The 72,089-nt window shown below is 32.2% G+C and overlaps 3 protein-coding genes across 3 annotated transcripts; all 3 read right to left on the bottom strand.

Annotated features, from left to right (window-relative positions):
* Window positions 1-29,667: 29,667 nt before the first annotated feature.
* LOC115696950 (uncharacterized) lies at window positions 29,668-30,548 on the bottom strand. Its single transcript, XM_061101663.1, has 3 exons — window positions 30,382-30,548; window positions 30,170-30,280; window positions 29,668-30,082 (listed from the first exon to the last, which is right to left on the bottom strand). The coding sequence occupies exons 1-3, from the start codon at window positions 30,531-30,533 to the stop codon at window positions 29,809-29,811; spliced, it is 537 nt and encodes a 178-aa protein (XP_060957646.1). The 5' UTR covers window positions 30,534-30,548; the 3' UTR covers window positions 29,668-29,808.
* Window positions 30,549-30,595: 47 nt separating this feature from the next.
* On the bottom strand, window positions 30,596-31,380 carry LOC115696439 (uncharacterized). The gene is made up of 2 exons (XM_061101662.1): window positions 31,051-31,380; window positions 30,596-30,965 (listed from the first exon to the last, which is right to left on the bottom strand). The coding sequence occupies exons 1-2, from the start codon at window positions 31,321-31,323 to the stop codon at window positions 30,618-30,620; spliced, it is 621 nt and encodes a 206-aa protein (XP_060957645.1). The 5' UTR covers window positions 31,324-31,380; the 3' UTR covers window positions 30,596-30,617.
* On the bottom strand, window positions 31,339-34,572 carry LOC133039670 (uncharacterized). Its single transcript, XM_061118579.1, has 4 exons — window positions 32,594-34,572; window positions 32,086-32,510; window positions 31,425-32,005; window positions 31,339-31,366 (listed from the first exon to the last, which is right to left on the bottom strand). The coding sequence occupies exons 2-4, from the start codon at window positions 32,218-32,220 to the stop codon at window positions 31,339-31,341; spliced, it is 744 nt and encodes a 247-aa protein (XP_060974562.1). The 5' UTR covers window positions 32,221-32,510; window positions 32,594-34,572.
* Between the last annotated feature and the right edge of the window lie 37,517 nt (window positions 34,573-72,089).

The raw sequence follows: 72,089 nt of genomic DNA on the forward strand, positions 1-72,089 counted from the left end.
CCACCTCGGTGAGAAATTGATTTTATAATTGATTTGGCACCTGGAGCAGAGTCGGTTTCCAAGGCTCCTTATAGAATGGCTCTAGCTGAGCTTAAAGAATTGAAAATTCAACTCCAGGGGTTACTTGACATAGGGTTTATTCGGCCTAGTGTGTCACCCTGGGGAGCTTCGGTATTGTTTGTCAAGAAGAAAGATGGGTCTCTAAGAATGTGTATCGACTATTGGGAGTTAAATAAGCTAACAGTGAAGAATAAATATCCTTTACCTAGGATCGATGATCTTTTTGATCAACTTCAGGGGAAGATAGTTCAAAGATTGATCTCCGATCGGGCTATCATCAGCTGAGAATCTGAGAGGAGGACATTCCAAAGACGGCTTTCCATACTAGGTATGGACATTACGAATTTCTGGTTATGTCGTTTGGACTAACCAATGCTCCTGCGACATTTATGGATTTGATGAATAGAGTATTCAAGGATTTCCGTCAGGGATTGGCCAGGACCGAAAAACTGTGACAGAAGTCAGAAGCTTCTTGGGTCTAGCCAGTTATTATCATCGATTTGTAGAAGGGTTTTCTAAAATCTCAACACCCTTAACCGAGCTCACCAAAAAGAATCAGCGTTTTGTATGGTCAGACAAATGTGAGGCTAGTTTTCAGGAGTTGAAACAAAGGTTGATTACAGCTCCAGTGCTAGCTTTACCTTTTGACAAAGAAAAGTTTGTGGTTTATTGTGATGCATCCAGACAGGGTCTGGGATGCGTGCTGATGCAAGCCAATCGGGTTATCGCGTATGCCTCCCGTCAATTAAAAGATTATGAGCAGCAATATCCGAGTCATGACCTAGAATTGGCCGCAGTAGTGTTTGCTTTGAAAATTTGGCGGCACTATCTTTATGGAGAAAAATGTGAAATTTATACCGACCATAAAAGTCTCAAATGTTTCTTTACTCAGAAAGATTTGAATATGAGACAGAGGTGTTGGTTGGAATTAGTAAGGGATTATGATTGTGAGATCCTTTATCATCCTGGGAAGCCCAATGTAGTGGTCGATGCCCTGACAGGAAGGGTCCTGGGTAGGTAGCTAATGTGATTCGGATTTCACCTCAGTTAGCGGAGGATATGGTCAGATCTATCATTGAGTTTGTTGTAGGCAAGCTTCACAACTTGACGCTGCAATTTGATCTGTTACAACGAATTATAGTCGCTCAGATGACTCATCCAGAGTTAGTAAAAAACAGAGAAGAGGTTTCACCTAGTAAAGCCAGAGATTTTACAGTGTCAGATAGTGGGATGTTATTGTTTAAAGCCAGGGTTTGTGTTCCAAATAGTGTGAAACTTAGAAAAGAAATTCTAAAGGAGGCTCATACCACTCCATATTCTCTACATCCCGACACCACCAAGATGTACCAGGATCTTAAACCTTACTTCTGGTGGAGCGGAATGAAGAAGAATGTGGTAGAATTCGTATCGAGATGTTTAACCTGTCAGTAGATCAAGGCTGAACATCAGAGACCGGCAGGGTTGTTACAGCCTTTAACCCTATTTGAGTGGAAGTGGGAGGATATCACGATGGATTTTGTGGTTGGGTTACCTAGAACCACGGGTTTATTTGATTCTATTTGGGTTGTGGTAGACCGATTCATGAAGTCTGCTCATTTTCTGCCAGTTTAAACAACCTATTCAGTGGATCAGTTGGCAGAATTGTATATTAAAGAAATAGTAAGGCTTCATGGGGTACCAAAGTCCATAGTTTTGGATAGAGAGCCGAAGTTCACCTCCAATTTTTGGCAGAGTTAGCAACAAGCCATGGGTACGAAACTAAAATTTAGTACAACATTCCATCCTCAGACAGATGGACAGTCCGAAAGGACCATTCAAATATTAGAGGATATATTACGAGCCTGTGTTATGGATTTTGAAGGCTCTTGGAGTAAGTATCTATCGTTGATAGAATTTTTGTACAATAACTGTTATCAAAGTACTATAGGGATGGCTCCCTATCAACTGTTATAGGAAAGAAAATGTAGATCTCCCATCCACTGGGTCCAGAGTCAGTACCTAGGTCCAGAGTCAGTACAACGGACCAATGAGGCAATTGAGAAGATTAAAGCTAGAATGCTTGCCTCACAGAGTAGGCAAAAGAGTTATGCAGATCCGAAACGTAGAGATGTTGAGTTCCAAGTAGGGGATCACATGTTTGTACGAGTATCTCCAATGAAGGGGATCAAGTGTTTCGAGAAAAGAGGCAAGTTATGCCCTAAGTTTACAGGACCTTTTGAGATCCTCAAGAAGGTTGGACAAGTGGCATATCAGTTAGCTTTGCCTCTAGCTCTTTCAGCAGTTCACAGCGTATTTCATGTCTCGATGTTGAGAAAATACATTTCAGACCATGCTCATATACTTAGTTATGAGAACCTTGAGCTGCAGCCAGATATGTTATACGAAGAACAACAATTACAAATCCTTGACAGAAAGGAACAAGGTGGAGGAAGTCACCTGGGAGCTAGAATCAGACATGAGAGCGCAATACCTAGAGTTGTTCAGGTTAGATTTCGAGGACGAAATCCTTTTAAGGGGGGGATAGTTGTAAAGACCGCTTAGTTTAAATTTAGAAATTAGAAGATAATTAAGGTTTAATTATGAAATTAGTTATTAATTCCCAATTATTAATTTATGATGACTTATTTGAATTCAGAATGCATTTTATATGTCATATGTGGAAATTTCATATTTTTGCATGTTCAGTGCCCGGCAACATTGGAACTCGGTGTATGGCTCAGTAGAATCACATCTTGGTATTTTAGTATAGCGGGGAGGTATGGTTAGATATTGGAAATGTTGAGATTAGCTAGGAATTTAGAATTTCCAAAAATACCCTTAGTACCCTTTTATGTCAATTTAATGTCAGAGGGCAAAAGGGTCATTTTGCCCATATGTGCTTTGATTTTTGTGGATTTTTTAATTAAATTATTAATCTGATTTTTCTAGCTTTGTTTGGCTGAAACAATTTAATAAAATAAGGAAAATCAATTCTTTTATTCATTTTATGGAAAAATCAAAAGTTAGATAAAAGCTTGCATTTCACTCTCAAGTTCTCTCTCTTTCGAAACCCTTAAAACCAGCTGGGATTTCTGTCTTGTTCTCCTTCTTCTTGTTGATTCCAGCATATTTTAAGGGATCTTGAACTCTTGGTAAGCTTTTGACTTTGTCTTCTTGAATTTCTTGAATTGTAAGTAAGTGAAAGTTGCATGCTTTGAGGTTTTGCTTGTTGTAGCTGATGTTAATTCTTAATGTTGTTATCTGAAGCTTAAATATGTTTAGTTATGTGGATTCAAGCAGGTTTTGTTGATTGTTAGTTAGATTTAACCAAGTTTGAGTTTTGAACTCAAACTTGGAGCTTTAATGGTGGAATTTGATTCTGTGTTTGGGTGGATGTTTTGTTGCCTTGAAAATGTTCTCTAGGGTGTATAGAACAGGTCTGGAAAGTTTGAATTGGATTGGGGTTGATTTGGTCAAGTAATGAAATTTTTGGAAATTTCTGCACTGATCTGGAATTCCGGTTCAGAGAGGCCTGTAGGAACCAGAATTTCGGTTGGGGAACCGGTCTACCGGTTGGGGCAATTTTGGGAACCCTAGTTTTTCCCATTTTTGTGTTATTTAGGGTATTGCCATGTTATTAATCGATAGGGAAAATTCTAGTTTCAAGTTTAAGTCCCTGGGAAGTGATTTAGCGTGTCGCTTATCAGTGTTGTGATTGATGTGATTTAGGAGCCTGTAATTCGCCGAGCAGATTGTTCTAGTAAGGTTAACCGGCACACCTGAACTCGGAATTGAGGTAAGATTAGTTTAACAATATGCATATGTATTTACATGTTTACCGTGCATGTTAGTAAGCCAGTTAGATTACATTAGATATGTATGTTGGCTTTCGTACTATCCGACAGTATCACATCGGTACGACTAGAGTATGACTAACTTACCGAGTATAGGATGATATTATGGTCGATAGTACCGTACAATTTGATAGTATCACATCGGTACGTCTAGAGTATGACTAGCGTACCGAGTATAGGCTGATACAGTATCACATCGGTACGACTGGAGTATGACTAGCGTACCGAGTATAGGTTCATGCTTTGGTCAATAGTACCGTCGTACGAACGTTCTAGACTCAGTACCGTGTGGGACACGGGGATTAGGGTTATGGTCAGGGGTATGGGCGTTTGATCATAAACCGGGATATATGTATTTTATATGATTTATGCTTTTCTTACTGAGTCTGTCGACTCACAATGCTATGTTTATGTGTAGGTAAGGGCAAGGCTAAAGTTGAGGAACTGTGAGGACGAGCAAATGAAGATTGTACATGTTGAGGCGGTTTGGCCTGGATCGTACGATCCTCGGGACATCAGGGCTTTTGTTGTTAGTCGCTGGGCGACAAATATTTTGTAAATGAATAATAAACTTTTGTAAAGTATTTTGTAAACGGGATCCCAAAATATTTTGTATGTAACACTATAAGTTTTAATTAAATAAGCAAATTTTAATCAATCACGATTTCTGTTAACCTCGTTGATTAGCAACGCGCTGCATAGTATGTTTAAAATCACGTTAACACGCTTATGCTAGTTAGGGTGTTACACCTGAAATGATATAAATCCTCGATCTTAGAATCCCCTATTTTTATGTGCTTACTTCAAATTAAACTTAGAGTTAGATTAATAGTTGTGGTTCAAGCTAGAATAAAACTCATTGTATATTTGGTATAAATTTAAGTCTTTGACTTTAAATTTTAGATTCCAAATAGAAATTTTTATTTCAGTTTCGAGAATACAATACAGTTCAACTTTCACAAGTTATTGATAGCAATTTTCTATCAATGGATCCAAACTGTATGTTTATGTATGGAATATGAGTTTAGCATTCTGTGACCAGGATCCACTTGGACTATTCTAAGAACTCTTTATTGTAACTAGACGTAAGTCATCAAAAGACCACAACCACATTCTTATATATCTATGGCATTTACATCTTGTCCATAGTGATTTTGACAAGATCATTCTCTGTAAACAGCCAATATGCCTATATCTACTTGAAAGTAAGATCATCTATATCCGAATATGGATATACATTCAGGGGTGGATATGAGTTATCGTAATATTCTTAAGACGATCACTCTAGATTTTACCTTATGCTATGAAATTCAAAATGTTTAAGAAATTTCATAAATTTCTAGAATGTTGAAAAACCATTAAGGTAGGTGGTTAAAGATCTTGCGAACTGATAGGGACGGAGAAATATTTGGTAGATATGCAGTTCAAAGATCATTAAGTTGATTTTTTGAATTGTATCCAAACTTATCTCCCCAGAAATTTGATTTGCATATTGATGATAGTATAAGGTTTATGATTAGTTACTAGCAGTTGCCTAAGTCCTTCCATGGAAATACCCTAGTGATAGGAAATTTTCAGAGTGACGGAATGGTTGTGTACATAGTGTAAACCATTACTAAAATCATGGATGTCCTGATCGTGACCTTAAGAAAAGCTAGAACTGTTAACCAAGGTTTGCATGTTTGGTAGCTATTCTAAGTGATTAGTGGTGGACCATCCCATAGTCATTAGACAAGAAAATATTTGTTTCAACAAATACTACTTTTATAAGAAAATGACTAAGTCAGAAGCAAAGTAGCAAAGTAAAGGAGACATTTTTTTTCTTGATTCCAAGTGTTCTATTCTTGACACAACCGATGAGGACATATACCACTTATGTTCTTAGACATAAAGTCACAATACCTTGTCGTAGGGGGAGGGTTTCAAGGAACTCACCCTGTTATTACTTGGAAGACACTTATGATGAAAATCCATTGTTAGTTTAAACAAGTAATGGATTGTCAGAATAAGAAACTAAGAAGCAAAGCCAAGAGAACTATGGTTAAAACCATTCATATGAAGTAACCAAAAGTTTTACATTACAAGGACAAGAAAGGAAGTCTTGTTAATTAAGTCTATTCAATGGACTCAACAAAACTACCTGTTCCTAGTATTATAGGTTTGAGCTTATCTAAACCTATGGCTTGTGGTCTATCTGGTTAATTACTCTAGCGCTAGCAACTTACTTTAGTAAGATGCTGGAGCATTTTTCTTATGGCAATCTATAGAAGCTTCTCGACTTCTAGACATAGATTATATTTATCTGAAGAAAAGTTTTAACTATTCCAAAAAAGATAAAGACCAAAGAAAGAATTCCTTAGGATCAATAGTGAGAGGTCTAAGATATGCTTTCCAATCAAGTAAATCTTAAGATCAAGAAGAGGAACTATATGTTAGACGATAAGGGTGGTATTTAATACTCTTAGACTACACCAAATCAGGTTTTTAGACTTGCCTTAGTGCTAGAAAGTCTGCTGATGAGATGGTGATTACTCTGGGGGTGGAGTAGGGATTTTGGAGAAGTGTAAGAACCTATCTGAATTCTCTAAGTCTACCAGAGAGACTGAATGTTAAAGTTGCAGGAAAGATACATATTCAGTCTATGGAAAGTTCAATACATTTTTGACATTGTACCAACATTTATTAACTACTAGTGTTACTTCCTGACTAACACAAAAGTAATTGCCAATAAAAAGTAAAGAATCCAGTATCCCTAGCGGAGTAGACATATAAAGAGGAATTTCATAATATTAAGGATTTTGTGATTAAGGAAATGTAATGGTGGAGGAAAGGTTGTATTGAATACGACCTGTAAGATCCTATTACGGAGAATATACTACATACCACTCTTGATCTGGATATCAAGGTGTAGAGATTATTTGAAATGCACTTTTTGTTTTATATTAGTGCAAGTGGGAGTTTGTTGGGTTCTGTGCCCTAAATAAAACCCATTTCAATATAATCAGATTTACTAATTAATAAAGATCAGAAATCATTTTATGTTGCATGGCTCACATGATTTATTTCATGATTATATTTAATTTATAAATTCTATTAAGTCCATAACATATGTATTTGTTCATGATTATAGTGTCGTCAGCACATTGGAATATAATCATGATTATATGTTCAAAATTTTAATTCCCATGATTTGTCAGTTCACTGGATTTAGGCTGGCATGATAATCAGCGATAGGTACCCTTACACCTTGGATAAGTGTTATGTCCTTTCCAGGGTATTAGCAAAATTTACCAGTATCGGATGTATGGATTATACATTGGAAGGGACCGATATTGATCTTAGATAAGATATCATAAACTTACTGTTATATCTTTCTAAGTCAATATCAATGGTTGATCTTAGGTCTATGGATCTTAATCCTCACATGGTTAGTGTAAAGACCACTTAGTTTAAATTTAGAAATTAGAAGATAATTAGGGTTTAATTTTGAAAATAATTTCTTGATATTTAAATAATTATTTATGTTGATTTATTTGAATTCAGAATGCATTTTATATTTCATATAGTGAAATTTCATAATTTTGCATATTCGGTGCCCGGCAACATGGAACGCGATGTATGGGTCAGTAGAATCACGGTCTAATATTTTAGTATAGCGGGGCGGTATGGTTTGACATTGGGAATGTCGGGATTAGTCGGTAATTTAGAGTTTTTCCAAAATACCCTTTAGTGCTTTTTAATCCTTTTAGTATGGGAGGGGCAAAATGATAATTTTGCCCCATAAGCTTTTGTCCTTTAGTGGACTTAGCATTTGGTGATTATTGGATTTATGTTATGTTATATTTGGCTGAAGTAAGTATTAAAATTCATTTTATCACTCATTTTACAAAATTGGAAAATATTAAGAAAAGAAAAGCAAAATTTCATTTTCTCTCTAGCACTCTCTCTTTCGGCCCCCTTTGAGCAGCAAGGGTTTGATATTTTCTTTGTGGATTCAAGTAGATTTTGAGGGAAATTCAAGCTTTAGGTATAGCTCTTGCACCCTCTCTTTAGTTTCTTGTAATTTAAGGAAGAAAATGGTTGCATGCTTGGTGATTTTGATGATTGTAGCTGCTGTGTGTTTGTTGATGTTTTCTGAAGTTTAGATATGATTAATTGAGTGGATTCAAGTTGGTTTTGTTGTTAGTTAGTTGGTTTTAACCATGTGTAAAGCTTTAAACTCAAAACTTTGAATTTTAAGGGTAAAATGGTGTTTTTGCTACTGTGACTTTTGTTTGTGTTTGAGTTTGGTTTCTGGATGTTATTCATGTTGTCTTAGGTTGAATTAAGCTAGTTGTAGTGGCTGGTGTTGGGTTTTGTGCCCTAAATAAAACCCTTTACAATCTGATTAGTTATCAATATAAGAAATTTGAAGTGATTTATGTTTGCATGAATTTTACATGCTAATGGTTTAATTTTTTTATTACATTTACACACAAAATCAGTTAAGTCCAGATCATATGTTTATTCACAATTACAGTATCGTCACCACAGTGGAATGTGATTGTGATCATATGAATCAAAAGACTAAGTCCCTATTTCATCAGTGTTTTGGATTTACACTAATGTGATAATCAGCAATGATGTGTACTTACACTTGGAGTAAGTGTTATGTTCTTTCCAAGACATTAGTAAAGTATACTAGTTTCGAATGTATGGAGTATACATTGGACTGGACCGATATTGCAACTTAGTTAAGATATTATAAACTTACCGTTATATCTTTCCAAGTCAATATCAGTAGTTGATCTTAAGATTAAAAGAATCTAAATCCTGATATGCTTAGGCTTAACTCTGGAGTACTATTCATGTTCTTTGATTTATTAGTTAAGCCTACTTTTGGGTCAGGGTGATACGTATATTCTGGGAACATGATAGTATGATTGAGTGAGAGTGCTGAACATAAATATGGAATCTATAGCTTCTACCGGTGTATAGAAATCAAGTGATGATTCCCTTCGAGCTTAGCTAAATAGAAGTAAATGGATGAGCTCTTGTTTAAGTGACTAATACTTAGATCACAAAACATTATTTACATGTAGCTAAGTGTTTTAAGAGGCAAAATACATTGAGGGGTGAGAACGGTAAAATTATCCCATCTCGATGTAAATCATCTATATAGAGGATCTTTGATCACAATAAGATTATAACAATGGTTAAATGAGATAGAATATCTATATCGTGGAACATACAATATGCTCTATATAAGTCTGAGAGTGCAATTCTAAGTTCTAAGAGTGGATTCAACGAAGAATTAATAAGTAGGAATTTACTTAGTAAATTCGGTTCACTTATTGGAAGCTCAGCATATAGATCCATGGTCCCCATTCTAGTTGAGACTATACTGTTGTAAGACTCAATAATTGATTTGTGATTAATCAATTATAATTCTAAAGTTAGATTATGTCTAATTTTTGAATTTTCACTAAGCAGGGGCGAAATTGTAAAGAAAAGAGATTCTAGGTTTATTTATTTATTAATAGACTTTATATGTCTAATTAATAATTAAATTATATGACAATATTATTTAATAATCTATTTTATGTATTAAATAATTAGTTTTGGCATTTAAATGGTTAGAATTGGAAAATTGGCATTTTTGAGAAAATAGAAATAAAATTTGTGAAAACTGCAAAATCCAAGTAAGGCCCATTAACACCTATGGCCGACCACTTGGGATGGTTTTTCAAATTGATATTTTCATTATTTTAATGCAAAATAATTCCTAACCTAAATCTAGTAGTTGCCTAAAAATAGAAAGTGATGGCTCAGTCAAATTAATGCTTTTAATGCTTTTTGTCAGAAAATCAATTTCTTTAGAAAACTGAGCCTTCCCTTTCTCTCTATAGCCGAAATCAACCCTCTCTCTTTTCTTCTTCTAAATTTCGAAACCCTCAGTGATAGAGTAGTGCCCACACACAGCAAGTGGTACCTCAATCATAGATTGGAAGACTGTGAAGGATCACACACAAAGAGAAGGACATTCGGGCTCAGATCTTGATAATACTCTGCGACAGAAAAGATACAAGGGTTAGAGATCTTAGTGGAAGGAGACATTAATTCCGCTGCCATCAATGTAAGGTTTTCTTAACTTTATATGTGTTTATTTATCGTTTTAGAAAGTTCATATTTAGGGTGTTAAACAACATACTTGTGAGTAGATCTAAGATCCTGGTAAAATAAATTCCAACAACTAGTATCAGAGCCATGGTAATTGATTTTCTTTCAAGAAATTTGGACTTTAAAACGATTGTTTCTGTTTGTGTTTTGGATGGTTTCATGTTGTGTTGTGTGTTATTTGATGATTGATTGATGTTTGTGAATTTTCGACAAAAATAATAGAAATTCTGTTTCTGGAATTATTTTTATTGGATAGTATGGAAAAAATTAAGCAATTTACTTTTTTACAAAACTCAATTTCGATTTAATTTGAATTAGTTATGATTTTTTGAAGTTTCGGGAAAAATCAGGGTCGTGCAACAGGGCCACGCGCACGGACGAGGGTGACACCCTCGGAAAGCACGCGTTCAGACAGCTACTCGAAAGAGCGCTTGTCTAAATTTGGCGCGCGGAAATCATGCAGCACCCCTGCTGTGTCGAGTTTTCTCGGCCACGCACTCCCATACACGCGCGCGGGCAATATGCTCAGCATACTGTCCGTAGTATGGCTCGCATTTTTTTCGTTTTTCTTCGATTTTTCATGCTATTTCATGGATTTAACTTCCGATTTTTTGTGTAGTTTTGTATTTAGACATTTACTATTCCTATTTCAATTCTAAATATCATAATTAAATTAATTAATATTTTTTTTTAATTTAATTCATGATATTAGTGTAATTTGAATTTGAAAATAGTAAATATCTATCTTTTTTGCTTAATTATCTATCTTACTTTTAAATTGGATTATATCTTATCTTATTTTTAAATTTAAGGTCCGATATTAATTTTTTTTTAAAATAATTTGACCTTATTTAAATTTAAAATAAGATAACTATAATCATGATATTTTAAATAGAAGTAAGATATTTTGCTAACTTTTAAATTTTTTGTTATTTTAGTTATTTAAATTAAATCATAAAATCTGAAAAAGATATTTATTTATCTTTGTTATTTTTTATTGAATATTTAATTTATAAAATAACATTAAATTTTTTAAAAATAGTTAGCAAATTTTAAAATGATATTTAGGTTAGTTGAAACCTAATTTTTAAAATTGTTGGTTTAATTTTAAATATTATTTTATTTAATTTCGAAAATATATATATTTTTATTTTTTTAATTTGAAAATAATTTTTTTTATTATTATTTAATTATTTTTTCGAAATTTAATTATTTAAAATTAAATAAATCCTACATCCAATTATCCAGCTAATCTTGTTGCAGGAGTATGTGTTTTAGCTTGTTTGTAAGTTTTATAAAACCTATTATTGCTTGATTGCAAATAGCCATGGTTAACTTGTCGACAGATCCAATGATCTGATTTTAACTCATGGTTCCATTGGTCAAGTAAATAATTTGTAACAGGTAAATTTTACAATCTTCTTTCATCTGTGTATGACCTAGCAACTTGATAGGATCCATCCAAATGTGTGCCTGTGTGAGCCTATATGTTTATTTTATTATATAGATGCATATAGGTTGTTGCTAAATAAAATGTCACACCATGATAGATTTTATTTAGGTCCATTTAGTTTTTTGGACCTATTCAATTAATAAAAGTTATTTATTTTAAGGTTAAATTCCTCTCTTTTAGGCCTTGTGTGAGAGTTGGGGGCCATTAGAAGTGGGTACGACATACTGAACCCAGCTCCCCCTCACATGAACTACCCCAATTGTGAAGGCCCATTTGCCTGATTTAAATAACTGTGCTAGGTTAATTAAATTAGTGTAACCTAATAAAATTGATTAGCAACATAATTAACTTTTAAAATATATGAAATTTATTTTCATTTTAATATTTTAAAGTTAATTTAAGAAAAACACTTTTAGTTTTAGATATTATTTCTAGACAAACTATTTGTATTTTTCTTGTATTTAATTAAATAAAAAATTTTAACTAACTAGATTCTTTCTGAAGCTTATTTAATTAAATATTCCTATTTAAGTTATAAATTAGTTATATTAACTCGTTTTTCTTATCTAACTTAAATTTGAATATTTTATTTAAATTTAAAATTAAGTTGAGAAATTCTAGGCATTAGTTATTAAAGATTCTTAAGATATTTTTTAAGTTAGTTTTAAACTTAAAATAGAATATTTTTCAAATTAAATGGTTACAACTTAATTTTTTTGATATTTAATTAAATTTAAATTTGAAAATATTTAAGTTCTAGATTTTTTCTATAGCAACTTATATTAGATATTTTTTCAAATTTTTGTTGAAAAGATACTTAGTCAAATAAGATATTTTCTAGATAGTTATTTCTAGACTACTTATTATCTCTAATATTAAATAGGAAAATATTATACATTGTGAAATTAATTATTTAAATAATTAATTTTGGTACAATTTATTTTAAGTATATTTTTCCTAGTATTAAACTAGAAATTAATAATTAAGCCTTCTCTACACTTAATTATTTATTTCTTGAATTTAATACATTTAATTAAATTTAAAATTAAATATCTAAGTTGATTTTCATCATGATACTTAAATATTTCTTTTTCATGACACTTAATTAAATAGAGAATTATTTTTAGTTAAAATTTATTTTTTCAACTTCAAATTAATAATTTTAAAAATATATTTTCTTTATTTTATTAATCAATTTCCAAATTACATTTTAATTATGCAAGATGATTTTGAATTTATCTTGAAAAATAGATTAAGTTGTAAATTAATTATTTATTTTAATTAATTCTTGGACCAACTTAAATCAATGATTTTTTCATTTATTGATTAATTTAAAATAAATGAATTAAAATATATTATTAGAAATTGAATTAATTAGTCAAAGAAAAATCTAGATAGGTGATATTTTTGCTTGAAGTATTTTTTCTAAGTATTTATTATTTAAGTATTTCGAAAATAAAGTTATATACTTTCTTTTTCAAAATATAATAAATATATTCTCATGAAAATTTATTTTAAGTTGCAAATTATTTTAAATTAATACAACTTAAATAATTTTCTTAATATTTATATATCAAAATTACTACTAAGACGGAAATAATTCAATTTATTTCAATCACCATCTAAGTATAATTTTATAAATATTAAACTAAATTCTAATTTAGAATTTTAATTCTAAATTCGTATTTAATGAATAAATTTTATTAAAATAATAAAGAAAATACATTTTAAAGAATGAGTTTTATTATTATTAAGATATTCGATCTCCATTGTTGGTTTTACATAGCGTTTGTTTTAGTGAGTAATCCTCCCTAATGGAGGAACGTTCATTACCAAGTTCGCACCGTTTAATCTCGAAAGATAAGTAGCTTTGTAAGTGTTTTATATGGCATGGATCACCCTAATGGTGGCGACTATATTTGACTTACAAAATATGAAACAATGGTAGAAGCTCATAAGATAGAATAGCCTTGACTCTCATCTAAACGGGACAACGCTGGATTCCAATCTTGATCGAATAAAAGGTTGCTAGAATGTTTAACATTTTAGATGAGCTGACAACTCTATTCAATGGATGGTAGCCTTGACTCTCGCCTAAACGGGACACCGATATCAGTTTGTTGAAAACCTTGGAAATTATTGAGGATTGTATTTTTTAGTATTTTCTCTTATCATTCCTACATGCTATGTGCTTATAATTTCTAAATTGGATTTTGTGTTAAACCATTATTGATTTCTATTTATTATTTTGTAGTATCTTGTATAACCATGATGAATTCCATGTTATCACTCTTGACTGAAAATAAGCTAAATGGATTTAACTTTCCAAAATGGAATGAGAACATTAATATTGCTCTCATAGGAGAAAGTGCCTTGTATGTGTTAACTGAGCCGTCTCCAGAAGTGCCGGGGGACAATGCATCCAAAGCTGTGAAAGAAAAGTATGAGCGTTGGCAGAAAGCAAATGACAAAGCTCTATACTTTATGCTTTCCAGCATGGTTGACACCCTTAAAACTCGGTTTTCTAAAATCGAAAAGGCTGCTGAAGTAATGACGAAGTTAACTGAGCTATTCGGTAGGACATCTCTTCAGTCTCGCTTTGACACGACTAAGAAGTACATCAATGCACGGATGGAACCCCATCAAAACGTGCATGATCATGTTCTCCTCATGGCAAGTTATTTCCAAGAAGCCCAGGATCATGGTGCTGAAATGGATCACACTACTCAAGTAAGTCTTATCTTGAATAGTCTGATTCCAGCATTTCTGCCCTATACGTCAAATTATGTCATGAATAAAAAGGACATCGACTTTCATGAGTTAGTCAATGACCTTCAGACATATGAAAATTTGATTGGAGGTCCCTAGAAGAAAGGGAGTAAGCCTCAAAATTCTGGGAATGGTAATGGGACGGTCAAACCTGAGGCAAATATTGCCTCTATTTCTAAACCCAAGTCTAAGAAGAAGTGGAGAAACACCAAGAAGCGTGCCAAAGCCATGAAAAACAAAAAGGCTGCTGCTTCTGGTGATGCACTCAAAGGAAAGTGTTTCTACTGCAATGAGAAAGGTCATTGGAAACCCCAATGCCTTAAACTTCTTGCAAAGAAATAAGGTATTTCTTTCTATAAACTTTAAGAGTTTTAGTGAATTATTATCCAATTGGATTATTGATTCTGGACTAACTTTGTTTATTTGTTTCTTCTTCTTATAGGCCAAGCTACTTGAACTCAGATGCTATCTTCATGAGTTGGATCAGAAAGCTGGACAAAGGGTGAAGATCGTCCAAGATGAAGATGAAGCTCATTTATCTAATTTTGAATTAATTGTTTTAGTTTAAAGACAATTTGAATTTCGAATTTTAGTTAGGGATTTTTATCCCTATTTTTCTCATATTGTTGCAATACATTTTTTTTTTATTATTAATAATATTTTATTTTCTATTAAAACAAATTGCAATTTATGAGATTGAGCTTCATTTACTTTATCTTAAACCACAATTACCACATTATATTTACATGTTTGTTTGTGTAAGTGTTTTTATTATTGATGCAAATTCTATAATATTTACAACTCTTCATAGAGTTATATTAAGTAAACACTAGAAATTATTTCTATGTTTATTAATAATTGTTAATTCTAATACAATTATTAAGAATTTGTTAATAAAAGGATCTTTTGATCTGATAGGGGTGGAGAAAAGTTAAGAAAACTATGCAGTTCAACGATCTTTTATATCTAATGAACTCTAGATTGTATTCACCTCCACATAATCTCTATCACACTTAGAGAATCATGATCTTTATAACATTTAGGGGTGGATCATAATCTCTATAAACTTAGGGGTGGAGTTTACTCCACAATACCCTATGTAACACATATTTTCTTTAAACATGGAAGTAATATAATGACTTAGCTATTATCAATATAAATCCTTGATCTTGATTGTATGTTCCAATTTAGTTTTACTGTTGTAGTAAAAATTGATACCTATAAAAGTTCTTTGATAATGTATCACACTACCTTAATTGAGTGGGAGAATTTTAAAATTCTTTACCCATCTTCATTAGGTTGACACTTGTGATAGGAACTTAACAACACTACTGAAAAGCAAATCTAACCATTCATGTGGATAGATATAACTTATCAGAATTATGAGAATAAGATAAAAGAACCCTAGTTCAGTCTATTCGAATGACTTGAACCAAGAATTCTTAATCCTCATAAAATTTTATGGTATCTTATTTTTGATTACTTAATCTCTAGCAAGTATTTTTCACTTCAAATACTAGTCTGCTATGTTGATGATTTAGTCTTAAAAGAAACTTAAAGTTTCAGACTAATACAATAAGTCACAACTAGATAACTCTCCAAACAATAAAGAGGTTAAAAGCATTATTTAACCAGACATCTGCTATTGAGTGGGAGCTATCTGAGATGTAATCAAATAAGGAACGTTAGAAAATATTCAAGAAAGATTTATGAAAGTGACCTATATGTTAGATATTGAGGAACTGTACATCAGTTATTCTTGTATCTTCTCCAACTCATTCGAAATTATGAGATGGTGGTTACTCTGGGGGTGGAGGAGTTATTCTATAATAATTCAAGCTCTACCAGAGAAGATTTATAACTTTGTAAATTCGAAATTACCAGAAAGTTATTTTACTGAAGAAAAGTCTACGCTATATTATCTCAATTCCATATTTTAAAATATGAGAGATATGTCTTCTGTTTATTCAGATGTACTTTAAAACAGTAAGGATTTCAGTATCCCTTGATGAGTAAAGCATATAGTAAAGGATGTTTCATAAATGTATTTATGAACTAGTTTCCAGAAGTTTGGGTGGATTCAAATATACTACACTTGATCTCAGGATCAAGATATCAGATTGATTATTTGCACAGTTTGTTTTATGTTAGTGCAAGTGGGAGTTTGTTGGGTTTTGTGCCCTAAATAAAACCCTTTACAATCTGATTAGTTATCAATATAAGAAATTTGAAGTGATTTATGTTTGCATGAATTTTACATGATAATGGTTTAATTTGTTTATTACATTTACACAAAAAATTAGTTAAGTCCAGATCATATTTTTATTCACAATTACAGTATCGTCCGCACAGTGGAATGTGATTGTGATCATATGAATCAAAAGACTAAGTCCCTGTTTCATCAGTGTTTTGGATTTACACTAATGTGATAATCAGCGATGATGTGTACTTACACTTGGAGTAAGTGTTATGTTCTTTCCAGGACATTAGTAAAGTATACTAGTTTCGAATGTATGGAGTATACATTGGACTGGACCGATATTGCAACTTAGTTAAGATATTATAAACTTACCGTTATATCTTTCCAAGTCAATATCAGTAGTTGATCTTAAGATTAAAAGAATCTAAATCCTGATATGCTTAGGCTCAACTCAGGAGTACTATTCATGTTCTTTGATTTATTAGTTAAGCCTACTTTTGGGTCAGGGTGATACGTATATTTTGGGAACATGATAGTATGATTGAGTAGGAGTGCTGAACGTAAATATGGAATCTATAGCTTCTACTGGTGTATAGAAGTCAAGTGATGATTCCCTTCGAGCTTAGCTAAATAGAAGTAAATGGATGAGCTCTTGTTTAAGTGACTAATACTTAGTTCACTAAACATCATTTACAGGTAGCTAAGTGTTTTAAGGGGCGAAATACATTGAGGGGTGAGAACGGTAAAATTATCCCATCTCGATGTAAATCATCTATATAGAGGATCTTTGATCACAATAAGATTATAACAATGGTTAAATGAGATAGCATATCTATATCGTAGAACATATAATATGCTCTATATAAGTCTGAGAGTACAATTCTATGTTCTAAGAGTGGATTCAACGAAGAATTAATAAGTAGGAATTTACTTAGTGAATTCGGTTCACTTATTGGAAGCTCAGCATATAGATCCATGGTCCCCATTCTAGTTGAGACTATACTGCTTGTAAGACTCAATAATTGATTTGTAACGTCCCCGCTTCAAGCCTCCATTGGGCCTTTACACCCACGGAATGATGGCTCTTATACACGAGTACGTCACTCTGGCTGCTTCATTGACTGACGACTTACCCTACAGATCAACACAAGTGTTTCCAGCGTGCTTTGTCCTCACTCACACGCTTCCTAGGAAAACTTCCCAGGAGGTCACCCATCCTAAAATTTCCCCCAAGTCAAGCACGCTTAACTGTTGAGTTCTTTCGTGATGGGCTACCAAAAAACAAGATGCACCTTGGTGATATATTTAGTACCAATCAATCCATTTAAACTCTCTTCAACTGTGTAGTCCCATACCTACACAGTTTCAGAATCATCCCACTTGACCTTCCCCAGGCGATGTGGGATTGCACAACTTACCTGGTATTTCCCCTTACGGATCACCGGACTACTGACTGTCACATAATTTGTGATTATTCAATTATAATTCTAAAGTTAGACTATGTCTAATTTGTGAATTTTCACTAAGCAGGGGCAAAATTATAAAGAAAAGAGATTCTAGGTTTATTTATTTATTAATAGACTTTATATGTCTAATTAATAATTAAATTAAATGACAATATTATTTAATAATCTATTTTAGTTATTAAATAATTAGTTTTCGCATTTAAATGGTTAGAATTGGAAAATTGATGTTTTTGAGAAAATAGAAATAAAATTTGTGAAAACTACAAAATCCAAGTAAGGCCCATTAACACCTATGGCCGGCCACTTGGGATGGTTTTTCAAATTGATATTTTCATTATTTTAATGCAAAATAATTCCTAACCTAAACCTAGTAGTTGCCTATAAATAGAAAGTGATGGCTCATTCAAATTAATGCTTTTAATGCTTTTTGTCAGAAAATCAATTTATTCAAAAAACTGAGCCTTCCCTTTCTCTCTATAGCCGAAATCAACCCTCTCTCTTTTCTTCTTCTAAATTTCGAAAACCTCAGTGATAGAGTAGTGCCCACACACAGCAAGTGGTACCTCAATCATAGATTGGAAGACTATGAAGGATCACACACAAAGAGAAGGACATTCGGGCTCAGATCTTGATAATACTCTTCGACAAAAAGGATACATGGGTTAGAGATCTAAGTGGAAGGAGACATTAATTCCGCTGCCATCAATGTAAGATTTTCTTAACTTTATATGTGTTATTTATCGTTTTAGAAAGTTCATATTTAGGGTGTTAAACAACATACTTGTGAGTAGATCTAAGATCCTGGTAAAATAAATTCCAACAGCTGGTTGTGGTGTTAGCCAAGCTTTGAGCTTTGAAGCTCAAACTTGGAGCTCACATGGTGGCTTTTGATTCTGGGTGTGTAGGCTTGTTTTGTTGCTTTGAAATTGTTCTTTGGGGTCTAAATAGCAGGTCTGGAGGGTTTGGATTGTTTTGGGGTTGAATTGCATGAGTTATGAATTTTTGACCCTTTCCTGCACTGAACCGAAATTCCGGTTCAGAGAGGCCTGTAGGAACCGGAATTCCTGTTGGCTTCCAGGAATTTACCCAGAACCGGAATTTCAGTTGAGGAACCTGTCTACCAGTTGGGGCAAATTTAGGAACCCTAGTTCTTCCCATTTTTGTGTTATTTAGGGTATTGCCATGTTATTTATCGATAGGGAAACTTCTAGTTTCAAGTTTAAGTCCCCGGGAAGTGATTTAGTGTGTCACTTATCAGTGTTGTGATAATTATGATTTAGGAGCCTGTAATTCGCCGAGCAGATTGTTCCACTCAGGTTGGCCGGCACACCTGAATTCGGAATCGTGGTAAGATCAGTATAACAATATGTATATGTATTTACATGTTTAGCGTGCATTTTAGGAAGCCTGATAGATTACATTAGATATGTATGTTGGCTTCGTACCATCTGACAGTATCACATTGGTACGGCTAGAGTATGACTAGGGTACCGAGTATAGCTTGATATTATGGTCAATTGTACTGTACTGTTTGACTGTATCACATCAGTATGCTCATTATGACTGACATACCGAGTATATGTTGATACTGTAACACATCGGTACAGCTAGAGTATGACTAGTGTACCGAGTATAGGCTGTTACTCTTTCAAAAGTACCGTCGTACGAGCGTTCAAGACTCAGTACCGTGTGGGACACGGGGATAAGGGTTGTGGTCAGGGGTCTGGGCGTCTGATCATAACCCGGGATATATGTATGTTATATGATTTATGCTTTTCTTACTGAGTCTGTCGACTCACAGTGCTATGTTTATGTGTAGGTATGGGGAAGGCCAAAGCTGAGGAACCGTGAGGACGAGCAGATGAAGATTGTACATGTCGGGGCAGTTAAGCCTGGAGTGTATGATCCTCGAGAAAACAGTGCTTTTGTAGTTATTCGTTGGGCGACAAATATTTTATAAAGAACTAGTAAACTTTTGTAAAGTGTTTTGTAAATGGGATCCCAAAGTATTTTGTATACTATGTTATAAGTATTTAATTAAATAAGAAAAAATTTAATTAATCACGTTTTTCATTAACCTCGTTGATTAGCAACGAGCTGCACAGTACGTTAAAAATCACGTCAACACGCCTATGCTAGTTAGGGTGTTACAATTTGGTATCAGAACCGCCAGGTTTTCTTCCGAAGATCGTCACGACATGTACAATCATCATCAGCAATCAGCTCGTTCTACGGTTCAGTAAGCTTTTATTGCTTTAGTAGTTTATTTTAAATAGTCTGAATTAAGAAAAGCATGTTAGTAGCCTAATAGTAGAATAGGCGCATGTTTTTTTAATTTCCAAATTAAGCGGCATTAGTAAGCTCTCGTTGATCATGATCTGATATGCCAACTCTTGGTTACGCAAGTTGTTCAGACTAGATGGACGCTAGGCGAAATACCAGGAGTTAGGGCGATTCGGTCGGGTCAAATGAAGGTCAGGGAGCTCAGTTTCCCCCAAATGCTCGGGCCAAGGTAGAGGTCCCAGGGGCAGGGCTCGTGGCCGGGGTGATGCTTGTTGGGTTTTATGCCCTAAATAAAACTCATTTCAATATAATCAGATTTACTTATTAATATAGATCAGAAATAACATTTAATGTTGCATGGTTCACATGATTTATTTCATGATTATATGTAAATAATGTATGAATTCATCTGAAACCCTTTTCACATACTTGATCCTGTTTATTGTGCTGTCAACACTTTGGAAAGTAAACATGACTATGTGAATAAAGTTTCCTAGATTTATCAGACACAGGGTTTTACTGATATGATAATCTACAACAAGAGTTTACTTGCATTTGGAGAAATGCTATGTTCTTTCAAGAACATTGGTTAAAGTAAAGCTCAGGTTGGGTGCATGGAGTATGCATCGGAAGGGATCGATATTGAACTTTGACTTAGATTTATTAAACTTACCGTAATATCTATTCAAGTCAATATCGCCTAGTTGATCCTAGATCAAATGATCTTAATCCTGTTATGATTAGGCTCAATCTCAGGAGGCTATTCGTGTTCTTTGATTTGTTAGTTAAGCCTACTTTTAGGTCAAGGTGATACGTACATTTTGGGAACACGGTAGTGCAATTGAGTGGGATCGCTAACATAAACATGAAATCTATAGCTTCTATCTGGCGAATAGTAAGTAAAGGATGATCTCCTTTGAGCTTGACCAAACGAAAATAAATGGTGGAGTACTCATTTCACATAAGCTGAAATATCATTTATACGGGGTAAAGTGTTTTAAGGATAAAATAGATTGTAGGGTGTAACGGTAATCTAATCCCTTTACAGTGTAGATCATTCATATAGAGGATCATTGATCATTAGGATTATAACAATGGATAACTTATGATGTGTCTATATGGTGGAACGTATAGAGCATTCTATATACTGAGAGTGCAACTCTAAGTTCTATGCGTGGATTCAACGAAGAATTAATAAGTCAGTGAATTGAGGTTATAAATTCTTGATCTGCTTATTGGAAGCTCGGTTATATAGACCCATGCCCCCCCCCCCACTAGTTGAGATAATATTGCTTGTAAGACTCATATAATTGGTTTTGATTAATCAATTATAATTCTCAAATTAGACTATGTCTATTTGTTAATTTTTCACTAAGTAAGGGAGAAATTGTAAAGAAAGAGTTTTGGGGGCATATTTGTTAATTATGATACTTTGTATGGTTCAATTATTAAATATGATAAATGAAAATATTATTTAATAATTATTTATAGTTATTAAATAGTTAGAATTGGCATTTAAATGGTTGAATTAGAAAATTGGCGTTTTGAGAAAATCAGATTTAGAAATGATAAAACTGCAAAATTGCAAAAAGTGAGGCCCAAATCCATACTGTATAGGGTCGACCACCTTTGTAGGGTTTTACCTCTGATATTTTCATTATTTTAATGCCAAATAATTCAAACCTAACCCTAGTGGAATGCTATTATAGATAGTGAAGGCTTCAGGAAAATTACACTTTTCATTCAGAAAAACCTGAGCCTTCTCTCTCTATACCTGGACACCCACTCTCTCTCTCTCTTCCTCCTTGAGATTTCAAAACACTTAGTGATTAGAGTAGTGCCCAAACACAGCAAGTGATACCTCAATCATAGTGAGGAAGATCGTGAAGAAAGACTTTCAGCAAGAAGGAGTTTCAGCACTAAAGAATCAGAGAAAGAGATCCAGGTTCAGATATTGATAATGCTCTGCTACACAAAGGAATCAAGGGCTAGATATCTGAACGGAAGGAGTCATTATATTCCGCTGCACCCAATGTAAGATTTACTTAACTTTATATGTGTTTATTTCATCGTTTTAGAAGTTCATATTTAGGGTGTTAATCAACATACTTGTGAGTAGATCTAAGATCCTGGTAAAATAATTTCCAAAAACTGGCCTCAGAGTCATGGTAATAGATTTGCTTGCAAGAAATTTGGACTTTAAAACGATTGTTTGATGTTTTTGATGGTATCATGTTGTATTGAGTGTTATATGATGATTGATTGATGTTTGTGAATTTTCATGAAAAATAATTGAATATCTGTTTCTGGAATTATTTTTATTGGATAGTATGGAAAAAAATTAAGCAAGTTACTTTTTTATAGAACTCAATTTCGATTTAATTTGAATTAGTTATGATTTTTAGAAGTTTCAGAAAAATTTCAGGATTGAGCAATAGGGACACGCGCGCAGAAATCATGCAAATCCTACCTGCACCGTATCCTCTCGCCCATGCATCCCCACCAGCGCGCGTGGATGAGTATGCATAGCATACCGTCCGTACAGCTCGCATTTTTTTCGTTTTTCTTCGATTTTTCATGCTATTTCATGGATTTAACTTCTGATTTTTTGTGTAGTTCTGTATTTATACATTTACTATTCTTAATTCAATTCTAATTATCATAATTAAATTAATTAATATTTTTAAAAATTAATTCATGATATTAGTGTAATTTGAATTTGAAAATAGTAAATATCTATCTTTTTTGCTTAATTATCTATCTTATTTTTTTAAATTTGATTATATCTTATCTTATTTTTAAATTTAGGGTAAATGACGGCAAAACCCCCAATACTTTCGTTTTGGTCTCACTAAACCCCCACAACCCAAATTTCTGCGGGTAAACCCCCAAAACCACTTTTCTATTACCAGTTTACCACTTCCGTCCAAATTTAGCTGTTAACTGCCATGCTGGATTGTCCACGTGTATACAATATACACGTGGCACAATTTTATTGGTTAATGTAAATAATTATATTAAAAAAAAATAAAAAATATATTTTTTTTCTTTAAAATCATTAAAAAACTATTTTTTTTCTTTTTCTATTTTTCCTTTTCTTTTTTTCTTTTCTTTTCCTTTGCTTTTTTTTTTTCATTTTGCAAAACCCTCTTCTCTTTCTCTCTCTCGCAGGTGGCAGCCCAAGACCACCACCATCTCTCTCGATCCCCCTCTCTCTCTCTCTCAGCCATCTCTCTCCATCCCCCTCTGCAACCAGACGTCGCCGCCATGAGCAAGCCCATCAAAACTTGCCTTGGTCCTTTCTAGTCCTTTTGGTTGGTCTTTCTTCTTCTTCATCAACAGGACTCCAAGGTCACGTGAGCAGTGAGCTTCTTATGGGACAATGGCGGAGCTTGGCAAAGGAGACAATGGCGGAGCTTCTTCTTCATCTTACTCAGATTCTCTCACCATATTTTCTTCTTCTTGCAAGTCGTTATCGGATCTAGGAGATGCATTCAGATCTGGCTTCTTGAGTCCGGTCAGATCTGGGAAAAGTCGAATATAGGCTGGGTTCCCTTGCCCTTCTTCTCGGCTTCAATGGTGAACTGACCCCACAAAATCGAGATCTCAGTCGTTATCTGCAGAGATCTCAATCGTCCTCCATCGATTTTTTTTTTCCAGATCACAGCTTGGTGTGGATGGGTTTTTCGAAGTTTTTTTTTTATGCTTTTGGGTATAAATCTAGTTAGGAGTTGGGTGGGGGTGGCTTCAGTATGGTGTATTGATGGTGGTGTGGTTATGGGAGAGAGGAATTAAGGTTGTGTTTGTTGTGGTGGTGGTGGTGGTTATGGGAGAGTGGAAGTTACTGTAGAGAGAGAAGTGGTTTTTGGGAAGAGAGAAATGGTGGTTATGGTGGGAGTAGTTTTGGGAGAGAGAGGGAGTTACGAGGAGGGAGAAGAAAAAAATTAATTATGTAATTTTTTTTTAATTTTTAATTATATTTATATTATTTTATTTTTTTTAATAATGTAATTACGAGGGCCAATAAAATTGTGCCATGTGTATATTGTATACACGTGGACAATCCAGCATGGCAGTTAACATTTAAATTTGGACGGAAGTGGTAAACTGCTAACAGAATAGTGGTTTTGGGGGTTTACCCGCAGAAATTTTGGGTTGTGGGGGTTTAGTGAAACCAAAATGAAAGTTTTGGGGGTTTTGCCGCCAACTCCTGAATCTAGAGCCACCTGGGATTCCAACCCAGTTCCAACAATGCACTTTTCCGATGGAGAAAGAGGAACTGCTTGACGTTGCATATTAGAACTCATTAAAGCACGATTCGCATCATTATGCTCGATAAAAGGAATGAGGGAAGCTCCAATAGAAAAATATTGGAAGGGAAAAATATTAGAAACAAGAACAACAACTACTAATTCATCAGCTAATATATTTCCGAAAAGTCGAAAACTAAGTGATATGGGTTTTGTGAAATCTTCTAAGATGTTAATGGGTAAAAGGATTGGAGTTGGTTGAATGTATTTACCAAAATACCCAAATCCTTTTTTGCTAAGGCCCGCATAGAAATATGCTACTGACGTGAGTAAAGCTAAAGCAACGGTAGTATTTATATCATTTGTGGGTGCGGCTAACTCACCATGAGGTAACTCTATGATTTTCCAAGGTAAAAGAGCCCCTGACCAATTCGAAACAAAAATAAATAAAAACAGAGTTCCAATAAATGGAACCCATGGGCCATATTCTTCTCCAATCTGAGTTTTGCTCACGTCTCGAATGAGCTTGGGATGCTTTTTATTTCGCGGTTTTTTGGATGTTAAATACCATTGGATGGGTTACTTTTTATTGGCATTGGAAGCACATCACATTATGGCAGGGTAAATTTAAAATAAGATAACTATAATCATGTAATTTTAAATAAATGTAAGATATTTTGCTAACTTTTAAATTTTGTTATTTTATTTATTTAAATTAAATTATAAAATCTAAAAAAGATATTTATTTGTCTTTTTTAATTTTTATTTAATTTTATTTATAAAATAATATTAAATTTTTAAAAGTAGTTAGCATTTTTTGAAATGATATTTAAGTTGGTTGAAACCTAATTTTTCAAAATCGTAGGTTTAATTTTAAATATTTTTTTTATTAATTTGGAAATTTTTAAATTTTATTTTATTATTTTCGAAAATAATTTTTTTTTATTTAATTAATATTTCGAAATTATTTATTTAAAATTAAATAAATCCTACATCCAACTATCCAACTAACCTTGTTGCAGGAGTATATGTTTTAGCTTGTTTGTAAGTTTTTAAAACCTATTATTGCTTGATTGCAAATAGCCATGGTTAACTTGTTGACAGATCCAATGATCTAATTTTAACTCATGGCTCCCTTGGTCAAATAAATAATTTGTAACAGGTATATTTACAATCTTCTTTCATCTGTGTATGACCTAGCAACATGATAGGATCCATCCCAATTGTGTGCATGTGTGAGCCTATGTGTTTAATTTCATTATAGATGCATATAGGTTGTTGTTGCTAAATAAAATATCATAGTTCTTGATAGATTTTATTTAGGCCCATTTAGTTTTTGGGCCTATTCAATTAATAACAGTTGTTCATTTTAAGGTTAAATTCCTCTCTTTTGGGCATTGTGTGAGAGATGGGAGCCATAGTAGTGGGTACGACATACTGCACCCAGCACCCCCTCACATGAACCACCCCAATTGTGAAGGCCCATTTGCCTGATTTGAATAACTGTTAGCTTAATTAAATTAGTTTAACCTAATAAAATTGATTAGCAACATAATTAATTTCATTTATTTTGAAATTAATTTAAGAAAACCATAGTTTAAAGAATTTTATATTCTAAGCTAAACTATATGTATTTTCTTGTTTAATTAAATATAGAATTATAACCATCTAGATTCTTTCTGAAGCTTAATTTAATTTTTTCATTAAATATTCCTATTTAAGTTGATATTTAGTTATCTATAACTAACCAGCTTAAATCTGAATATCATTTGGATTTAAAATTTCAAAATTAAGTTGAGGAATTTTAGGCATTGGTTATTAAGATTCTTTAGATATTTTTTTTTAGTTGATATTTTTTCAAATATTAACTTAAAATGAAATATTTTCAAATTAAGTGGTTACAACTTAATTTTTGATATTTAGTTAAATTTAAATTTGAAAATATTTAAGTTCTAGATTTTTTACTAATACAACTTAAATTAGATATTTTTTTCAAATTTTGTGGAAAAGATACTTAGTCAAATAAGATATTTTCTAGATAGTTATTTCTAGACTACTTATTATTTCTAATATTAAATAGGAAAATATTATACATTGTGAAATTAATTATTTAAATAATTAATTGTGGTACAATTTATTTTAAGTATATTTTTCCTAGTATTAAACTAGAGATTAATAATTAAGCCTTCTCTACACTTAATTATTTATTTCTTGAATTTAATACAATTAATTAAATTGAAAATTAAATATCTAAGTTGATTTTCATCATGATACTTAAATATTTCTTTTTCATGACACTTAATTAAATAGAAAATTATTTTTAGTTGAAATTTATTTTTTCAACTAAATTTAAATAATTTTCAAAATATATATTTTTTTTCTTTATTTTATTAATCAATTTTCGAAATTGCATTTCATAATGCAAGATGATTTTGAATTTATCTTCAAAAAATAGATTAAGTTGTAAATTAATTATTTTTTTTAATTAATTCTTGGACCAACTTAAATCAATGATTTTTTCATTTATTGATTAATTTAAAATAAATGAATTAAAGTATATTATTAGAAATTGAATTAATTAGTCAAAGAAAAATCTAGATAGGTGATATTTTTGCTTGAAGTATTTTTCTAAGTAATTATTATTTAAGTATTTTGAAAATATAAGGTTTTTATATTTTTTTTAAAACACAATAAATATATTCTCATGAAATTCATTTTGAGTTGCAAATTAATTTAAATTAATACAACTTAAATAATTTTCTTAATATTTATATATCAAAATTACTACTGAGATGGAAATAATTCAATTTATTTAAATCACCATCTAAGTATAATTTTATAAATATTAAATTAAATTCTAATTTAGAATTTTAATTCTAAATTCGATATTTAATGAATATATTTTATTATAAATAATAATGAAAATACATTTAAAAGAATGAGCTTTATTATTAAGATATTCGATCTCCATTGTTGATTTTACATAGCGTTTGTTTTAGTGAGTAATCCTCCCTAATGGAGGAACGTTCATTAGCAATCTCGCGCCGTTTAATCTCGAAAGATAAGTAGTTTGTAAGTATTTTATATGGTATGGATCACCCTAATGGTGGCGACCATATTTGACTTGCAAAATATGAAACAATGGTAAAAGCTCATAAGATAGAATTGCCTTGACTCTCGCCTAAACGGGACAATGCTAAATTCCAATCTTGATCGAATAAAAGGCTGCTAGAATGATTAAAATTTTAGATGAGCTGACAACTCTATTCAATGGATGGTAGCTTTGACTCTCGCCTAAACGGGACACTGATATCAGTTTGTTGAAAACCTTGGAAATTATTTAGGATTGTATGTTTTAGTATTTTCACTTGTCATTCCTACTTGCTACATGTTTAATAATTTCTGAATTGTGTGTGAATTTATATTGAACCATGTTACTTTCTGTTATTAAGTTGTAGTTTAATTTCGAATCTTCATTGCTGGTCTAACTTGGTTTGTTTATCTAATGAGATAAATCCCTAACGGATTTTCACAATTAGACATACATAATAGTGTTAGATCTCGAAAGATAAATATTGTATATGCAACATCTAGCTGTTCATCAATTGATGACACCTTACACTAGTATTTTTACAATATGAAACAAGAAGATTGTATAAATAAGATTACTTTGACTCTCGTTAATCGAAGCATCGTTGGATTTTTATTTATAAACGAAATTACCTTAATTACTCTTAGCTTATTCATTTCAAATTAGCTCAATAACATATCATTGGATGAATGGTCTATAAATCATTTTGTGTCATTCTATTTTTTCTCTTTAGAAATTAAACGACGCATATGATTATAATCCCAAAATTCTATTCCAAAATGATATAAATCCTCAATCTTAGAAATCTCCTACTTGTATGGGCAAATCTGACTTAGAGTTTAAATTAGTAGTGGTGGTCCATGAAAGAATTACTCATTATATTTGGTATAAATTTAAGTCTTTGACTTTAATTTTAGAATCCAAACAGAAATTTTCTTATATTTCTAATTCCGGAATACAATACAGTTACACTTTCACAAGTGTTTAATATTCATCTTCTATTAATGGATTCAAACTGTATGGAATATGAGTTTAGTATTCTGTGACCAAGATCCACTTTCATTATTCTAAGAACTCTTTGATGTAACAATACCTAAGTCATCAAAAAGACACAACCACATTTTTATTAATCTATGGCATTTGTATCTTGTTTATAGTGGTTTTGACAAGATCAATCTCTGCAAAGAGTTAATATGCCTATATCCACTGAAAGTAAGTTCATCTCATTCGCAGATGGATGTACATTCAGGGTTGGATATGAGTTTTCGTTGTATTCTTAAACGATCACTCTAGATTATACCTTATGCAAAGAAATTTGAAATGTTTGAAAAATTTCTGATTTCTAGCAATGGTGGAAAACCATTAAGGTAAGTGGTTAAAGATCTTGCGAACTGATAGGGGTGGAGAAATAGTTAGTAGATATGCAGTTCAACGATCGTTAAATTGATTTTTGAATTATATCCAAACTTACCTCCCCAGAAATTTCGATTTGCGTATTGATGATTAGTTACTAGTCGTTGCCTAAATCCTTCTATGGTAATACAATTTCATAATGATGCAATGATTGTATACTTAAATTAAATCATTACTAGATTCATGGATGCCCTAATCAAAATCTTAAGAAAAGCTAGAACTGTTAACCATGGTTTGTTAGCTATTCTATGTGATTAGGGGTGGACCATCCCATAGTCAATAGATAAGAAAGTGTTTGTTTAAACAAATACTACTTTTCTAAGAAAATGACTAAGTTTAAAAATAAAGTAGACACTACTACAAAAATGGGTTTTCCCGACGCTTTTAAACAGTCGTTTAAAGTATTGTCGTCGGTTTCTATAACCGTCGCCTATTCGGCCGTCGTAAATTGGGCAAAATAGGCGACGGTTCAAAACCGTCGCTAATACTATAGGCGACGGTTTTAAACCGTCGCCTATAGTATTAGGCACGGTTCTTAACCGTCGCCTATACCCAGTTATAGGCGACGGTTTTAAAACGTGCCTTATATGCTGGTTTCGTTTTTGAATTTTTTTAGCGACGGTTTTTTTAGGTCGGTACATTTGAAAAATAGGAAAAAAAAAACAAATTTTTTGCAATTTCTTTCCCTGCATTAATTTTTAAATTTTGTAAAAATCTGCATAGTGACAACAATTAAACTAACGTCTAAATATATTTAAAATTTTGTATAGTCACAATAATTGAACTAACGCTAATTAATATCATCTAAATATGTATATGTATACACACTGTCTAACACGGTAACTGTTGTCGCTCCGCTTCCGCTTTCACATAATGAATCCACCGATCACGCATAATATTTATCTCATCATTAGTGTACGGAGTGGAGAACCTATCTTGTCGGGTCAACAATTGTATTGGATCTTCTACGACCATGAAACTTTCAATGAATTTCATGACGTAGTATCCACACTGTTTGTCATCGGGTTGTTGAGGACAGATAGGAGTCATCCACTGGGTAGGTCGATCAGGTCGTCGTACCATTCGGTTATACATTGTGAACGATCTACACAAAAAGTAAATTTAATTAGCATATATAAATTTATAAATAAAGAACACGCTAACATATTGGGATGTTTGATATAGAACTTACGTGGATATAATAAAGTTCAAATCATCCGGGATGTCGTCGTTGCCTGAATCCAAGTACGCCACCGTCTGCGTACTTGGCTGGATGACTACAAGCATCCAGTGAAACATCTTCCTGCTCGGACAAATAAGTGTAAAACTGTTAACATATACATAATAATAAATTTTATGAAGAGTTAAAAATACCGAAATTATTTAGTTTACATCTACATATACCTATTATTATATGGGGCAATAAGCCATTTCTCTGAATTAGTCATCCTAGTCATTCGAGCGACTAGTGCTTGGCAACGATTACTCTCATCCCCTGCATCGGTGGCAATCGCAGCCAGATTCAAAAATTCATAGACTCGATTCAACCCACCCATGTCCAACAGTCTTTCTTTAAGGTAGCTGATAAAATGTCATAATTAATAACTGTTGCTGTCAAAAGAACATTAGCGAGTTTATTATTAAGAGTTATAAACATACTTGCACCAAACTCCTATTTGTTGTGCTCCCAAGTATTGCATGGTGCACAATTCTTGAATGTCACTCTTAGCAAGCCAAATAGAGTCATCTGCGACCCCAAATAGCTCATTCTGGACTTGGAGTTGGAGCATGGATGACTTGGGCCACCTTTTGACGAAGTTCCAAAATGCAATAATGGAAGAAGTTTGGTGTGGTTGGGCATACTTTGCATTAACTTTTGCCTTACTCGGCCTCCCAGGGTGTTTTAGAGGCTGTGTTGGAGGACCGAGTAAATCTTCAGAGCTTTTCTTCACGGGTTGCTTCTGAAGTTTCTTGGTGGGTGGTTGTGTCTATATATATGAAAAAAAAAACAATAAGTTAGCAATGCCATTAACTAATAAACACAATAAGTTAAGTAGACAAATTGAAACATACCAAATATTTCCCAACAGGTGTAAGATAGTCTTTTGGCCATGCCACATGACCATTTACAGCTTGACCTACTGTCATCAATGAATCGTCGACTAAGGGACACGGGAGCAGTGCATTCTCCATATTGGCTTCTTCGATATATACCCGACGATAATCTTTGTGTAGGTATTCTTCCATGTTAATGGAAAACTTTCCATCTTTCAAATATTTCTCCTTCACAATGTCGCCTGAAGCAACCTTCAGTACCATCCCTCTAGGCTCCAACAGACAGTGCATCCAACATGGTAAGGTCTATAAATCCAAAACAAACAAGGAACAACTCAATTTGTAAGTTGACCATATTTATAATTTTGCATTTGAATAATTTGTAAACTAACATTAAGATTACCTCTTCCGAACTACCACCAGTAGGTGGCGGTGCTGCTGCTGGAGCAATTTCCTCTCGAAAACGCGGGAGTGATGGAGAGTAGACATTAGCAGTACCCGACGGTTGTGCTATGGGATCTGGTGCAGAGTAGACATTGGCATCACCTGACGGTTGTGCTATGGGATCTGGTGCAGAATAGACATTGGCAGCACTCGACGGTCGTGCTACTGGTTCGGAGGCAATGTCAACGTTCGGTGGTTCAGTTGATGCTCCTCCAACACCGGAACCAGATGCAACGCTGCTATGCTGGGAACTAATAAGACGAATGAGCTCATCCACTTTATCCTCCAACTTTCTGTTGCGTTCCTCTGTCTCACGCACGCGTCTCTCCAATTCAGATGATGCCTGGTTCGACCCATCGACATTTTTCCTTTTAGGGCGTGGTGTGTTGAAATATTGGGTTTGGGTGACGCCGAAACCCATGGCTCGAACCCGACCACCATGCTCATCTGTCCCGAGCGCCATGGTCAGCACGTCTCTTTTACCTTCCACTTGTACAAGACCCTCTGCCCCTTGCTTGCGTAATTCATCCTACAAACAAAAAAATTAGAGTTAGATATAAATTATGAAGCATAAGAATTAATACAAACAAAATTAAACTTTAAACTTACAATCCGTTTAACGACTTCTGCAGTTGGGCCCTCCACCTCGCCATTAGACTTAGTGCGAGATCTTTTCCAAATTTCAGATCTATCAAATTCAGTAATTTGGTGGCCGACCTCTTTCTCCATCTGTTCTTGAATCATCCTTACACCACCTCGTCCAGTGCGATGGGGATAAAGATTACAAGCCCTACTCTCTTAGGCCCTCTTCCTCTTCACACCAAATTCTGGACTTAATCTCGAGTCCACAAACTCTCTCCATTCTTGCAAATTAATTATTTTTTCATAAAGTTTGGGGGCTTCTCGAGAAGATGGGGAGCGACATCTTTGAATGTAAAAATACCTTCTGTTAGGGTACTTTTCCAATCTTTCCACCTATCTCCACCTTTAGCAATTGTCATCCTCTTATCTGTGTCTGGTACATCAAACGCGACCTGCAACATTGACAATAGTATAGTTATAAGTACCTTGTTTTATAATCAATAATGAAGATCTCGAATAATAGAATTAATTTTACCTTTATGTGTTCCCATAATTGGTTTTTAAGGTCCTGGCTCCCTTTAGGCCACGTAATGTCTCTAAGTGGAATATTAGTTCGCAACCATGCTCCAATTCGGGTAACTTTTGCCGTCCCTCCCGTTCCCCAGTGTTGTCCGTAGTGATTGTACTCAATCTCCATCTTTTTTCCCTCGCTAACTATTTTTGTTATATCATTTCGTTTGCTTCTCCCGCGAGTATTTTTCTGTGTTTGTTCTTCAGGATCACCACTACCTTCTTCCACGGATGGCTGTTCAGGATCAACACTAGATCCTTCTGGCAAGGATGGACCATCATCACCATCATAATCCAACCATGCACTCCACTCATCATCCCCACCTCGTTCCATGATATAAAGCCTACACAAATTTAAAATCATACATTAGAATATACAAGAATAGTCAAAATAATAGCTAAATGTAAATATATGAAAAAGACTAAATACCAATACGTGTTTGATATATGAATCATGTGTTGATAGATTCGTTCAACCATAATCCTTCACCATCATCACGAGATGATATGATATCGTCCCCAACGGTGACATCAACAGGTGGTGGGGTGATTTGATGAATTTGGTCACTAAGCATGAGATCATCGCCATTAGACTCTTGATTATCATAATCTTTTGGTTGTGTCGTCAAGACAACTGACCAGCGTGCATCTAATGGATCACTCATGTAAAACACTTGACTTGCTTGGGACGCCATTATAAACCTATCGGACTTGTGTCCGATTCGATTCAAGTCCACCAACTTGAATCCAAATTCATCGTCTTTGACCCCATTATCACTCCTAACCCAATCACAAAGAAAAACAGGGATTCGAAAACTACTGTAATCTAATTCCCAAATTTCTTGAATTACACCGTAAAAAGACATGTCACATTCAATAGGGTTTTTGTCTTTTGAACTAGATATTTGGAAAGCCTTAGCAACAATCATGACACCGTTATTTTGAGTTTTTCTAGATTTATCACGGGCTTGGGTGCAAAATTGAGTACTATTTATATAGTACGATGGGAACTTGAGTACATCACACGAAGGACCTCGTGATATGCAAAGTAGTGTGTTGGACACACTACACGGAGATTCACACATTTCTGCATATACCTATGAACATAACAAGTTGATTAGTGAGTCAAGGTAAATCAACATATGATGCGTAACAAAACATTAATGTTAATAGTACCTTGTTTTTAACCATGTACTGAAATTTCGATAATGTTCATCTTGTACCCATTTTTGATTTCGTGCCTTAGTCGGATTAGTAGTCTTGATCCAATTAAAATGTTCCCTTCAAGTGTTCAATGGATTTGTTTTAGTTTGAATTGATATTATTAATATGTTTTAACAATGAAAAATTAACTTAAACTTACTCAATGTACGGTTGGACAACATCAGTATTTTGCAACACAAGCCGGTGCGCTTCTTCACAATCAGCTCGACTCACACCACAAACAGAAAAACCCCTACCCCCTCTGCTTATTTCCCTATCGACCCGAGTAGAGCGAGAGCCAACAGTGGTAACCTCTGACAAGTAGTCTGAGCAAATTCAATCGTCTCTTCAACGATGTATGATTCAACAATACAACCCTCAGGCCTACTTCTATTTCTGACATAACCCTTCAAGATTTTCATGTATCGTTCGAATGGGTACATCCATCTCAAGTACACAGGTCCACATAACTTTACTTCTCTCACCAAATGCACTGTTAGGTGGACCATTATGTCGAAAAAGCAAGGCGGGAAAAATTGTTCCAAGTAACACAAAACTTCTATAATTTCTATCTTGAGATTCTGTAACTTAGGCACATCAACCACTTTACAGCAAAGAGATTTGAAGAACAAACACAATCTCGTAATTGCATATCTAACTTTCTTTGGCAACACAGAACGGATACTCACTGGTAGAATATGTTGAATCAATATATGATGATCGTGAGATTTCAGACCACTCAAAATTCATTTTTTCATATCTACCCAATCAGAGACATTTGAGGAGTACCCTTCAGGTACTTTCACCTGGGAGATAGAACCGCACAAAGATTGTTTTTCTACTTTAGTTAGAGCATGACAAGCTGGTGGTAAGAACGTTCGTCGACCAACAACTTGTGGGTGTAAATTGGAACGAATCCCTAACTCTTTCAAATCTAAGCGGGATTTGATTCCATCTTTGCTACGCCATTATTTTTTAAACCGTCGGGTATACCCCATTATTTTTTTCGTATATTAATTATTTTAATAATAACCGTCGCCTATTATTGTTGCTACTGTTCAAAACCGTCGGGAATGCTTATTTTTCCCGACGGTTTTGAACAGTTTCTTAATTTTTTTAGCGACGGTCCCAAAAAAAATTCGTTTTTAAAACCGTCGTGAAAACGAATATTTGTAGTAGTGTAGAACATAAAGGAGATATTTTTCTTGATTCCAAAAGTGTTCTTTCATCTTATTTGACATATGATGATCCCACTGCCTTTGTTGTCTTGTCACAACCGAAGAGTTCAATACCATTTAGTTTTCTTAGACATAATTCACGGTACCTTGTCGTAGTGGGAGAGTTTCTAGGAACTCACCTTCTTATGACTTGGAAGACACTAGTGATGAAAATCCATTGTGAGTTTAAACAAGTAATGGATTGTCAAGATAAGAAACTAAGAAGAAAAGCCAATAGAACTAAGGTTTAATCCATTCATATGGAGTAACCTAAAGTTTTCTATTACAAGGACATAAAAGGAAATTTTCATTTATAAGTCTATTCAATGGACTTAACAAAACTTCATGTTCCTAGTATTATAGGTTTTGAGTTTATCTAAACCTATGGATTGTGGTATACCTGGTAATTACTTACCCTAATGCAAGCAACTTACTTTAGTAAGATGCTGAAGCATTTTCTTTCTAATGGCAATCTATAGAAGCTTCTCGACTTCTAGGCATAGATTTTATTTATCTAAGGAAAAGTCTCAACTATTCCAGAAAAGATAAAGCCATGAAGGAATTTCTTAAATCAACAGTGAGAGGTCTTAGATATGCTTTTGTATGCCTTAGACCAGACACCTGCTGTTGAGTGGGAGTAATGAGTAGGTATCAGATTAATCCAGGAGAAGAACATTGGAAGACAATCAAGTAAATCTTAAGATTAAGAAGAGGAACTATATGTTAGTCTATGAGGGTGTATTTAAAACTCTTAGACTACACCACATCAGATTTTGAGATTTTCCTTTGTACTAGAAAATCTTTCTGATAAGATGGTGATTACTCTAGGGGTGGAATAGTGATTTTGGAGAAGTGTAAAAACCTATCTGAAGTCTCTAGGTCTACAAGAAAGGGACTGAATGTTAAAGTTACAGGAAAGGTACTTATTCAGTCTAAGGAAAGTTCTATATATCTTTGGCACCATTCCAAATTGCCTAAACTACTAGTGTTATTTCCCGATTAACCAAAAGTAGTTGCCAAAGGTATAGAATCTAGTATCCCAAAAAGAGTAGACATATAGAGAGGAATTTCACATTACCAATGATTTTGTGATTAAGGAAGAGTAATGATGGAGAAAAGGTTGTGTTTAATTCAACCTTTTAGATCCTATTACGAGGAGTTTACTACTACTATACTTGATTTGTATATCAAGGTGTTGAGATTATTTGAAATGCACTTTTTTGTTTTATATTAGTGCAAGTGGGAGTTTGTTGGGTTTTATGCCCTAAATAAAACTCATTTTAATATAATCAGATTTACTTATTAATATAGATCAGAAATAACATTTAATGCTGCATGGTTCACATGATTTATTTCATGATTATATGTACATAATGTATGAATTCATCTGAAACCCTTTTCACATACTTGATCCTGTTTATTGTGCTGTCAACACTTTGGAAAGTAAACATGACTATGTGAATAAAGTTTCCTAGATTTATCAGACACAGGGTTTTACTGATATGATAATCTACAACAAGAGTTTACTTGCATTTGGAGAAAAGCTATGTTCTTTCCAGAACATTGGTTAAAGTAAAGCTCAGGTTGGGTGCATGGAGTATGCATCGGAAGGGACCGATATTGAACTTTGACTTAGATTTATTAAACTTACCGTAATATCTATTTAAGTCAATATCACCTAGTTGATCCTAGATCAAGTGATCTTAATCCTGTTATGATTAGGCTCAATCTCAGGAGGCTATTCGTGTTCTTTGATTTGTTAGTTAAGCCTACTTTTAGGTCAGGGTGAAACGTACATTTTGGGAACACGGTAGTGCAATTGAGTGGGAGCGCTAACATAAACATGGAATCTATAGCTTCTATCTGGCGAATAGTAAGTAAAGGATGATCTCCTTCGAGCTTAACCAAACGAAAATAAATGGTTGTGTACTCATTTCACATAAGCTGAAATATCATTTATACGGGGTTAAGTGTTTTAAGGATAAAATACATTGTAGGGTGTAACGGTAATCTAATCCTTCTACAGTGTAGATCATTCATATAGAGGATCATTGATCAAATTAGGATTATAACAATGGATAACTAATGATGTGTCTATATGGTGGAACATATAGAACATTCTATATACTGAGAGTGCAATTCTAAGTTCTATGCCTGGATTCAACGAAGAATTAATAAGTCAATGAATTTAGGTTAAGAATTCTTGATCTGCTTATTGGAAGCTCGGTTATATAGACCCATGGTCCCCCCACTAGTTGAGATAATATTTCTTGTAAGACTCATATAATTTGTTTTGATTAATCAATTATAATTCTCAAATTAGACTATGTCTATTTGTGAATTTTTCACTAAGTAAGGGCGAAATTGTAAAGAAAGAGTTTTAGGGCCATATTTGTTAATTATGATACTTTGTATGGTTCAATTAATAAATATGATAAATGACAATATTATTTAATAATTATTTATAGTTATTAAATAGTTACAATTGGCATTTAAATGGTTGAATTAAAAAATTGGCATTTTTGAGAAAATCTGATGCAGAAATGATAAAACTGCAAAATTGCAAAAAGTGAGGCCCAAATCCATACTGTATAGGGCCGGCCACTTTTGTAGGGTTTTACCTCTGATATTTTCATTATTTTAATGCCAAATAATTCAAACCTAACCCTAGTGGAAAGCTATAAATAGATAGTGAAGGCTTCAGGAAAATTACACTTTTCATTCAGAAAAACCTAAGCCTTCTCTCTCTGTACCTGGCCGCCGACTCTCTCTCTCTTTTCCTCCTTGAGATTTCGAAACAATGAGTGATTAGTGTAGTGCCCACACACAGCAAGTGATACCTCAATCATAGTGAGGAAGATCGTGAATAAAGACTTTCAGCAAGAAGGAGTTACAGCACTAAAGAATCAGAGAAAGAGATCCAGGTTCAGATATTGATAATGCTCTGCTACAGAAAGGAATCTAGGGCTAGAAATCTGAACGGAAGGAGTCATTATATTCCGCTGCACCCAATGTAAGATTTACTTAACTTTATATGTGTTTATTTCATCGTTTTAGAAGTTCATATTTAAGGTGTTAATCAACATACTTGTGAGTAGATCTAAGATCCTTGTAAAATAATTTCCAACAATGCTAACCCGCCACATGCTGCCCAAGCTACTCAGGAAGCCCAGAATTGGGAAAATAGGTTTGCAAAAATGCAAGCCAGAATTGAGGAACAAGATAGTGAAATCCAGTGATTGAGATAGCAGGGTGCTCCTGCAGTGCCTGTTCCGGAAAATTCTAGTGGCACCTGCCCCTGTTGTCCAGGCCGAACCAGTGATAGCGCTTAATCGGATGGAACCTCTGTATGAAAGGTTCCGTAAGCAAGCACCTCCGATTTTTCGGGGAGGTCCGGAGCAGTGGCTAACTGTGATCACTAAGATATTGAATTTCATGGGCGTCACCAGGAATGATAGAGTGGTCGGTGCCACTTTTCAATTTCAAGAAGACGCATTAGTATGGTGGGACATGATCTCTATGATACACGATGTCACAACGATGACCTGGGAAAAGTTCCAAGAAATTTTCAATGCCAAGTACTACAATGAGGCCGTCTGAAGTGCCAAGAGGAAAGACTTCACTCACTTGACCCAGAAAGAAAATATGAGTGTTACTGAGTACACAACGCAGTTTGATCGGTTGGCAAGGTTGGCCTCGAGAATTGTGCCAACTGATTTCAGTAAAAAGGAAAAGTATCTGGATGGATTGAATGTGAAGATTAGACATGACCTAATGATTACTACCGACCACAAAACTACCTATGCTGAGATGGTGGAAAAGGCACTGCGAGCTGAGGGCGCAGTTGAGTGCATAATTGAGTCTGCTAGGACTCCAGTGGTTGGCGGGGCTCCTACCCCTCCTGCATCAGGCTTTAGCAGGGGAGGTATTGGTTTGTCCATGGACAAGAAAAGGAAAGCATCCACTGCAACCGGTGGCTCAGGTCAGAAAAAGAGGTTCCGGGGGAACCAGGGTCGAGGCAGTCGTCAGGGTAGTTCTGAGACCCGATATACTTACCCAGAGTGCCCCAGTTGTAAAAGGCACCATCTGGGGGAGTGTAGAGGACAAGGGTGCTTCCAATGTGGCATTCCAGAGCATAACAAGAGGGATTACCCTCAACTCAGAACCGAAGCACCAAAGGCTCCGGCGAGACCCACTCCAGCAAGGGTGTCCGCCATTAGTCACGCTGATGCAGAAGCCAGCCCTTCAGTGGTGACAGGTCAACTCTTGGTTAACAACTCTTTTTACTCTGTATTGTTTGACTCTGGGGCCACACATTATTATGTGGCACCCAGAATCTTTAGTAAATTGGATAGACCGCATGATAGTTACGAATCAGGGTTTAGAACCCTATTACATGGCGGAGAGTTAGTTATGTCCAAAAGGTGGATTAGGTCTATGCCGATCAGAATTGACGATAGGGAGTTAAGTGCTGACCTAATTGAATTGAGCTTAGCAGATTTTGATATCATACTGGGGATAATTTTCCTATCTAAATATTCAGCCAGTATTGACTGTAGGAGGAAGATGGTAATCTTCCAACCAAAAGGAGAACAACCGTTTGTTTTTGTCGGTTCGGTTCAGGGATCTCAGATCCCGGTGATTTCGGCCCTGTCAGCTAGAGAATTATTGTGTGATGGATGCCTAGGGTTTCTTGCTGTGGTGTTAGACACCACTCGACCAGACTCTGTTCGGCCAGAAGATATCAAGGTGGTTCAAGAATTTTTAGATGTTTTTCCCGAAGAACTTTCGGGTTTACGACCTCAGCGGGAAATTAGTTTTTTTATTGATTTAGCACCTGGAGTGAAACTGGTCTCCAAGGCTCCTTATGGAATGGCTCCAGCTGAGCTTAAAGAATTAAAAATTCAGCTTCAAGGGTTACTTGACATAGGGTTTATCCGGCCTAGTGTGTCACCCTGGGGAGCTCCGATGTTATTTGTCAAGAAGAAGGATGGGTCTATGAGAATGTGCATCGACTATCGGGAGTTAAACAAGCTAACAGTTAAGAATAAATATCCATTACCTAGGATCGATGATCTTTTCGATCAACTTCAGGGGAAGACGGTCTTCTCAAAGATTAATCTCCGATCGGGCTATCATCAGTTGAGAATCCGAGAGGAATACATTCCGAAGACAGCTTTCCGCACTAGATATGGACATTATGAATTTTTGGTTATGTTTTTTGCACTGACCAATGCTCCTGCAGCATTTATGGACTTGATGAATAGAGTATTCAAGGATTTCCTCGATATCTGTGTAATTGTGTTTATCGACGACATCCTTGTGTACTCTCAATCAGAAGAGGAGCATGTGATACATCTGCGAATGGTTCTGCAACGGCTTCGAGAACACAAGCTTTATGCCAAATTCAAGAAATGTGAATTTTAGCTATCTCAGGTGTCCTTTTTAGGGCATATTGTTAGCAAGGATGGGATCAAGGTAGATCTAGGAAAGATAGAATCCGTCAGGGATTCGTTAAGACCGAAAACAGTGACAGAAATTAGAAGCTTCTTGGGTCCAGCCGGTTATTATCGTCGGTTTGTGGAAGGATTTTCTAAAATCTCAACACCCTTAATTGAGCTTACTAAAAAGAATCAGCGGTTTGTATGGTCAGATAAATGCGAAGCTAGTTTTCAAGAGCTGAAACAAAGAGTGATTACAGCTCCAGTGCTAGCTTTGCCTTCTGACAAAGAAAAGTTCGTGGTTTATTGTGATGAATCCAGACAGGGTCTGGGGTGTGTACTGATGCAAGACGAGCGTGTTATCGCTTATGCCTCCCGTCAGTTAAAGGATTATGAACAGCGATACCCTACATATGACTTAGAATTGGCCGCAGTAGTTTTTCTTGGGTTTTGTGCCCTAAATTAAACTCATTTCAATATAATCAGATTTACTTAGTAATAAAGATCAGAAATAACATTTTATGTTGCACGGTTCACATGATTTATTTCATGATTATATATATAATTTATGAATTCAATTTAAGTCCAGAACATATGAATTTGTTAATGATTATAGTGTTGTCAGTAAAGTGGAATATAATCTTAACTATATGTTCGAAAGTTTATTCCCTGATTTGTCAGAAAACTGGATTTAGACTGACATGGTATAATCAGCGATAGGTATTCTTACACCTTGGAAAAGTGTTATGTCCTTTCCAGGACATTGGAAAAGTTTACCAGTATTGGATGTATGGAGTATGAATTTTCACTAAGCAAGGGCGAAATTGTAAAGAAAAGAGATTCTAGGTTTATTTATTAATTAAGATACTTTATATGTCTAAATTAATAAATATATTAAATGGCAATATTATTTAATAATTATTTTTAAGTTATTAAATAATTAGAATTGGCATTTAAATCGTTAAATTGGAAAATTGGCATTTTTGAGAAAATAGGAATGAGAAATAACAAAATGGGAAAGTTGCAAAGTGATGCCCAATTTCCTTATATGGGCCGCCCACTATGCAAGAGGTTTACCATTTTATTTTTTCCATTATTTTAATGACATTCAATTCTAACCTAAACCTAGAGGGCATTCTATAAATAGAAAGTAATGGCTTCAGGAAACAACACACAATTGCATCTCATTCTTTTCAGAGAGAATTCCTGAGCGCAACTTTCCTCTCTCTTTTCTTTTCTAAATTTCAAAATCCCTTAAGTGAATGAGTAGTGCCCACACACATCAAGTGGTACCTCAATCATAGTATGTAAGACTATGGAAAATCAACATCAAAGAAGGAGAGAAAGAGATCCAGGTTCAGATCTTGATTATGCTCTGCTACAGAAAGGAATCAAGGGCTAGAGATCTGAATGGAAGGAGTCATTATATTCCACTGCACCCAATGTAAGGTTTTCTTAAACTCTTATGTGTTTATTTCATTGTTTTAGAATTCATGTTAGGATGTTAATAAAACATACTTTGTAGTAAATCTAGATCCTAGGAAAATATTTCCAATAACTGGCACCAGAGCCATGGTAATGATTTACTTTCATGTAATATGAATTAAAACAACGTTTTATAGTTTTTGTGTTGATTTGGATGGTTTCATGTTAGTTTATGTGCTTATGTGATGAAAGTTTGTGTTGTTCGAAATTTCTCCATGAAAAATATTTTTTCAATTTTTGAAAATATTTTATTTGGATTCCTTGTGAAAAATTGAGCAATTTTTGTTTTTACGGAACTCGATTCCGATAAAAATTGAAAGAATTATGATTTTTGGAAAATCGGGGTTCAATGGTGTCCGCACAAATTGCGATTTTTTGGGTTTTTTCCCGAAAATCCAATTTTTTATGGGATTGTTTCCCAAAATCTGATTTTTCCAATTTTAGATTTTACCAATTTGAAATATTTCCAATTTTAAATATTTTCAATTTGAAATATTTCCTTTTTTCAAATATTTCTGATTCGGAATATTTCTAATTTTAAATATTTCCTATTATGGTCAGATTTAAAAATTTGTTAACTTCTTTAATATTTATATATTATTTAATTATAAGATTAGATATTTTGATATTTAACATATTTTAAATTAAAAGATAACTTTATCTTTTTATTTGAAATATTATATTAAAATTATCTTATATGACAAATTAAATAATTAATAAATTTGAACTTAACATAGATATTTTTATAGATATACTTACCATAATATTTTCAAATTCAAAATTTGTTATTTTGTTAAATATTTAATTATTTAATAAATTATAAGTTGAAAAAATGATATTTTTCTATATATAACAGCTTAAATCTGAATAATTTTCAAAATATATTTTATTTTATTTTATTAATCTTTTTCCAAAAATTTCGAAATTGCATTTCTTTAATGCAGAAATTTCGAATTTTATTTGAAAAATAGATTAAAGTTGAAAATTATTTATTTTAATTTTGGACCAACTTAAATCAATAATTTTTTTCATTTAATGATTAATTAAATAAATGAACTAAGATATATTATAATTAGAAATTGTATTAATTAGTCAATCAAAGTCTAGATAATTATTATCTGTTCTGCTTGAAGTATTTTTCTAGTGTATTTAATGAAATAGAAAATTAATATTTAAGTTGATTCTTAATCATGATACTTAAATATTTGAAACTTTTCTTAAATATTTAATTAAATAGGAAAATTATATTTTTGTTGTAAAATTAATTTTATTAATTAATTTTCGGCCAACATAAAATTAAGATAATTTTTCCAGGATTTATTTTTATTTTATTTTAAAGCATTTTCGAAAGTAGTATTCTTATACACTTCATTTTTCGAAATGCAATATATATTTATAGAAAATTAAATTTGAGTTGTAAATTAATTTAAATTAATTTTGAAACAACTTAAATTGCATATTTTTCTAAATATTTATGGAAATTATTACTAAGATGGAAATAATTCAAGTTATTTTCATATCCATCTAAGTATAATTTATAAATATTACATTAAAATTTATATTTAGAATTTTTCACTCTAAATTGGAAAATTTAATTAAATAAATATATATTGAAAATAAATAAATTAAAATAAGTTTCAGAAGAAAATACAACTTTCATTAAATAATGAGCTTTATTATTAGGATATTCGATCTCCATTGTTTGTTTTACATAGCTATTGTTTTAGTGAGTAATCCTCCCTAATGGAGGAACGTTCATTTGCAAGTTAGCACCATTTAATCTCGAAAGATAAGCATTTTTGTAAGTTTTTTATATAGTATTGATCACCCTAATGGTGGCGACTGTATAAGACTTGCAAGAATATGAAACAATGGTGGAAGCTCATAAGATAGAATAGCCTTGAATCTCGCCTAAACGAGACAACGCGGATTCCAATCTTGATTGAATAAAAGGTTGCTAGAATGTTTATCATTTTAGATGAGCTGACAACTCTATTCAATGGATGGTAGCTTTGACTCTCGCCTAAACACGACACTGATATCAGTTTGTTGAAGACCTTGGAAATTATTTAGGATTGTATGTTTTAGTATTTTCACTTGTCATTCCTACTTGCAATGTGATTAATAATTTCTGAATTGTGTATGAATTTATATTGAACCATGTTATTTTCTATTATTAAATTGTAGTTTAATTTCGAATCTTTATTGTTGGTCTTACTTGTTTTGTTTTTCTAATAAGATAAATCCCTAATGGATTTTCACCATTAGACAAACATAATAGTATTAGATCTCGAAAGATAAATATTGTATATGCAACATCTAGCTGTTCATCAATTGATGACACCTTAGACTAGTATTTTAAAATATGAAACAACAAGATTGTATAAATAAGATTACTTTGACTCTCGCTAATCGGAGCATCGTTGGATTCTTATTTAAAACGAAATTATCCTAATTCCTCTTAGCTTATTCATTTCGAATTAGCTCAATGACATATCATTGGATGAATGGTCTATAAATCATATAAAGTCATTCTATATTCCCGAAATTCTATCCCGAAATGATATAAATCCTCGATCTTAGACATCTCCTACTTGTATGGACAAATCAACTTACAGTTAAATTAATCGTGGTGGTCCAAGAAAGAATTACTCATTATACAGCTACACTTTCACAAGTGTTTAATAACCATTTTCTTTCAATGGATTCAAACTGTATGAGTTTAGTATTCTGTGACCAGAATCCACTTGCACTATTCTAAGAACTCTTTGATGTAACTAAACCTAAGTCATCAAAAGATACAACCACATTTTTTTAATCTATGGCATTAGTATCTTGTTCATAGTGGTTTTGACAAAATCATTCTCTACAAAGAGTTAATATGCCTATATCCACTGAAAGTAAGTTCATCTCATTCGCAGATGGATGTACATTCAGGGGTGGACATGAGTTTTCGTTGTATTCGCAGATGAATGACAAGTGAAAATACTAAAACATACAATCGTAAATAATTTCCAAGGTCTTAAACAAACTGATATCAGTGTCCCGTTTAGGCGAGAGTCAATGATACCATCCATTGAATAGAGTTGTCAGCTCTTCCAAAATGATAAACATTCTAGCAACCTTTTATTCGATCTATATTGGAATCCAGCGTTGTCCCGTTTAGGCGAGAGTCAAGGCTATTCTATCTTATGAGCTTCCACCATTGTTTCATACTTTTGTAAGTCAAATATAGTCGCCACCATTAGGGTGATCAATACTGTATAAAACACTTACAAATAATATTATCTTTCGAGATTCTACGGCGTTAAATTGCTAATGAACATTTTTCCATTAGGGAGGATTACTCACTAAAACAAGAAATATGTATAACCAATAAAGGAGATCGAAGGTCCTTATAATAATAAAGCTCATTATTTAAAGCATATTTTCTTTTAATATTTATTTTAATAAATTTATTTTAAATATATATTTATTTAATTAAAATTTCCAATTTAGAATGAAAAATTCTAAACATAAATTTTAATTTAATATTTATAAATTATACTTAGATGGATATGAAAATAACGTGAATTACTTCCATCTTAGTGATAATTTCCTATAAATATTTAGAAAATTATTCAATTTAAGTTGTTTCAAAATTAGTTTAAATTAATTTAGAACACAAATTTTATTTTCTATAAATATATATTGCATTTTGAAAATTGAAGTATATAAAAATACTACTTTCGAAAAATGCTTTAAAATAAAATAAAATAAAACCTAGAAAAATTATTCTAATTTTATGTTGGCCCAAAATTAATAAAAAATTTAATTTACAACAAAAATATAATTTTCCTATTTAATTAAATATTTAAAAAAAATTCAAATATTCAAGTATCATGATTAAGAATCAACTTAAATATTAATTTTCTATTTAATTAAATACACTAGAAAAATACTTCAAGCAAAACAGATAATAACTATCTAGACTTTAATTGACTAATTAATTCAATTTCTAGTTAATATATATTTTAGTTCATTTATTTTAATTAATCATTAAATGGAAAAATCATTGATTTAAGCTGGTCCAAAATTAAAATAAATAATTTTCAACTTTAATCTATTTTTCAGATAAAATTCGAAATTTCTGCATTTAAAGAAATGCAATTTCAAAATTGTAGGAAAAAGATTAATAAAATAAAATATATTTTGAAAATTATTCAGATTTAAGTTATTCTGAAATAATATTTCAAACTTAAGATAATTTTCAACTTTAATTAAATAACATGAAAATAATAATAAATAAGTATCATGATGAAAATCAACTTAGATATTGAAATTTTTAATTTAATTAAATGTATTAAATTCAAGAAATAAATAATTAAGTATAGAGGAAACTTAATTATTAATTCTAGTTTAATACTAGAAAAATATACTAAACTTAGATTGTACCAAAATTAATTATTAAACAATTAATTTCACAATCAATGGTATTTTCCGATTTAATATTAGCAATAATAACTAGTATAGAAATAACTATCTAGAATATATATCATTTAACTAAGTATCTTTTCAAGATTTGGAAAATATCTAATTTAAGTTGTTATAAAAAGAATCTATAATAACCAACATAAAAGTTTTCCAAATAAAATTTAATTAAATATCAAAATTAACTGGTAACTACATAATTTAAGAATATTCCACTTTAAGTTTAAAATCAACTTAAAAAAATATCTTAAGAATCTTCAATAACCAATTCCTAGAATTCATCAACTTAATATTACATTCGAAAGATATTCAAATTTAAGTTAATAAAGAAAATTAGTTAGAAATAACTAATTTATAACTTAAATAGGAATATTTAATGAAATAATTAAAGTAAGTTTCAGAAAGAATCTAGTTAGTTATAATTTTATATTTAATTAAATACAAGTAAAATACAATAGTTTATCTAGAAATTAAATCATTAAACTAAGTGTGTTTTTCTTAAATTAATTTTTTTAAAAAAATTAAAATTAATTATGTTGCTAATAAATTTTATTAGGTTAAACTAATTTAACTAACCTAGCACAGTTATCCAAATCAGGCAAATTGGCCTTCACAGTTGGGGTAGTTCATGTGAGGGGGAGCTGGGTTCAGTATGTCGTACACACTTCTATTGGCCCCCAACTCTCACACAAGGCCCAAAAGAGAGGAATTTAACCTTAAAATGAACAACTGTTATTAATTGAATAGGTCCAAATACTAAATGGACCTAAATAAAATCTATCAGGGTGTGACATTTTATTTAGCAACAACCTATATGCATCTATAATAAAATAAACATATAGGCTCACACAGGCATACAAATTTGGATGGATCCTATCATGTTACAAGGTCATACACAGATGAAAGAAGAATGTAAAATTTACCAGTTACAAATTATTTAATTGATCTATTGACAATTGAATCATGGGTTAAAATCAGATCATTGGATCTTCAACAAGTTAACCATGGCAATTTAGATCAAGCAATAATAGGTTTTAGAAAAACTTACAAACAATCTAAAACACATACTCCTGCAACAAGTTAGATTGGATAGTTTGATGTAGGATTTATTTAATTTAAAATATTAATTTCAAAAATAATAAATAAATAAAAAAAATATTTTCAGTTTTAAGTAAAATAAAATAATATTTAAAATTAACCTACAATTTTTGAAAAATTAGGTTTCTACTAACCTAAATATCATTTAAAAAAAATTGCTAACCACCTTTTAAATTTTCATGTTATTTTATAAATTAAATATTCAATAAAATAAAATGATAAATACATACCATTTTTTGATTTTATAATTTAATTTAAGTAAAAATAACAAAATTTAAAAGTTAGCAAAAATATCTTATTTCCTTTTAAAATATCATGATTATAGTAATCTTATTTTAAATCTAAATAAGGTCAAATTACTTAAAATAGAATATTTTTTATAAAAGGAATTTAATATCTGACCTTAGATTTAAAATTAAGATAAAATAATCAAATTTTAAAAAAAAAAATAAGAAAAGAGGTAAGCAAAAATTGATTTTTACCTATTTCCAAAATAATATTACACTAATATCTAAAATTAATTTTAAAAAAAAAATAAATTAATTTATTTCTGATAATTAGATTTGAAATATGAAAATTAAAAATCAAAATACAAAACTACACAAAAAATCGGAAGTTAATTCCATTAAATAGCATGAAAAATCATAGAAAAACGAAAAAATTTTGAGCTCTACAGACGGTATGCAAAGCACACCATCCAGGTGCACATCCTTCGGCGCAAGGGGCTGCTTGGGCGCACAAAGGGTGCTGCCAGCAGCTAGCCACGTGCAAAAGGGTGTGTCACCACCCCCGATTTTTTCAAAACTTCAAAAATTCATAACTAATTCAAATAAAATCGAAATTGAGTTCTGTAAAAAAAGTGAATTGCTTAATTTTTTTCATACTATCCAATAAAAATAATTCCAGAAACGAAGATTCAATTATTTTTCCCAGAATTTCACAAACATCAATCAATCATCAATACAACACATAGATCAACATGAAACCATCCAAATCAACACATATCATCGTTTTAATTCATATTTCATGAAAGTAAATCATTACCATGGCTCTAGTGCCAGTTGTTGGAAATATTTTACCAGGATCTAGATTTACTACCAAGTATGTTTCATTAACATCTTAATATGAATTCTAAAACAATGAAATAAACACATAAGACTTTAAAAAAACCTTACATTGGGTGCAGCGGAATATAATGACTCCTTCCATTCAGATCTCTAGCCCTTGATTCCTTTCTGTAGCAGAGCATTATCAAGATCTAAATCTGGATCTCTTTCTCTCCTTCTTTGATGCTGATTTTCCACAGTCTTACATAATATGATTGAGGTACCACTTGATGTGTGTGGGCACTACTCTATCACTCAAGGGAATTTTCGAAATTTTGAAGAGAAGAAAAGAGAGAGGAAAGTGGCGGCTTAGGAATTCTCTCTGAAAATAATGAGATGCAATTGTGTGTTATTTCCTGAAGCCATTGCTTTCTATTTATAGAATGCCCTCTAGGTTTAGGTTAGAATTGTGTGGCATTAAAATAATGAAAAAATAAAATGGTAAAAGCCTATGCATAGTGGGTGGCCCATATAAGGAAATTGGGCCTCACTTTGCAACATTCCCATTTTGTTATTTTTCATTCTCATTTTCTCAAAAATGTCAATTTTCCAATTTAGCCATTTAAATGCCAATTCTAATTATTTAATAACTTAAAAATAATTATTAAATAATATTGTCATTTAATATACTTATTAATTTAGACATATAAAGTATCTTAATTAATAAATAAACCTAGAATCTCTTTTCTTTACAATTTCGCCATTGCTTGGTGAAAATTCATAAAGTAGACATAGTCTAACTTTAGAATTATAATTGATTAATTAAAATCAATTAACTGAGTCTTACAAGCAGTGTGGTCTTAACTAGTATGGGGACCATGGGCCTATATTAACCGAGCTTCCAATAAGTCGAACCGAATTTACCAAGTAAATTCCCTAACTTATTAATTCCTTATTGAATCCACACTTAGAACTTGGAATTGCACTCTCAGTCATATAGAACGCTCTATATGTTCCACGATATAGATACGCCATTATTTATCTATTGTTATAATCCTAATTTGATCAATGACCCTCTAATAGATGATCTCCATTGAATAGGCACTAAGGTACCGTTACTCCTTCAATGTATTTTATCCTTAAAACACTTAGCTCCGTATATATGATATTTCAGCGAAGTGAAATGAGATCTCCACCATTTATCTTTGTTTAGCCAAGCTCAAACGATATCATCGTTTCACTTCTAAATTCCTATAGAAGTTATAGATTCCATATTTATGGTAGCACCCCCACTCAATTATACTATCATGTTCCCAAAATGTACGTATCACCCTGACCCAAAAGTAGGCTTAACTAACAAATCAAAGAACATGTATAGTACTCTTGAGATCGAACCTAACCATATCATGATTAAGATCATTTGATCTAGGATCAACAGGTGATATTGAGTTGAATAGATATTACGGTAAATTTTAATATATCTAATCAAAGTTCAATATCGTTCCTTTCCGATGTATACTCCATACATCCAATACTGGTAAACTTTGCCAATGTCCTGGAAAGGACATAGCACTTTTCCAAGGTGTAAGAATACCTATCGCTGATTATACCATGTCAGTCTAAATCCAATGTTCTAACAAATCAGGGAATAAACTTTCGAACATATAATTAAGATTATATTCCACTGTGCTGACAACACTATAATCTTTAACAAAATTCATATGTTCTGGACTTAAATAGAATTCATACATTATATATATATATCATCATGAAATAAATCATGTGAACCATGAAACATAAAATGTTATTTCTAATCTTTATTAATAAGTAGATTTGATTATATTGAAATGGGTTTTATTTAGGGCATAAAACCCAACATTACGATTGTGAGATTCTTTATCACCCTGGAAAGGACAATGTAGTGGCCGATGCCCTCAGCAGGAAGGGTCCCGGGCAGATAGCTAGCATGATTCAGATCTCACCCCAATTAGCAGAGGACATGGTCAGATCTAGCATTGAGTTTGTGGTAGGCAAGCTTCACAACTTGACAGTGCAATCTGATCTGTTAGAAAGAATTAAAGTCGCTCAGATGACTGATCCGGAGTTAGTAAAAATCAGAGAAGAGGTTTCAGCTGGTCAAACCAGGGATTTTTCAGTGTCAGACAACGGGATGCTATTGTTTAAAGCTAGGGTTTATGTTCCAAATAGTGTGGAACTCAGGAATGAAATCTTTGAAGAGGCTCATACTACTCCATATTCCCTACATCCCGGTACCACCAAGATGTATCAAGATCTTAAACTTTACTTTTGGTGGAGCGGTATGAAGAATAATTTGGTAGAATTCGCATCTAGATGCCTAACCTGTCAGCAAATTAAGGCTGAACATCAGAGACCAGCAGGGTTGTTACAGCCTTTAACCCTACCTGAATGGAAGTGGGAGGACATTACGATGGATTTTGTGGTTGGGTTACCTCAAACCACAGGTTTGTCTGATTCTATTTGGGTTGTGGTAGATAGATTCACAAAATTTGCTCATTTTCTGCCAGTTAAAACAACATATTCAGTGGATCAATTGGCAGAGTTATATGTTAAAGAATTAGTAAGACTTCATGGGGTACCAAAGTCTATAGTTTCGGATAGAGATCTGAAGTTCACCTCCAGACATGTCATATGAGGAACAACTAGTGCAGATCCTTGGTAGAAAGGATAAGGTCCTTCGGAATAAGACCATAGCCTTGGTCAAAGTACTCTGGAGAAACAGCAAGGTGGAGGAAGCCACCTGGGAATTAGAATCAGATATGAGAGCCCAGTATCCGGAGTTGTTCAGGTTAGATTTCGAGGACGAAATCCTTTTAAGGGGGGGATAGTTGTAAAGACCGCTTAGTTTAAATTTCAAAATTAGCAGATAATTAGGGTTTAATTATGAAAATTATTTATTGATATTTAAATAATTATTTATGTTGATTTATTTGAATTCATAATGCATTTTATATATCATATAGTGAAATTTCATAATTTTGCATTTACGGTGCCCGACAACATGGAACGCGGTGTATGGCTCAGTAGAATCACAATCTAATATTTTAGTATAGCGGGGCTGTATGGTTAGACATTGGGAATGTCGAGATTAGTCGGGAATTTAGAGTTTTCCCAAAATACCCTTTAGTGCTTTTTAATCCTTTTAGTATGGGATTGGCAAAATTGTCATTTTACCCCATAAGCTTTTGTCCTTTAGTGGACTTAGCATTTGGTGATTATTGGATTTATGTTATGTTATATTTGGCTGAAGTAAGTATTAAAATTCATTTTATCACTCATTTTACAAAATTGGAAAAAATTAAGAAAAAGCAAAATTTCATTTTCTCTCTAGGACTCTCTCTTTCGGCCTCCTTTGAGCAGCAAGGGTTTGATATTTTCTTTGTGGATTCAAGTAGATTTTGAGGGAAATTCAAGCTCTAGGTTTAGCTCTTGCACCTTCTCTTTAGTTTCTTGTAATTTAACGAAGAAAATGGTTGCATGCTTGGGGATTTTGATGATTGTAGCTGCTGTGTTTGTTGCTGTTTTCTGAAGTTTAGATATGATTAATTGAGTGGATTCAAGTTGGTTTTTTTGTTAGTTAGTTGGTTTTAAACATGTGTAAAGCTTTAAACTCAAAACTTTGAATTTTAATGGTAAAATGGTGTTTTTGCTGCTGTGACTTTTGTTTGTGTTTGAGTTTGGTTTCTCGATGTTATTCATGTTGTCTTAGGTTGAATTAAGTTGATTGTAGTGGCTGGTTGTGGTGTTACCCAAGCTTTGAGCTTTGAAGCTCAAACTTGGAGCTCACATGGTGGATTTTGATTCTGTGTGTGTAGGGTTGTTTTGTTGCTTTAAAATTGTTCTTTGGGGTCTAAATAGCAGGTCTGGAGGGTTTGGATTGTTTTGGGGATGAATTGCATGAGTTATGAATTTTTGACCCTTTCCTGCACTGAACCGGAATTCTGGTTCAGAGAGGCCTGTAGGAACCAGAATTCCGGCTGGCTTCCAGGAATTTACCCACAACCAAAATTCCGGTTGAGGAACCGGTCTACGGGTTGGGGCAAATTTGGGAACCCTAGTTCTTCCCATTTTTGTGTTATTTAGGGTATTGCCATGTTATTTATCGATAGGGAAACTTCTAGTTTCAAGTTTAAGTCCCCAGGAAGTGATTTAGCGTGTCACTTATCAGTGTTGTGATTATTATGATTTAGGAGCCTGTAATTTGCCGAGCAGATTATTCCACTCAGGTTGACCGGCACACCTGAATTCAGAATCGAGGTAAGATTAGTATAACAGTATGCATATGTATTTACATGTTTAGCGTGCATGTTAGGAAGCCTGTTAGATTACATTAGATATGTATGTTGGCTTCGTACCATCTGATAGTATCACATCGGTACGGCTAGAGTATGACTAGCGTGCAGAGTATAGGCTGATATTAGGGTCGATGGTACTGTACTGTTTGACTGTATCACATCGGTATGCTCAGAGTATGACTGACATACTGAGTATAGGCTGATATTGTAACATATCAGTACGGCTAGAGTATGACTAGTGTATCGAGTATATGCTGTTACTCTTTCAAAGGTACCGTCGTACGAGCGTTCGAGACCCAGTACCGTGTGGGACACAGGGATTAGGGTTGTGGTCAGGGGTATGGGCGTCTGATCATAACCCGGGATATATGTATGTTGTATGATTTATGCTTTTCTTACTGAGTCTGTCGACTCATAGTGCTATGTTTATGTGTAGGTATGGGCAAGGCCAAAGTTGAGGAACCGTGAGGACGAGCAGATGAAGATTGTACATCTCGGGGTGGTTAGGCCTGGAGCGTACGATCCTCGGGACAACACTGCTTTTGTAGTTAGTCGATGGGCGACAAATATTTTGTAAAGAACTAGTAAACTTTTATAAATTGTTTTGTAAATGGGATCCCAAAGTATTTTGTATACTATGTTATAAGTGTTTAATTTAATAAGAAAATTTTTAATTAATCACGTTTTTCATTAACCTCGTTGATTAGCAACGAGCTGCACAGTACGTTAAAAATCACGTCAACACGCCTATGCTAGTTAGGGTGTTACAATTAGGTTCGATCTCAAGAGTGTTATTTGTGTTCTTTGATTTGTTAGTTAAGCCTACCTTTTGATTTGGGTGATACGTACATTTTGGGAACATGATAGTACAATTGAGTAGGAGCGCTAAACTTAGATATGGAATCTATAACTTCTATAAGTTTTTAAAAGTGAAACGATAATTTCCTTCGAGCTTGGCTGAATAAAGATAAATGATTGACATATCATTTCAGTGATTATATTAGTTTACTAAAATATAATTTATAGGTAGCTAAGTCTTTTAAGGATAAATTCTAGATCATCTATAGAGGATCCTTGACTATTAAGATTGTAACAATGGATAATCATAACGTATCTATATCGTGGTACATATAGAGCGTTCTATATAACTAAGAGTGTATTCAATTCCAAGTTCTACATGTTGGATATTATTTTACCAGGATCTAGATTTACTAACAAGTATGTTGGATTAAAACCCTAATATGAATTCTAAAACAATGAAAATAAACACTTATAAAGTTAGAAAACCTTACAGTGGGTGCAGCGGAATAATATGACTCCTTCCGTTCAAATCTCTAGCCCTTGATTCCTTTCTGTAGTAGAGCATCACCAAGATCTGAACCTGGATCTTCTTTTCTCCTTCTTTGATGCAGAAATTCCATAGTCTTCCATACTATGATTGAGATACCACTTGATGTGTGTGGGCACTACTCATTCACTCAAAGTTTCGAAATTACAAAGAAGAAAAGAAAGAGAGAAGGTGGCGTGTGAGGCTTTTTCTGAGAGAAACAAAGTGATCAAAGATGTGTGTCATTGTTTCCTCAAGCCAACACTTTCTATTTATAGAAAACCCTCTAGGTTTAGGTTAGAATTGCAAGGCATCAAAATAATGGAAACTACAAATGGAATTTCCTATGCAAAGGCCAGCCATACAAAGGGTATTGGGCGTCACTTTGCAACTTTCCCATTTCGTTATTTTCCATTCCCATTTTCTCAAAAATGCCAATTTTCCAATTTAACCTTTTAAATGCCAATTCTAATTATTTAACAACTTGGAAATAATTATCAAATAATATTGCCATTTAATATATTTATTAATTTAGACATATAAAATATCTTAATTAATAAATAAACCTAAAATCTCTTTTCTTTACAATTTCGCCCTTGCTTAGTGAAAATTCATAAAGTAGACATAGTCTAACTTTTAGAATTTTAATTGATTAATTAAAATCAATTAACTGAGTCTTATAAGCAGTATGGTCTCAACTAGTATGGGGACCATGGGTCTATATAACCGAGCTTCCAATAAGTCGAACCGAATTTACCAAGTAAATTCCCTAACTTATTAATTGCACACTTAGAACTTGGAATTGCACTCTCAGTCATATAGAACGTTCTATATGTTCCATGATATAGACAATGTTGGTATTATATTTATCCAGGATCTTAGATCTATTGCAAGTATGTTGATTTAACAACCTAATATTGAACTTCTAAAACGATGAACTAAACACATAAAAGTTAAGAATAACTTACAGTGATTGCAGCGAAATTTATGTCTCCTTCCACTCAGATCTCTAACCCTTGATTCCTGTCTATAGCAGAGTATAATCAAGATCTGAGCCCGAAAGTTCTTCAGTTGGATGTGATCCTTCACAGTCTTCCAAACTATGATGAGATACTGAATGATGTGAGTGGGCACTTCTCTCTCACTAGGGAATTTCGAAATCTCTCTTTGTTTTCTCTCTTATTTTCGTGTGATACACTTTGCAGAGCAAAGTTTCTCAAGCAACACATGCATTCATACAAAGAGAAGAGAGGGGCTGCTATAAATAGGAAAAGAGAAGACCACAACTTTCCAAATAAACAGTTTCCTCTTTTACTGTGTAATAGAATAACTGCCTTATTTAGTGTGATTCACCACTTTCCTATTTAGGCTAGGCTTTGATTAGCAATTAAATGACAAATTAAATTGAAAAATACTAATTGGGAAAAAGCAATGATGTGGCCGGCCATGGTGTGAAAAGGCCTCACATTGATTTTGCAGTTTCCTCAATTTTATTTCTATTTCTCCAAAAATGCCATTTTTCCAATTCTAATCATTTAAATGCCAAAACCAATTATTTAATAACTAAAATAGATTATTAAATAATATTGCCATTTAAAATTAATTATTAATTCAGACATGCAAAGTCTCATAATTAATAATTAAACCTAGAAACCCTCTTATTTACGATTTCATCCCTAAACTGTGAGAATTCACAAATTAGATAACTTAAAAACAATTCTAATTTAACCTTTTAAATGCCAATTCTAATTATTTAATAACTTAAAAACAATTATTAAATAATATTACCATTTAATATAATTATTAATTTAGACTTGTAAAGTCTCTTAATCAATAAATAAACCTAAAGTCTCTTTTCTTTACAATTTCGCCCTTGCTTAGTGAAAATTCATAAAGTAGACATAGTCTAACTTTTAGAATTTTAATTGATTAATTAAAATCAATTAACTGAGTCTTACAAGCAGTATGACCTCAACTAGTATGGGGACCATGGGTCTATATAACCGAGCTTCCAATAAGTCGAACCGAATTTACCAAGTAAATTCCCTAACTTATTAATTCCTCATTGAATCCACACTTAGAACTTGGAATTGCACTCTCAGTCATATAGAAACGCTCTATATGTTCCACGATATAGACACGTCATTAGTTATCCATTGTTATAACCCTAATGTGATCAATGATCCTCTATATAGATGATTTACATTGTAAAGGGATTAAATTACCATAACACCCTACAATGTATTTTATCCTTAAAACACTTAACCCTGTATAAATGATATTTCACCTAAGTGAAATGAGATCTCCACCATTTATCTTCGTTTGGTTAAGCTCGAAGGAATTCATCCTTTACTTCTATTTGCCAAATAGAAGCTATAGATTCCATATTTATGTTAGCGCTCCCCCACTCAATTGCATTACCGTGTTCCCAAAATGTACGTATCACCCTGATACAAAACTAGGCTTAACTAACAAATCAAAGAACACAAGTAACACTCTTGAAATTGAGCCTAACCATATCAGGATTTCGATCATGTGATCTAGGATCAACAGTTGATATTGAATTGAATATATATTACGGTAAGTTTTAACATATCTAATCAAAGTTCAATATCGGTCCCTTCCGATGTATACTCCATACATCCGATACTGGTAAACTTTGCCAATGTCCTGGAAAGGACATAACACTTTTCCAAGGTGTAAGAATACCTATCGCTGATTATACCATGTCAGTCTAAATCCAGTGTTCTGACAAATCAGGGAATCAACTTTTGAACATATAATAAAGATTATATTCCACTGTGCTGACAACACTATAATCTTTAACCAACTCATATGTTCTGGACTTAAAAAGAATTCATACATTATATACACATATAATCATGAAATAAATCATGTGAACCATGCAACATAAAATGTTATTTCTGATCTTTATTAATAAGTAAATCTGATTATATGAAATGAGTTTTATTTAGGGCATAAAACCCAACACTACAGTGGTTCAATGAGAAATTAATAAGTTAGGAAATTTACTTGGTAAATTCTAAATCTGCTTATTGAAAGCTTAGTTATATAGGCCCATGGTCCCCTCACTAGTTGAGATAATACTGCTTGCAGACTCAGTTAATTGATTTTAATTAATCAATTATAATTCTAAAATTAGACTATGTCTTATTTAAGAATTTTCACTAAGCAATGGCTTAATTGTGAAGAAAAGAGGTTTTGGGGTCCATTTGTTAATTAAGAGACTTTGCATGGTCTAATTAATAAACTACATAAATGGCAATTTTATTTGATAGTTAATTATAATTATTAAATAAATAGTTTTGGCATTTACAGGTTGAATTGGAAAATATGGTATCATTGAAAAGAAGAATAAGTGGTTGAAATAAAGTGGCAAAAAATGTAACTAGAAAGAGGTCCATTATCATGTACAGCCATGGTTGATTTTTTTCCCAATATTTTATTCTTTTTTAATCCATATAATTCAACCCTAAGCCCTAGTTAAAACATTATAAAAGGAACCTGATTCTCTCATCTCCTTCACTTTTGACACTTTGTCAAATTAATGTCTTCAACCAAACTAGTTGAGAGAGTTCCTTCCTTAGTGGTTTCAAACCTCCTTCATTGTTCTTCACTTATTCGAACCCTTAGTGATGAGTGCCATGCCGACACATAGCAAGTCAAGTACTCAATCATAGTGAGTAAGACGGTGGTAACCAAACCCGGAGGACAGAAAGAGATTCAGGTTCAGATCTTCATAATCCTCTGCTACAAAAAGGAATCAAGGGCTAGAGATCTTGAACGGAAGGAGTCATTATATAGTTCGCTGCAATCAATGTAAGGTTCTCTTAAACCCTTATGTGGTTATTTCATTGTTTTAGAGAATTCATATTTAGGATGTTAATTCAACATACTTGTTAGTAAATCTAGATCCTGGTAACATATGCCCAACAGAACTATGTAGAACCAACAATGGAGATCGAATGTCTCTTGATTAAAGCTCCTTATTTAAAATGTATTTTTTATTTAATCACTTATTTTAGTCTATATTTTTTAATAATAAAAATTACTTAATTTAAGTTTATCCAAAATTAATTAAAAATTAATTTTCAACTTTAATTTAATTTTCGAAAATCCTTTGTAAAATATACAAGATTTCGAAAATTATTAAAAAATATAATAAAATAAATACTTGAAAAAAATATCTAATTTAAGTTGTTCTAAAATAACAAAAAAATTCAACTTAAATTATTTTTCAAAAATTTCATTAGATAACAAATTAAGTATGTTGAACTAATCATCTTAATTTGAAAAATATTCCATTTTAAGTTGATCCAAAATTAACAAATTTTCAACTTAAAAAATATTTAAAGAATATCTAAATAACTAATTTTCTAGAAAAATCTACTTAATTATTAATTTTAAAATATTCAAATTTAAGTTAGTCCAAAATTAGTTACAATAACTAATTTTCAACTTAAATATATTTTTATGAAACATTAAATAATTAAGTGTCTTGAAGAATCTAATTAGTTATAACTTTTTTATTTAATTAAATACAGAAAAATACATATAATTTATCTTGAAAATTTTCATTAAACTAAGTGTGTTTTTCTTAAATAATTTCAAAATAATCTAATGAAAAATTAATTTCATATATTTCGAAATTAATTATGTTGCTAATTAATTTTATAAGATTAAACTGTTTAATTAACCTATTACAGTTATTTAAATAAGGCAAATGGCTCTTCATAATTGACGTTGTTCATGTGAGGAAGGACTGAGTTCAGTATGTCGTACCCACTACTTAGGCCTCCTAACTCTCACACAAGGCCCAAAAGAGAAGAATTTAACTTTAAATGAACAACTATTATTAATTGAATAGACCCAAATACTAATTGCGCCTAAATAAAATCTATCAAAAGTGATCATTTTATTTAGCAACATAGTCCATTTTAATTACAAAATGGGCTATTTTCAAAAATATGGGAAAAATTATTAAGGTTATGATAAATATGGCATAAAAAGTAAATGCCACTAAATATGGCATTATCTAACCAATCAAACTAAACATATGGTTTTTTTTTTCTAAAAAAAGCCAAACCTTATAAAACATTAAAAAGAAATCTGAATTTAAGATTCATAAAAAAATAAAAACTTAATTAAATTACCATAAAAAATATTAAAATTTCATTCATATTTATTTTTATAAAAAAATAAAACAAATAATACTATAGTGATCGCGGGAGTTGTCACTCGTGCCGGAAAAGTCACCGGAGTTTGCTACCCACTGGAAAAGTCGCCGGAGTAGTTGCTAGTGCTGGAAAAGTCGCCGGAGTTGCTGTCGGCGCCGAAAAAGTCATCAAAATTAGAATTGGTGCTGGAAAGATCACAGGAAAAATCACCAAGAAACCAGTTTCTTGATAATTTTTCAGGTGACAACGCCAATTCCGACGACTATTCTGCTGTTTGATGTCGATGCCTTAAAAGTCGCTAGAGTAGTTCTCGGTGTTAGAAAAATCGCCAGAGTTATTGCCGGCATCAAAAAAGTCGTCAGAATTGGCATTGTCGCCAGCAAAATCACTAGAAAAATCACCTAGTAAGTAGTTTTTTAATAAAGAAACCAGTTTCTTCACCAAGAAAATGGTTTCTTCATCAAGGAACTACATTTGTTACACAACAATAATAAAGATTGTGAAATCAAAACAAAAATGATATACACTAAAAATAATTGAAACCAGTTTTATCAATCAAACAAATAGAGAAAAAAAATACAAAAAAAATTACCAAGAAACTGGTTTCTTCATCAAGAAATTGGTTTCTTGATGAAGAAAAGAAACTAGTTTCTTGGTGATTTCTCAGAGTTTATTGTCGGTGCTAAAAAGTCGTCAGAATTGCCATTGCCGTCAGAAAAATTACCGAAAAATCACCAAGAAACTGGTTTCTTAATTTTTTCGGCGACTATGCCAATTCGGATGACTTTTTTGAAGTTTGCTGTCGGTGCCGGAAAAGTCGTCGGAGTAACTGCTAGCGTCAGAATAGTTGTCACAATTGGCATTGTCAATGGAAAAATCACCAAGAAAGTGGTTTCTTCATCAAGCAATCGGTTTCTTAGAAACCAGATTTAGTTATTTTTCCAACGACAATGCTAATTCCGACGAATTTTCTGGCGCCAGCAGCAACTCCGACGACTTTTCTAGCACCGACTGCTACTCTGACGACTTTTCCAGCACCGGCATCAAGTCTGGTGACTTTTCCGGCATCAATGACAAATAAAACTTCCTAAGCAAATACATATGGGATTTGAAAACCTAATTACATATATATGGCATATCAAATACCATAAAAAGACCTAAAAATAAAAAAAATACCATATAAATTGGTCAAACTTAAATGTGTCATATTTATCATAAGAACTTTTAAAATCCCCTAGTAACTGTAATTTCCTCTTACAAAAATTAATTGGGCTCCTTATATGCATCTAAGCCCAAAGCTAACATATAGGCTTACACAGGCACACTGATTTGGATGGATCCTATTATGTTACTAGGTTTATACACAGATGAAAGAAGATTGTAAAATTTACCTGTTACAAATTATTTATTGGACCTATTGACAATTGAACAATTGGTTAAAATCAGATCATTGGATCTGCAACAAGTTAACCATGGCAATTTAGATCAAACAATAATAGGTTTTATAAAAAAAAAAGTTTAATAATTAAACAATATATAAAACGCACATACATGTAACAAGTTGGATAGTTGGATATAGGATTTATTTTATTTAAATTAATTAAACAATTAAATAATTTTCAAAATATCAAAATAATTAAATTATTATTTTTCGAAAAATGTAAATTTAAATTAAATAATTAATTTCAAAATTAAACCTATAAATTTGAAAAATTAAGTTTTCAATGAACCTAAATATCTATTTCGAAAAAAGGCTAACAACTTTTCAAATTTTATGTTATTAAAATAAAATTAAATATTCCATAAAATAAAATGATAAATAAATATCATCTATCTAATTTTATAATTTAATTTAAATAAAATAACAAAATTTTTAAAGTTAGCAAAATATCTGGTTACAATTTAAATTTTTAGATTAAAATAATCTTATTTTAAATTTCAAATAAGGTCATTTTTTAAAATTAATTAAATAATACAAAATATAAAATATCTAACCTTAAATTTAAAAATAATATAAGATCATCAAATTTTTTTTTTTAAAAAAAAGATAACCAACTAAGCAAAAATAATAGATTTTATCTATTTTTATGTTCAAAAACTACTAATATCTTAAATTAATTAAAAAAATTAATTAATTTAATTCTGATAATTAGATTTGAAATACGAAAACTAAAAATCTAAATTCAAAATTACACAAAAAAATTCGAAGTTAAATCTATGAAAAAACATGAAAAAATGAAAAAATTTTGGATTTGGTACGGACGGTATGTATGCATTGCATACCATCCACGCGCGCAGTAGGAGGTGACTGGCTGAGAACCTAGGCCAAGGAGGTTGCGTGTAGCCTGTCCGCATGCGGAATGGGGCTGTTCAGACAGCCTGGGCGCATTCCTTCAGACATGTCTGTGTCTGAATGGGCGTGACACCCGTGTGTCACGTGTTGTCCTCGTGCGCATGGGGTGTCACCACCCCTAAGATTTTTCGTATGTCCAAAAATTCATAACTTATTCAAATAAAATCGAAATTAAGTTTTGTAAAAAAAAAAAAAGAATTGCTCAATTTTTCCCATACTATCCAACAAAAATAATTCTAGAATAAAATTTGAAGTATTTTACGTAAAAAATTTGTAAACATCAAACAATCATCAATAAACACATAGATCAACATGAATCACATCCAAATCATACATACATCGTTTTAAGTCCAAATTCTTGAAAGTAAATCAATTACCATGACTCTGAGGCCAGTTGTTCTAATATGTTTTACCACGACCTAGATTTACTAACAAGTATGTTTTTTTAACATCCTAAACATGAACTCCTAAAATGATATGAAATAAACACATAAAAGGTATGAGAAACCTTAGATTGGTTGCAGTGGAATTAAATGACTCCTTCCACTCATATCTCTAACCCTTGTATCCTTTCTGTAGCAGAGTATCACCAAATCTAAGCCCAAAACTCCTTTTGTTGTTTGGATTCTTCACAGTCTTACACACTATGATTGAGGACTCACTTGCTATATGTAGGTATGCACTCAATTACTAAGGCTCGAATTTGGTTTGTGATTAGAAGAAGAAAGGAAGAAGATGAAGTCTCATAATCCTAGTTGTCAAATAGAAAGAAACTAGGTTTTAGCTTTTGAAGCATTAATTGGATAATGAGACTATAGCTTTCCTTTTATAATAATTTCACCTAGGGTTAGGGTTGATTTATTTGGAATAAAAAATTGATAAAAATAGAGTAAAATAGCACCTAGTGGCGGGCCATGAAGTGGGCCCTACACTAGTTAGATTTTTGTTATTTTTCTCAACTATTTTATATATTTTTCACAAATACCATTTTTTTGCACTTTCAAAATGCCAAAATTATTTATTTTATAGTTAAAATAATTATCAAATAAAATTGTCATTTATAATATTTATTAATTAGACTCCATAAAGTCTCTTAAAGAACAAACAAACCCTAAAATCCTATTTCTTCACAATCAAGCCATATCTTAGTGAAAATTCACAAACTAGACATAACCTAATTTTAGAATTATAATTGATTCACTCAAATCAATTAACTAAGTCTTACAAGTAGTTTGTCTCAACTAGTATGGAGACCATGGGCCTATATAACCGAGCTCCCAATAAGCAGATCTAGAATTTACCAACTAAATTATCTAACTTATTAATTCCTCATTGCACCACTATAGAACTTGGAATTGCACTCTCAGTTATATAGAACGCTCTATATGTTCCACGACATTGACACGCTATTTCTTATCCATTGTTATAATCCCAATAATCAATGATCCTCTATATATGATTTACATTGCATAGGGATTAATTTACGGTTACACCTTTCAATGTATTTTATCCTTAAAACACTTAGCTACCTATAAATGATATTTCAGTGAACTAATATAATCACTGAAATGAGTACTCAACCATTTATCTCTATTAAGCCAAGCTCGAAGGAAATCATCGTTTCACTTCTATGTCCAGATAGACGCTACAGATTCCGTATCTATGATTAGCGCTTCCACTCAATTGAACTACCATGTTCTTAACCTATACATCACGGAAAGAACCATTTGGTTGACTTTAACTAATAGATTAAAGAACACAAATAATGCAACTGAACTAGAACCTAACCATCTCAGGATTCAGATCATTTGATCTAGGATCAACTAGGTGATATTGAATTGAATAGATACTACGGTAAGTTTATCATATCTAGTTCAAATTCAATATCGGTCCCTTTTGATGCATACTCCATGCATCCAACCCAAGCTTACTTTAATCAATGCCCTAGAAAGGACATAACACTTATCCAAGGTGTAAGTAAAGTACGTTGTAGATTATCATATTAGTTAAATCCTGTGTTCTGATAAATCATAGGAATACATTTAATCACATAATCTTGATTACTTTCCACTGTGCTGACGACACAGTAAACAAGAACATCAATGCGATAAGGATTTGTATGAATTTATAAATCAAATAAACATATAAATGATCACATGAACCAAAAGTCATACAATATAAGTAATGAGAATAAATCTATTTCTTTATTGATGATTGAATAGAAAAGATTACATTAAATAGAGTTTTATTTAGGGCACAAAGCCCAACAGATAAAATGTCCCAACAAGATGTCTCTAAGTATCAATACTAAGAGGTTAAATGCACACTTGTGTATGCATTAAACTAGACTCTTACTGTTGAGTGAGAGCCATCAAAGATGTAATCAAGCAAGGAAAATAGGGAGACAATCAAGTGAGAATCTCTAAAAGTGACATATATGTTAGATGATAGGGGTGTATATTAGAATTCTTGTATCTACACTAAGTCAGAACTTATTAGAGATGGTAGTTACATTGAGGGTGGAGGAATTAGTCTAGAAGGATGTAAAAATCCATCTATAATAATTTAGTTCCACCAGTAAAACTAAATAACTTAGTTTCTTTCAAAATGCACCAGAAAGTTATTCAAATTGAAGAAAGTTCTTAACTGGTTTTTATCTCTATTTCATTTTGGATAGAATTAGAGATGTCTCTTCTATACATTCAGATGCACTTAATAAGCTCTAAAGAATTCAGTATCTCTACAAGAGTAATACATACAAAAAAGTGATGTTGCATAGCATTTTTTGAACATATAGGAAGTAATGGTGGAGAAAGCAGTTGCTTACCACAGCCTTACAGTTCCTGGTATTTGGGTTTAGTCAAACACACTACACTTGATATGGATATCAAGATAATGGATTGATTGAAATGCACTTCTAGTTTTATGTTAGTGCAAGTGGGAGTTTGTTGGGATTTGATGTACTAAATAAAACCCATTTCAATAGAATCTTACTTGCTATCAATAAATGATTAGAAGTCATTTAAGTTAACATGTATTTTCCATGCTTATGGTTTAATATAAATTTTTTATTAAATCCAGAACATATAGTTATTCACAATTACAGTGATGTCAACACAGTGGAAGGTAATTGTGATTATATGTTTCAAAGCTTATGTCCCATGATTCATTAGTACACTGGATTTACACCGATGTGATAATTAGCGATAAAGTTTACTTACACCTTGGATAAGTGTTATGTCCTTGGTATTGGTAAAGTATGCCACTATTGATAGTATGGAGTATACATTGGACTGGACGGATATTGAACTTGGTAAAGATATTATAATCTTATCATTGTATCTTTCTCAGTTAATATCACCAAGTTGATCTTAGATCAAAAGATCTTAATCCTCATATGGTTAGGTTCAATCTCAAGATTGTTATTTATATTCTTATAAGTGTTCGTTAAAGCTAACCAATTAGTTCAGTAACACATAAATCCTGAGAACATGATAATACAATTGAGTTAGAGCGCTAATCATAGATACAAAATCTATAGCTTCTATCTAGACGTAGAAGTGACATGACGAAAAGAGATTTTAGGGTTTGTTTGTTAATTGAGAGATTTTGTTAAGTCTAATTAATAAAATAAGTTAAATGAAATTTTTATTTGATAATTAATTTTAATTATTAAATAAATAGTATTGGCATTTAAAGGATTAAAATTGGAAACTATGGTATTAGTGAAAGAACGGATAAATTGTTAAATAAAATGGCAAAATTTTAACTAGTGGGGCCCATCCTATGGCGAGCCACTTAAGAGAATTTTTAGCAAATTTTGTCTTTTTTTTTATTCAATATTATTTAAATCTAATTATAGAAGAAATCCTATATAAGCAATAATATGGCTCTTATTCTCATCCAACCTAACATTCTAGTTTTCTAACTTTGTCAGACAACTAGAAACTTGACAGCCTCCTTCCATAGAATTTGAATCTCCTTCTCTTTCTCTTCATAAATTTCGAGCCCTATAGTGAAAGAGTATATACCTACCTATAGCAAGTCAAGTACTTAATTCTTGTGCGGAAGATTGGGAAGAATTCAACACCTAAAGGAGAACCATACTTAGATCTTGTTATTACTCTACGACAGAAAGGAAAGGGTTAGAGATCTGAGTGGAAGGAGACATATTATTCTGCTGCCATTAATGTAAGGTTTTCTAAATTTTATATGTGTTTAATTATATTTTTTTGGAGAATTCATATTTAGATTGTTAAACAACATACATGTTAGTAAATCTAGAACCTGATAAAATAATTTCCAACCCTTGGTATGCCTAATTTTTATAATTTTACTCTTTAAATTATACTTTTTTGTGATGGATTTTGTCTAATTTACTTATAAATATTTCGGTTTTCTTAACACTATAAAAAATTTTACTTTTAATTACAACAAAATTTGAGACTTAAGATAAAAAAGTTGTGGCTAAATATAAATTATCATTATTGTCTTGTGACTAAAATGTCCGGGGCTAAAAGTATTAGTCACAAAAATTACAATTTATTGTGACTAAATGTATTTTTAGTCACAATATTTGTTGTTACTAAAACTAAATTAATTAGTGACAACTTGTAACAAATACTATGTTTTAGTCACACGTAACTTTTTGTTGTGACTTAAAGTCACATTTAGTCACAAAAAGTTTATGTTGTGACTCTAAAAGGTTGTCACTAAAAGTAACAATTTTTTGTAATGTATACAATAAAACGAACCAAGAAAGTGATCTAATAAAATAATTTAGGGGTGTTCATTCAATCCAATCCGCACTATTTTGTTCATAGTGCATCAAATCTGCACTAAGTGTGGATTTTATATTTTGGATCTAATTTAATCCACATGATAGCTCAAATTCAATCCAATCCAATCCATGAAAGTGTGGATTAGATCGGTTATTTTAGATTGGTTACTTTTCAATATCAAATTATTTAATATTTATGAAAAAATATATTTTTTTCACATAACTTGCCACAAAATAAAATAATTGTTTTTATTTTATATCTCCAACAATAAATTAAAATAAATATAATGACAAATAACAAATTCAATGAAAGAAGAAAAATGTATGTCTAAAGAAATATTTTATTTTGTTTTAAATTGTATGTATAGAAAAAAATTATATATAAGAATAGAATATATATTTGATCTATTAAGTTTTGAAATATTTTTGTATTATATGTATTAGACTTTTAAATTATTTTTTTCTTTACATTAAAATATTAATTTTATGTATAATTTTTTAAAAATTTTATAAATATGTGAGGATTGGATAAGATTGGTTACTTTTACATTTCAATCAACATTAATTTAATCTGCACAAGTGCAGATTTTGAATTTTCCAATTCAGTCCCACCCACAATTTATAGATTAGAATGGATTGAATCGTGCAGATTGAATTGGATCGACTTGAAGATCCCTATAAAATATGTAAGAAATTAACGAAATCTAAATAAGTCCATTGCAAACTTGTGAGTTGAGTAAAACGCATTTTATAAATTCAATGCTATGCCATGTTTGACTAATTTATTCTATTCATCAAGTATCAGATTCATAGATCAGGAGTAGTGAATGAATTTAACACATTGGCATGAAAATAAATAGTGATCAGTATCTATATATATATATATATAAATGTATGTATTGTAGACATTGAATAAGGAACAGTCTGCGCATATTTATAATGGTCCATTATATGTGTACATAATAACTCGAAAAACAAAAGGCAAGGCCTTTGACTTGGTCAGCAATTGTAAATACGTATACATTAATATATAACAATGTCCTGAGAAGAAATTTAAGATGCAAAATTTAGTTAGGGCTATAAGTGCGATTGTTTCAATAATAAATGTTATCATATATATCAGGTGAACTCAGCAAGTGCACTGGTCAAAATGATTATTAGATAGAAGAGAGTTCAACTGTCACGTCTTGCAATTTTCTCATTTTATTTTTATTCTTGAGTGATGTAGTCTATGTTAATCTAATCTAACATAAAGAGAGTCTATTGTGTATATTAGTTTTTAATTAAACTTATTAATGATGATTTTCAATATAAATTCCAATAGTTAAGTATCAATTTATTTGTTGCCAAAACTGATCCAATACACTGATTTCTTTTCCTCTAGTCCTTTATAAGAGACATTAACTTAATAGCAGCACTGGTCCAAAAAACAAAAGAAATAATAAACTATATAGCATGGCAGTGATGATTTTTTTTTTATTTTTTTAATACTTGACAGTGATGATTTTGCTTTATACAAATATATATATGGTTTATAAGATAGGGATGTAACCATGCCACCATGGTGGTCCAACTAAAAAGCTCCAACTTATAAGCACCTTCCTAACTCATGAGATTGATATATACCTTTCTTGTAATCAACATATAACATAAAGATAAATTAGTTCAATTAAAAATTTAATATGTACAAAAACAAAATTGTTGGTACAACGATAAAGTATGATCAGTAAGCAAAAAATATTTTTTTATTTATTTAAAAATTTAGTATATTTTTTCTTCTAGGAAAATAGCCCTCAAGCCTCAAAAGATTTTGAGCTATTTTGTGGAACCCAGTAGCCAAGATCTGTGGGGACATATAAAAAATAAAAGGTATTCTATTTTTACAAACTTTGAGACAAGAAAATGGCCATGATTCATTATTATAAGTTTAATAAAATTTATAAGATCCCAAAAGGCTAGTGATGTCTATGGTGGATCCAACCCATTTAAGTCTGTTCCTAACCATAATCATAATTGTTCTCTTTAGCTTATACACTGATAAAAAGGACTACTTTCTTTTTATCTTTTGTACCTAAAATAAAGATATACATTTTTGGACTTTAGAGAATTTTATTTTTTCCTTTTCCCATCTCTTTAAATGTAACTTTATCTTCTTTTAGGACGAGTTGTCTCTGTTTTTTATACTCGTATCAATGATTAAATTGTGGTAGGAATATCCTTGAAGATTTCATATAATTGTTTTTTTTCTTTTCTTTTTTTGATTCAAGCGTTTATATATTACACAATAAATAATTTGGGACTCGAACCCATGACCTCCCACACACACGCCACACACACGCACTCTCCTATGGCCACTTGAGCTAGCCTCAAGTGGTTGATTTCATATAATTGTTTAGTATAAAGAGTATTGAGTTAAAGCTTCAGTCAGGAGAGAATTGGCTTGTTTAGTCACAAGCACGAGGCCTATCGACTACCTCATATTGTTTTAATTTTTAAGATGAGTAATTCAACAAATTAAAGATGTATATTCGCCAGACTGGCTCTAACTTTGCTTTCAGACTTACTGAAAAAGAGAAAGGTTCAAAGGAAAAATTGGATCGATGACTAATTATATAAATATATATATATAGAGAGAGAGAGAGAGATTTATTTATATATACTAGCTAGCCCTTTAGTTATTTAGTTATGATGGTACCAATATGCAAACAAATATGGATTAGCCTATTCTATTTTTATTTTTGGAAGATAGATTATACGTACACTCCTGTGATGAATAATTGTTTTTCACTTACATAATGCTTTCCTCATTGCTCACAATGATTAATGGATCAAATCCCCATGAGATGGTGGGAGTGATCATAGTTTCTTGTGAATGTGGCTAAAATCATATTAGCTAGAAACTAATATTAAGAAAAGGACATTAGTTAGCAATGAAGATCAGTCTTATAATTATATGTAGTTGATTGGCTATCTATGATCATATTTTCATAACTAATTAGACCCAATAATAAAGATATATGATTATTTTACTTCTTAATATTATTAAAAAGGGAAAGTTGAAATATATCTTAAAGGGTTGGGATGAGACGGAGGTTGACGGGTGTAGTTTATTAATTAGAGGACCTAGTAAAAAATTGTTTACCTAATTTGTTATAAAATATAAAAGAAATGTAACATTTGGATCCTAATTTACATTCAAAGATAACTCATCAAACAATGACATACCCACCACACACCCTTGCCCCCGATTGGCACAAATAAAAATCTACTGTTCCAAAATTCATGTTTCCCCCAGTATTCTTCCAAGTTTCTCTTATTGGGTCTGCGCAATATAGTGGGTAATGGTAACTCAATTTCTATCTTTAAGGATGCATGGATTTCGAGATTCAAAAAAATTACCTACCTCAGTACACCAAACACCCTCGACATGAACATGTCCAGCCTTATAACAGCTAATGGAGAATGACATGTCTCTCAGACTCAATCTATCTTTCCCAACGATGTTTGCCAAGCTATTCATCGGCTCTATTGGTCTTTCACCTAACATGGAACCTATACAGTAAATTCTGGTTACCATCATACATATGATATTCTACGCCAATTTGAGCCCTCACCCTCAATTACAATTAATCAAAAAAATGGTGAAAGTTGATCTGGAATATAAAGCTACCTTTGAAAATCAAACATTTTATCTGGCGGATGTATACCATGATGCTCTTCCTACTAGTGTGAACGTTCACCACCACCAAATAGTGAGTTCCCCATTGTGTTGTCGATGCCATAGCCATGAAGAAACCTCAGCACATGCTGTTAGAAAAGTTAATAATAAATTCAAGATCAATTTGTATATAATATAGAATACAATCATAATATATAATAATTAGATATGCGTACCTGATTAATCCATAGTACTTAGCTACGTAACCCTAGTTGGACTGGGCCAGCTCATCAAAGGCTTCAGTCATCTAGAAAAGCCCACACTTCTGCTTCACCTAGACTTTACATACAGATGCTAAGCCCATTAACAAGTGATCACAACCAGTATGGGCTAACACAGCAGAACTATCCAATCAACCCAAGTTTTAAGAAAACCAATAAAATTTAATGTAAGCCCAAATAAAAAGTCTAACATTCTCTCACTTGAGATACATTAATTTAAATACATATATATTATATATCAAAATAATTTTGTTTGAAAACGGCTCATGAGTTGAACAACAGGAAATATTTGTGACCACTTTAAAAAATGATAGTTCTTTGATAGCATCTCAACATACCAATCCAATTTGACATTTGATATTGAACTATGACAATCATAATATTTTTAACTCAACAAAAGGCATTCATAATCACAAATAACAAAGTAAGAAATCGACATGGTCAATAAGTCTAGTAGTGTGGTAATGAATTATATGCTCAACATGTGATCAATTTAAAATAACATAATATCCTTATTAGTCCTCAATTTCGCTGATACCGTAATAAGCCAGTGAAATTAATCATACCCTACTTATTAATTAAGTCAATGTCACTAAAGTTGGTTAAAAAATTAAGCCAACAAAATATCATTGTCATTAAGTAATTAAATTCAAAAGACAATAATCACAATAAGATATGAACTACATGCTTTCAATTCAATTATTCTCGAGAATTTAACAAAATATAATTGAAATCATAAACATCACATAATCAAAAAAAAAATTGGCCCATAAGAAACTCCCACTAACCCAAAGGTGCGATAGATTATAAAATGCTCATATCAACAACATATTTATTAAACAACATGTCACTTAATCCTTTGGTTAGAGAATCTGCAAACATCAGCTTTGTCTTGGAATATTCTATCACAATATCTCATTTCTTGACCAAGTCTCTAACAGTGAGATACTTTATTTCTATATGTTTGGAAGCACTACTGATCTCATTATTCTTTAAAAAGAAAATAACAATATTATTATCACAATAGATTAGTATAGGAGAGGAAATAGAATCAACTAGTCGTATTTCTAAAATCAAATTCTATAACCATAAAGCTTTCCAAGATGCCTCATAACATACGACAAACTCAACATATATAGTAGATGATGTGATTAAAGTCTATTTAACACTTTCTAAGAAATAGTTGCATCAGCAAAAGTGAAAATACATCCAAAAAATTTACTTTAAATCATCTACACAACCACCAAAATCTGAATTTAAATAACCAACAACTCGAAGATTGTCAACGTGCTTATACATAAGCATAAAACTCTTCATTCTTTACAAATATCTCAAAAATTTCTTGGCTGCAACCCAATGATCATTGCTAGGATCATATAAATATCTCCCAAGAACATCGACCATGAAAACACTGTTATGTCTAGTGCAAACCTAAGCATACATTAAGCTCCCTACTACACTTGCATATGGGATATTCTTCATTGCTTCTATTTTTAAGTCATTTTGGGCCAATGTTGCGTAGTAAATTTATCCCTTTCAGAATAGGAACAGAACCAGGCTTACAAAAAAT

This window comes from Cannabis sativa, chromosome 7, assembly GCF_029168945.1.
Source record: "Cannabis sativa cultivar Pink pepper isolate KNU-18-1 chromosome 7, ASM2916894v1, whole genome shotgun sequence".
NCBI classification, from domain to species: Eukaryota; Viridiplantae; Streptophyta; class Magnoliopsida; order Rosales; family Cannabaceae; genus Cannabis; species Cannabis sativa.

What these genes read in the sequence shown, in the direction of transcription:
- LOC115696950 (XM_061101663.1), bottom strand. Translation starts at nt 30,533, where the DNA reads ATGGGTGGGTTGAATCGAGTCTATGAATTTTTGAATCTGGCTGCGATT. An exon ending in ATTGCCCCATATAATAATAG is followed by an intron (nt 30,281 to 30,381) that starts GTATATGTAGAT and finishes TTGTCCGAGCAG; the next exon opens with GAAGATGTTTCACTGGATGC. An exon ending in TTGAACTTTATTATATCCAC is followed by an intron (nt 30,083 to 30,169) that starts GTAAGTTCTATA and finishes CTTTTTGTGTAG; the next exon opens with ATCGTTCACAATGTATAACC.
- LOC115696439 (XM_061101662.1), bottom strand. Translation starts at nt 31,323, where the DNA reads ATGCACTGTCTGTTGGAGCCTAGAGGGATGGTACTGAAGGTTGCTTCA. An exon ending in CACCTGTTGGGAAATATTTG is followed by an intron (nt 30,966 to 31,050) that starts GTATGTTTCAAT and finishes TCATATATATAG; the next exon opens with ACACAACCACCCACCAAGAA.
- LOC133039670 (XM_061118579.1), bottom strand. Translation starts at nt 32,220, where the DNA reads ATGATTCAAGAACAGATGGAGAAAGAGGTCGGCCACCAAATTACTGAA. An exon ending in CAGAAGTCGTTAAACGGATT is followed by an intron (nt 32,006 to 32,085) that starts GTAAGTTTAAAG and finishes TTTTGTTTGTAG; the next exon opens with GATGAATTACGCAAGCAAGG. An exon ending in TCGGAAGAGGTAATCTTAAT is followed by an intron (nt 31,367 to 31,424) that starts GTTAGTTTACAA and finishes TTACAAATTGAG; the next exon opens with TTGTTCCTTGTTTGTTTTGG.